General features: G+C 41.8%; 3 protein-coding genes across 5 annotated transcripts; 1 reads left to right on the plus strand and 2 right to left on the minus strand.

Moving 5' to 3' along the window:
* Window positions 1-16,187: 16,187 nt before the first annotated feature.
* uap1 (UDP-N-acetylglucosamine pyrophosphorylase 1) lies at window positions 16,188-27,134 on the minus strand. Of its 3 annotated transcripts, none has more exons than XM_061077872.1 (11): window positions 27,066-27,134; window positions 25,635-25,941; window positions 24,248-24,452; window positions 23,578-23,753; window positions 23,307-23,479; window positions 19,967-20,160; window positions 19,699-19,839; window positions 18,300-18,488; window positions 18,005-18,046; window positions 16,914-16,980; window positions 16,188-16,817 (listed from the first exon to the last, which is right to left on the minus strand). In XM_061077872.1, exons 2-11 carry the CDS (start codon window positions 25,915-25,917, stop codon window positions 16,725-16,727), a joined length of 1,563 nt encoding a protein of 520 aa, XP_060933855.1. In that variant the 5' UTR covers window positions 25,918-25,941; window positions 27,066-27,134; the 3' UTR covers window positions 16,188-16,724. The 3 variants fall into 3 exon arrangements, with proteins under 3 accessions (XP_060933855.1, XP_060933856.1, XP_060933857.1); XM_061077873.1 differs by lacking the exon at window positions 27,066-27,134 and adding an exon at window positions 26,847-27,037; XM_061077874.1 differs by lacking the exon at window positions 18,005-18,046.
* A 7,056-nt stretch (window positions 27,135-34,190) lies between these two features.
* On the plus strand, window positions 34,191-41,105 carry ubxn6 (UBX domain protein 6). The gene is made up of 11 exons (XM_061077885.1): window positions 34,191-34,365; window positions 34,820-34,971; window positions 35,884-35,942; window positions 36,048-36,176; window positions 36,297-36,394; window positions 36,549-36,624; window positions 36,714-36,798; window positions 36,936-37,155; window positions 37,765-37,895; window positions 38,047-38,195; window positions 38,826-41,105. Exons 1-11 carry the CDS (start codon window positions 34,280-34,282, stop codon window positions 38,949-38,951), a joined length of 1,311 nt encoding a protein of 436 aa, XP_060933868.1. The 5' UTR covers window positions 34,191-34,279; the 3' UTR covers window positions 38,952-41,105.
* Window positions 41,106-43,343: 2,238 nt separating this feature from the next.
* On the minus strand, window positions 43,344-55,387 carry chaf1a (chromatin assembly factor 1, subunit A (p150)). The gene is made up of 16 exons (XM_061078432.1): window positions 55,300-55,387; window positions 53,780-53,827; window positions 52,710-53,335; window positions 52,430-52,492; window positions 52,075-52,319; window positions 51,867-51,948; window positions 51,721-51,789; window positions 50,799-51,016; window positions 47,624-47,792; window positions 47,264-47,344; window positions 46,765-46,863; window positions 46,391-46,637; window positions 45,625-45,787; window positions 45,098-45,413; window positions 44,906-44,981; window positions 43,344-43,619 (listed from the first exon to the last, which is right to left on the minus strand). The coding sequence occupies exons 1-16, from the start codon at window positions 55,361-55,363 to the stop codon at window positions 43,507-43,509; spliced, it is 2,679 nt and encodes an 892-aa protein (XP_060934415.1). The 5' UTR covers window positions 55,364-55,387; the 3' UTR covers window positions 43,344-43,506.
* Between the last annotated feature and the right edge of the window lie 202 nt (window positions 55,388-55,589).

The raw sequence follows: 55,589 nt of genomic DNA on the forward strand, positions 1-55,589 counted from the left end.
TTCCTTCTTGACTCTGCCGTCCAAATGTTGCTACTCTATTTCCTTGAAGAAGAAAAAATAAGTATTGGCATCACCAATAAACCACCCGTATGGTGAAGGGAGAGCTGGAGAAAAACGTGCATGCTGGGATCAAAGAAGCCAGACCAGAGAGAGGGGAACACATGGCTCCCACAAAGCAGCACTTATCCAGAATCTGAATCAGTTGCAGTCTGGATTGACGGACTGCAGCAGCAAACCCCAAAAAACACAACCCAGAAAAGTCACTTTGTAGTGTTCACAGAGTGTTGAATACGATCTCATTCCAACTGAATGTATCGTGTGAATACAGCCGGTGAAATCCAAAGAACTGGAGGATAAAACGTGCTATCTTTTGTAAGCACATACCTGGGTTGACCTGTGATGTGACAGCTCCTAACAGGCAGAGGAGGACGAGCAGGAGGAAGTGAACATCCCACAGGTGCTTCATCCCAAACACATGCACAGACACTGGCTTCCGATCTAAAAGAGAAGATGGAAAGAGCAGGACGCATGATGTCAGTTTGACCACAAGGCTAAAAGAAAAAAAATAGCACACACTTTAATTTTGTATTTACGTCTCTGTATTCATGGGAACCAAACATTTGCTTAGATATATAAGGGGAAAACGGGAGTTTTAATTGGAAGCATGTTTTTTATTTCACTCAATAAAAGACATAATAACTGCCACAAAACAATGGAATTTCCATTTATTTTGTGCTTTATAACTGTATGAAAGAAGGCCCATTAAATCGTAACTGTGGTGAGATTACGGTAGCAGCAGACGTACAACATAGTAGAGCCTCAGTTCTTACGAAATTAATATGGAGTTTTTATTTCGTTATTATTATGAGTTAAGGAATGAATGCATAAATGAATGAGCGATTGAAAGAATATATGAAAGGACAAATTGTGGAGGAAGAGGGGAAAGAGACCCTGAGTCCCAGATATGACTTCAACTGGACCGATGCAGCGCCGACAAGCCACCTCGAATTATTTCGCCATTAGTCAAACAGACGAGAAAAAAAATTTGATTCTTTCCAAATTTCGTTTACGATTTCAAGGCCCAAATCACGCAACAACAAAAAAAGGACAAAGATTAGCAAAGTATGCACTGCCACACTGTCAAATATGAAAAAGGTTCTCCTTTTTGCTAATAACGTAGTTATAAGTTATTTTTTGGTCTAGCTATCGCTGTTATTACTTAATTATTCATTAATGCTTCATTCCTTAAGTCTGCAGTTGTCCCTTTTAATATGTTGTTTTGATCCACAAAATAAATGTTGTACAGGCAACAGGCTCTATTGTAAACCTTAAAATATATCAGCAAAGTAGGGTTATCTGCATTAAATTAGACATGACACAAGACAAAGCTACCACAGCACTGTGGGAATTTTCACTGTATGTATGTTTCCTGGTCGTCATCACAGGCCAAAAACAACATTTTCCTGACATCTCACCATTGAAATAACAGCAGGATCAGCGTCGTACCACTCAGAGCTGCAGCACTACGGTTTGGACAATAGTACGAAACTGGGTACAAGCCTCCAGCTCACGTACTGTTCACTCAGGTGTTAGAGGTCTATACTGTGCTGTATTGTAACGCCCTGACAGGGAGCAGGGGATCTCCACCAGCTTCAACATGTCTGCTAATGCTCCATATTCACTATGGGAAACAAATCTAGACCTGTTGATGTTGAACTCATGCCCAAGTTTACTCTATTTTTGAGCAGCAGGCAGAATTTGTAATGATACCTGATATTAAAGCACACTTTCCTCAGTTTTTCCTTTTGTCTGGAAACTGGGATTGTCCATGAATTAAGAACCAAATGCACAAGCAGATCTTTAAAATAAAGCTGAAGTAACTAGAATGGCACCCAGTGGAGCACATACAACTGCCAAGGCCCAACAGTCCCCTTGTGAAACCACATTTCAATTCTCGATGTTTTAAATCTCATAAATATCAGTTTTTTTCATAACCAAATATTATTCTGAAAAGCTCCAAAAACGCCCTATCTTGATACATTAAAGAAATTGAGGACAACATTTTTCCTGGATCTGCCCCCTGATCTGGATCGGTCCCAAAATGTGATGGGATCTTTCTTGGTTCATGTCCCGCCCTTACACTTGACATCCATACAGTAGTTAATCATAATCCTACAGACAAACCAACAAACCATCTACAATTGAATAAATATTAGTCCCCTCAACATGAAGATTAATGAATTATTCGCGGAATTTTTTAAATCTCCCTGCAGGTAAAAATCTGCACCCTGATCAAGATCCCCTCAAATATGTAATAGTTTCTTTGCTGATACAGCTTCCTTCCACCATGTTTCCGTCCAATAGTTTTTGCATAATCTTGCTAACAAACAAACAAACACCTGAGGTAAAAACCTCCTTGGTCTTGTGTGACCTGTGTTGATGAATTTTCTGACACTTATTTCACCCTTGATTTGCTTCTTTCATTGTGGCCTCACATATAATCTCATTGCTTTTCTTTCTTCCATTTCCTGCAGCCTCAGGTTACAGCAACTTCCCACTGAGAGCCCTTTAACCGGGTTTAACTCCTCCTGGCTTTTCATAGCTAATGAAATGCAAACACCTGATGGCTTGTGTGCATTTGGAAGTCAAAAATATGTTTACCATGTGCTGCAGAGCGTTTATGTAAAGGCTGCTTGTGTTGCATAGAGGAGGAGAATTGACCTTTGCTTCTACATATCGAGACTCTCAAAGGACCGTACTGGTGCGTTTGTGTGTTATAGCCCATTTACTGCAAATCACATACATTTTACTGCACTGCTCACTATTTAGCAAAGCATGCCATTCCTGGAGATGGAGGCCAGTCTCCCAGTTGTCAACATTTACAGACCAGAGTGAAATACATCCAAAAAGAATGGATTGATTAAACATGGTTCCCAGAAAAATGAATTCTCATGACTTCTCATACTTTTGCAAAATCTCCAGTGATCCAACACTTGTGCCTGACAGGAAATAGCTGAACATAATACCTGATTCCCGTCATCCTCAGCTGCAGCTGTGCTTTGAGATGAGCGTTAACACAGCTAAAGCTGTTGTTAGAGTATGATAATGTTAAATGTTAACATGCTAAATTTAGCGTCACCCTCCCCAAACACACTGACAGTCTGACAGCTGAAGCCGGTGGCATTTGAGTCAAGTTTAACAAAGTTAAGACGGATAAAGGTTGAACCACATCAGACGACTCATCTCCAAACGTGACCAGCACTCAAGAGGAAGCCTTTTCATTTAGATACAAAATGGCATAACCCTCACACTGAATGTATCCTCTTGCTCCACTAGCGGCAACAATTTCAGACTAACATTGTTAGTCAGAAATCGTTAGTTAGAATGATTTTGAAGGCTATGGTAAGTTTTAAAGAATGGCTGTAAAGTAATATGTATGATATGTAGTAAATGGGTTTAATTTAAAACTTTGTCTATTAAGTATAAGTCAGATTTCCGATGTATTAGTTACTACTGGTGCTTCCTCTAGGTGTGGACAGCTGTGTTCTCAATACCTGTATGAAACAAACAGCTGTTATTCCACAGCTGGATTCTGCTTAAATAACAGATCAGATCAGTCATCAGCTCTGCAGTTACAGTCCCAGGTTCACAGTCCTGGAAACTTCTCTTCATTCTCGTCTTCCAGGGATACAGCAGGAAAAACTTATTCACGTCCTATCTTGGTTTCAAAATATATCTGTTCCAGGACTTTTTTTCCCTTTTCACTTTAAAGACATATATCAAACTTTTAAGGGAAAAAACTGAAATGAAGTATGAATAATATAATAAAGCATTGTCAAATCATCTGAATGTTTAAATATCCGCTTAGCGATGTATACATTCATAAGAGTTCATAGCCTTTTAGTTTGAATGCTTTAGCTGTCATCCACACAAAGATCATAACCTAGAATCTAGTTTCATAATTATACTTTATCCCACAAAATACTTAAGAGGTTTGAACAATGGACATTTCTCTTCAAAATGTTGATTTATACATGAGCCAATTGCCTAGTGAGAGTAAAAGTGATAGGGTAATAGTCTCTCATAGCTCATGAGCGACAGAGAAGGAAAAAAAAAAGATCTGGTGTCAAATAGCCTGTGCAGACGCAATCTTCTTTGGAGCAGCAGCAGTTGCAAAACCCTGTTGATACACACGCTCGACCAATCGTGAAGCTGTCAATCATGACGTGAGTTGTTTTTATGGCTTCTAAAAGCAAAGGTTAATGGTAAAACTAATGTATCAGTGTTATAAGAACAATTGAACAAACATCAAAGTGATATGAACTAACTTAAATGACACAAACTAGCTTTGAGAAAATATATTCAACATGTATTTAATATTTTTTGGCTTCACTTTAGGAAAGCAGTCATGACATCCAACTTCATAAACAGTCTACAATTACTCTTAGCGTTACTAGTTGCTTGGTTCTAGGATGTTGTTCCATCCTGTGATGGCCACTTAGCAAATGTTGACGTGCTAACATGCTAAACTACAACAGTAAACATTGAACCTATTTAACCTCAGCATGTTAGCATTTTGTTTTTAAAAAAGCTAATCACAGCAATCATTCAGCCTGACGTGAAAGAATCCGAAGTAAAAATGATTCATATACCTCAAAGCAGTCCTAGGTCACGTCTATGAAAATAAACCAAAGTCAGGTCTAATGACACTTCCACAAGTTTTCAGAATGAGAGCAAAAAAAATAAAATTATAGCTGAACATTCATAAAGTTATCAAAACAAGGCCCTTTGAAGAAGAGAAGCATGTTTGACACTTGGACACTCCTCAAATGGCCAAAGGAGCATTTTCTCATCAAGAATCGAAATAAAAAAGTCTTACCGGCTGCAACACACAAGGTCAGAGCAAATGTGAAAAACAACGTTACTTTACCTGTTTAGAAATAAAGTAAAGGACAGAGACGTAATAGAACTTTTTCTTTCACATAAGGTCCCAGCAGCACCTCCAGACGATAGATTATAAAAATCTGGGCAACAAGTCATGAAGGAAAACTGGTCTCATATGTTCCTACTCCAGAAGACTCCTCTGTCCCTCAGAGAAATATTTTTAGACATAAAGTGTGGTGAGGATAGCCATGCATACAGTGCCTCAATCCAATTTTTATAAACATCCACACCAAATATCAATATAGTGCGAAGATTTTCACACACATAATCCATTGAGAGAGATATTATAACACATTTTTAGGACTACAAACGTTATTATGTCTAATGCAACTCGTTTCCACTGCAGGGACCAAGGAATAATTAAGACTCTGTGGTAATCTTTTATTTATTTTTGGTCAAGGCCTTTTTTTATTTCAAATATATTACAAAAATAAATACAACTTAAACATAGGACAGTTAAGTCAAGTTCCAGTTCATCTCCCAAGTGTGCCCCCATCCCCAAATACTGGACTATGATTTTATTTTTGAAAAGAAAATTAGTCCTGGTTGTAGTGTCGTACTTTTCAGAAGTTAAGAAACTTTGGGGATGGGTCTTGCATCACTGAACATTTCTGATTGGACGAAGAACTCGCTGCATTTTATCTCAGTCACTGTTTACAAAAAGCCTGAAGCGGAAAAATTACTATTAAAAGTATTGAGCTTCAGCTGATAATGGACATGTCTCAGAACATTATTATCTAACATATAGCCTCCAGATAAAAAAAGCGGAGCAAAGTAAATGGTGTTGACTTGCATTAATCTATAATGGAGACTTTCTTTATGTCAAAATATTACAACTGGTGTTTTTAAGCAGGACAGAAATTAACTGCAGTGGTACTTTCTCCCACCGCATGTAGTGTAACAGTACCTGAATGCGGTGGCAAATTACTGTCTGTACTGTACCAGAGGAAGTTATGGCCTCTCATTCCACATTAACACAATATCTAACATGTCAGTGACTCAGATATATCCAAAGATATCACAGCTTAAGTGCTCCATCACAGTACTGAACTCAGACTGGACGTCTATCAAGTATTACAAAAAGAACAAACTGTAATAACTCTGACTGGAGCTCTGTTAGAATTCAAACAGCTTATTATAAACAGGGAATGTAAAAAGGCAGCGAGCAGAGTTTATTGTATCAACGAGTTGCAGAACGTTCCGGAAAAGAACAACTATTGACTTGAATTCAGCTTCAGAGAAAAAAAAAAAATGTCTGTGCCCCATAAATATCTTCTCCCCCTCGGCTAGTTCAGGAAATGGCGGAGGACAGATACTCCACTCACAAACCCACAAGCTCACAGAGCTCAATCAAGAAAAACAGACAAGCTGTCGCTATATTTTTTAATCAGAGAGACGAGTTAAATGAATTCAAGATTCACTGCTGAGATCCCATAGATGTGCAATTCATAAAAAGAAAGGGCATAAATAAATATTCTGGTCACCTCGAAAACATATTAAAGTTGGTACATCAACATCCTTCCCTATGGTTACTCATCTTATGTCCAAAGCTCATTGTCATGCCCTCCTGCAGAACCTTTGCTCTGGTTGATTCCCAGGCTTTCCTGCTTATATAAATAATCAGATTTCCCTCGGAGGGTCGAGCCCAGCACACAGTGAAACCCTGGTGCACCACCAGCTCCTGCTCTCTGGGAACAAGCTTGTAAAGTAAACACACAGGTTTACTCGGCTTTGCTCCCCGACTCAGTCGCTCTCTCCCGCCAGGATCTCCCACACACATACACACATACACACAAACACACAAACACAACCAGCAACATCAACATTTAGGGTTCTACGCAACCCCGGCAGGAGAAAAAGCTTCTGACAGAGGTTCAGAAGGCTGAGAACAACTTCAAATTTTACCATCCAACCACTAATACCTGCCCTGGATCTGCAGCCATTGAAAGAGGAACGCACAAGGCTTAGAAGTCGGCAGAATTACATCCATGCTTTTGTAATCACACAATTTAAATACAGCTTGCAATCTCTGTTCACTTGAATGACTCCATGTCATTTTATAATCTGACAACTTAATCTGAACCTATCATGTTAAACATATTAATCAAAATGTTTGATTCTGGATTCATGCTCGTAATAAATGTATGTTAAATCAGTGCAGCATAAAAAATCGACAAAGAGTCTGTATTTCCATTGGTTCTTGCAGTGCACTGCAGTGACAAGAATGACTGTCAAGAATGTATCAGGGGGGGAATGTAACAAAGTACATTTACTTTTCATATTTATGTACATTTTTAAAGTTACTCATATACCAGCTTTAATTACTTCAGAGCCCCCTACACATTTGGTAAGATTCCAGTAATGGTATAAGGGCGAGTCACAGGGACCACAAATGAAAATGGTGCAATGGGACATCCAGTGGTCTGGTGGTAAATACCGATACCATAAAACCAATGTGGCTGGTTCAGTTTCAGCTGTGAGACTTTGTTGCATGTTATAACTCTGTATACCTCCTTGTTTGCTCTTCTATAATAAAGGAAAAAAACACCCAAAAATCACAAAAACACATGTTGTCAGTGTTGAGTAAAGCTTAAATAGTGGAGGCCATGCTGAGTATATGAGCTGCTGAAAACAAGGCAGATCACATTTTACACAGGTTTGTCTTGACTACCTCAACCCATAAATTATGTCCAGGCCTTATAGCACATACCGCATATACAGTGAGGGTGTGTGTGTGTATGTGTGTGTTTATGTGGGCTGTTTGTGCCGGGCCTGCGTGCCCCTATACTATGCACCATAACCATCCACACATGCTTTCTATTATATGCTCTCGTTTCTCCCTTTAGTCTGAAACATCTGTGTCACAGATATTTTACTTTTATGGGAATGCATGAAATCCAAATGACATTTCCCAGTCAGAGTCAGGTGGAGCCATGTAAGCATGCAGCAGTAAAATCTGAGATGTATGTGGGCAGGCACTTTTACACACATACACCTTAGTAAATTGCTCTACTGCAAGACCTAACAATCCTCTATTGTCCTGGTGAGATATGATACCTGAGGAGAAGTAAATTACAGGATATCTCGCACCACATATGCACATGTAACGAAGACTGACGCATATTTAATCGAGTGGATAAAAACAAGGCCTTGCATTGTAAGCCTTGCAATGCTACAAAACCAAAAAGCTAAGATCATGTGCTCCATATCAGGACACCTCACAGATCAATGACTTTATAATCTTAGGAATCTTGTAGCAACTGTTGTCCATGAAAACCGATAAAGAAGCTGCTAAGCAGGCTCCTTACTGTGACACATTCAAAAAAGGAGGGATGGATGGATGGATGGATGGATGGATGGATGGATGGATGGATGGATGGATGGATTGCTGGATTGCTGGACTGACAGAGAGATGGAATGGGTGGATGGGTGGCGTGCTGGCATGAGAGGTATTAATAAGAGTCCTGAAGGATAAACTCTCTGCACTGTGATGACTTCCCCTACGCATACATTTTGTAATAAAGAAAGGGGGGGGGACTTAGACACACTCCAGCAGGAGCAGACCTGCTGCAACACCTCACTGACGCTGCCATCAGGATCTTTAGTTGCCCAAGGATGTGAACCGTTCAAGCCCACATGCCGGTGCTCGTAAACACTACCAGCTGATGTTCAGGGGCCACAAGGGAGAACAGATTTAACCCTGTATTTAATCTACCTGCTAAAATCCACCAACAGCGTTCTCGACTCATAGCTGTTCATTGTGAATATCATGCAGCGACCAGGCCTGCGTTTTGTTATGTAAAGAGAGTCTCTTAAAAACCTTGAGTGGAAATCTATTCTGATTTAATATCCAGACCCTGAACTTTACAGCTACACTGTCAGATTGGAAAAACAGCAGCTGACGCCAAGAGGCTTTTTTTCCATTCCATTTCCTTCGTCAAAGCTGAGATCCATCCCCAGCACACTGCTCCTCAATTCAACTACAAGAAAGTACTTTCTTAAATTTCAACAGGAAAGTACATCTAAGTTCTTAAACAAATATGACTTAAATACCTGCACTGTATTGTATCTGTTTAGATTATACATTCACCACTATATGAACTGAGGAAGGAGTTTTACCTTGGTTGAGGACAATATCATATCCTGCTCTATTCTGAAGGAAAATAATTAATTAAATAGTATACACATATGCATTCCATGCACTCATAGTAACACAAAGTTGTGGGAGAGGCATTACATCTTTCGCTTCTGTAAGTAGATGAATAACAAAAGTGCAACTATACAAATAGCAAAGGTACTATCGGCTAAATGTACTTGTCCTGCAAGATATAGCCCCTGTAACCGATATAGTATCATACTGCATATGACATTCTTATATATTGACGCATCAAAGTGTAGTAGGCAGTTCCCTGTTGTAGCTGAAGAAGGGGGAGCTTTCACTTTATATGTTATGTATACCATATATGAGGGCCAAGCCCCCCATAAGGGTCACAAGCAGTCTATGGTCACAAGGCATATCTGAGGTGTAATGTATTAAAATTGCGATTATTTTTGGACTGTCGTCTTTTCACTCTTTTAGAATAAAGGATAATTAGACTAATAATTTGATTGTTGGATGGCAGCATAGTGATGTAGCGATTAGCACTGTCACCTCACAGCAGACCCTTGGTCGGGGTCTCTCTGAGTGAATTTTGCATTTTCTACCTGTGTCTCTGTGTTTTTCTGCAGGTAATCAGGCCTCCTTCTACAAGGAGACATGCAGATTGGGATTAAGTGAAGACTTTAAATTATCTAAAGATGTGAATGTGAATGTGATTGTAAATGTTTGTATATTACTCCATGGTTGGCCCTGTGATACACTGCCAACCTGTCCAGGATGTACCCTGTCTCTCCCCCAATGTCAGCTGGGAACAAATAAGTCACAAGAAACAAGACTGGGAACCACTGGTATCTATTACAATACATTGTATTTTATAGTGATCGTACGTGTTTCATGTAAAATCTGCACTTTGACTTGTCTGATGATGTGGAGGAGTAAAAAGTAGAATGTTTGACTCTGAAATCGAAGAAAAGAGAAGTTAGGTATAATAGAAATACTCAAGACAAGTATTAGTATTTCAAAACTGCACTAAATTGCAGTTCTTGACTAAACGTGCCTTAACTATCAAATAAAGTTAGTTGATACAACATAGCAAATAGTAATAGCTTTATAATACTTTTTTTAGAAGCCCAGTGTCGTCCATGATACATCAGCAGTATCGCAAGTCATACGGCAGTGACAACTCATTTACTGCCCATGAAGGCTGTCATATGTGCACAGTGTCAGCCTGCAGCCTGTCATGCGGTCCTTTTGATGTTGAAATATTACCTTGCATCTTCCCAGACAGCCTATGATTAGCACAGACAGGGTCCGAGAGAGGGACATCAGATAAACAGAGAGAAGCTGCCACATGTAAACGGGCGAGAACGAACGAAGACTGACTGAGGGAAAACACCAAGGCCACATGTGTAAACATAGTGGAGGATTCAGGAACTGGCTACTGTGTGTTACAGTGTGTTAAAGTGTGTTACTGTGTGTGTACATCTGTCTTTTTGCTCCTTTATAATTATTTTGTTTGGTGATCACTGATAATCATTTGCCTACTGGAGCTGCCTCTTCTGTAGTCTGGATCAAAGCAGCAACCAACCATCCATCCATCTATACCGCTTATCCTTTAGGTGTCACAGGAGCCGATCCCAGCCAACATTGTGAGAGAGGCTGGTGAAACCTGGACAGGTTGCCAGAGTATCCCAGCGACAACATGCAGACACAAACAATCTTTTACACTCACATTCACAACAAACCCAGAATCGTCTTGCTATGAGGCGACAGTGCAAACCACTGTTCCACCCAACCTATAATTACTTCTTCAATTATTCCACAATGGAAAATATCACAGAAGAAATCAAATGTAGAGTGTGTATTATTTCCTCTAACTAGAGCTGAAGCATCTCTGGTTTTGGAAGTGGCACTCAACTCAGAGACAAACGAGTCATTCAAACTCAGAAATAAAAGGGACAGATGAAGACCTCTTTAAGCTACATGTAACATAAACCCCCTCAAACAGTAGGGGATGAGGGAGGGGCTGGTTTGGGCAGGGTCGAAGTTCAAGCACGTGTGGGATGCAAAGTCAACAGCGCTCTCTTTTAAGGACAATCTTTCCCCAAAATGTCGCTATATATACCAAAATTACAGCCTGCACCTCAGCTGGAGCGAGCACAGCTGGTTTTCTCTTGCCAGAGGCATTGATTTGAAAACACTTCCAATCAAACAACGTCAGCATCGGGTTACAGCTAAGCTAAGAAAGCACCGGGCGCCTCCACTGCAGTGTTTTGAATGTGGGGCTGAAATTACAGCCTTGGCTGTGGCGTGTGATTAGGGTCTGTATGTGAGGATGTCAGTCAGCCTCCAGAGGGAGGGGCTGCTAATTGAAATGACATGTTAGAAAGACGCAGTGATAACACACTCGTCATGTGGTTGCATCTATATGCTCTCTCATTCTATCCTTTCCCTTAGTGTGTGTGTGTGTGTGTGTGTGTGTGTGTGTGTGTGTGTGTGTGTGTGTGTGTGTGTGTGTGTGTGTGTGTGTGTGTGTGTGTGTGTGTGTGTGTGTGTGATATCTCAGATATCTTTGCGCAGACCATTTTTAGCCTACAACCTACAGAGTGAGGACATTTTGGTTAGGGTAAGGGCATAGGGAAGGCCCAATGCCAATGAGTTTCATCACTTAGATAGAAGTACAAATGTGTGTGTTTGAGTGTCAGTCTATATAAAATTTCAAATACACCCAAATAATAATGAGTGATGGCTTTGGATCAAATTCACTGTGAACATTCCCTCCCTCCATTTTCCGGCTGTCTGAATAAATAAAAAATACTGAATATGAGAACATTATCCACTCCCCTCTGACATCCACCACAGGCATTTCATATATTTCCCTGAAGCGATGGCTCCTCCATACTGCTTTGACAAAGAACCTTTTTTCCCTAATATAGAGTGTTTTCTATTCAACAGCCCAGCAAGCACACAACAAAGAGAACGTAAAGCTCGAGCGACCTGATGCTCTGATAAAATATGAATCCTCATAAATCTGAGGTGATCAGGGCATTTTCTAATGTCACTTTTTGTTTATGGAAGTTGTTTTGTCTTCTTGTACGTTCAGTGCAGAATTTGGTGACACCACAGAGAAAGCGGCTGAACTTTAGTGGAGGGAGGACAATGGATCACAGGATTGGAGGAGGAAAGTGAGTTTCTCTTAGTCGGAAAGTACATGGTGAACTCTTCTCTCAGATCACAACATATCATGGACTTGTGTTGCATTCTGCAGAAATGTGTCTTACTACCTTCTTCCGCCTTGGATTTCTCTCTACATATACTGAATATTCACTCACCATTGCCAAACAAACAAATGAAATATAATGACTTTTTGAAGATAGTGGAAACAATTTACATATTGTAGATGCAGGAAAATATGTGGATATACAGAGATATACAGAGTTGTTTAAATGCAATTGTTTAATACAAACATTAATGTCTCAATTCTGCATTGCATATAAAAAAAATGGGTTTATACAGTGTTTTTGCACTCTAAGGTATAACATCCCTTTAAATGACCGTGCTAAAAGAAACTATAACATTGAAGAAAAGAATAAACTCTGCCTGTAGGCCTGCAACAAACTATTATACTCATCATCAATAAATCTGTTGAATAAATTATCAAAATCAGCAATTAAGGTACAAGTAGTGACAAAATGACACAAATTTGTAATTCATTATTTAATTATATAGCCTACTCTTACTGTATCATTTTAGTATCGTGAACTGATTTTTAACTGTGTCTGGATATTGCAAGATGATATCTTGATCATGAGATGAGCATCTGTGTTAATTTTCTGTAAGGCTATATTCTTAAAAAAAGAAAGAGCAGTCGTCTATATGGATATAAAGTTTGCCCAACTACTTTTGGGCACCAATCCTAAAAAGGACTTTGCATGGACTTCCATTCATTGTGGACAGCATACACACACACACACACACACACACACACACACACACACACACACACACACACAGTCACACTAACACACACACACTCAGCTATCTTGAGCGATCTCAGGATCACCTTGACCTCTACATAACAATTATTCCATTGATCAGTGCCTCTCCAGCTCAGTCTAATGTCGACAGTTCAGGTCAGCAAGCGCTGCCCAGATGTCTGAGCTGTGAGCTCACACTGTGCTTGTCCTTAACTCTTCTGTGTCGAGTTCACCACATAACTTCAGCGAGGGAGAACAGAGACCTCTGTGTGGGCACCTGTCACCCACATACCAAGGCAGGACACCTACATACCATCTACGTAACGCCTACATAACACCAAACTACATACACACCACCTCCATGATAAAAAAGCAGGATGTGTACTCTCGTGACGAGAATCGTTCTAAAGCCGTACCTTGAATATTCAATGTTTCGCCAGCTGACCACAGTGAACTCTGAGAAAATCTGTGCAACCATAGATGAGTCAGTTGTTTAACTTTTCCAAAACATTCTTCTAACTTCCCCGCCACAGTAAAGCAAACAAAAAATGTTTATGAGCTTGAAGTAGAAAAATAAAAGTCACATCCTTTTCATTTAGTTACTCTTCTTTTTCCATAAAAAGGACAGTTCCAAAATTCTGCAAAGTATTGTCAATTGTATAATGTAAGTAAACAGAGTACAGACAAACTAAATCACACTCAAATAATTATTTTACATATTAAACACAAATTAAAACATCTAATTTTATGCATTCTCTGAATAAAATAATTAAAAAGTTGAAGAGATCTGCTTCCGCTTTAGATTTGATGATTTTTTAAAATAGAAACGTCCATGATTTAAAATATTTTCTCTAATCATGATCATTATTTGAAGGGGAAGGTGTTTAAATAAAGGAATGAGGCTTAATCACATTTGAATGCAACAACAGCAAAGTAAAGCAACATGTATTATAGCCTCAGTTAGAAACAGCTGGATCTGCAGCAGCACAACAGAGAGGAGTTTGAATCTGGCACAGCATCACTCTGCTCTGCTGTCCACTCCTCTAGTCTGCCGTGCAAAAAAACTGCCACTTCACACAGAAGGTACAAAGAGTTCAAACGTGAAAGAAGGACCATCAGGGTAAACGTTTAAGGCACACACACACAAGGCTTCAAGGCAGTTGGTCACCGTCTGAAGTCCTAACTTTACAGTCCCAACAAAGACAAAAGAAGAAGGACCAAATATTTAAGATGAGAAGTGTAAAAGAAAAAGGTTGACTTACTTTTTAGATGTTCTTTGTTCCTTTTAGACCATTTGTTCCGAGACGGTACCAGATTATCCAAGTTACAGTCAGACGGCTGGATGTTACAACCCGAGCCCTTCTCGCTCTCTCCCCGTCAGTCGCCTTCACCAGGACTCATAGGGCTGATGTAAGACACCCCTGCACAGAGGAAAAAAAGAGAGAGAGAGGAGCGAGGGAGAGAGAGAGAGAGAGAGAGATAGAGAGAGAGAGAGAGAGAGAGAGATAGAGAGAGAGAGAGAGAGAGAGAGAGAGAGAGAGAGAGAGGTAGGGGGAAAAAAACTTCACATTCTGTGGATTCTTGGGAGCGTGCCAAAGTCCCAGAATTCCACATGCCACACATAAGGTTTCAATTAAGGCCGAATCCAACGCTCAATCAGAAAGCTTTCTTCCTCCTGAAAAGAGCCTTTCTTTTGACAGCTAGACGCTGGAGCAACAATCCGAGGTAATGTTTGTGTTGCTCCCCTCTGAAGTCATTTCAGAACACATTTGTATAGGAAATGTTTGTTGCTGCTGTCCCAGACCACTTCTCATCAAGTTTCCAGGTCACGTTTAAAATGTTGTGAATACAAATCATCATACAGTACACCCGTCAAGTTTGATCGTATAAAAAAGCTGATCTTTGATTTGTCATACATGTCTGCAACACTCCAATGTTTTTGTATCAAATATGGTGGTGTCTTTACTCACAGCCAGATCTATGAATAGAGTGTCATGGAGAGGTTGTTTTCTAATCAGGTCATAAAATGTAGATTATGCAGCTAATGTGGCCTGAAACATTTGACCAGACTGAAGAAAGTATTTTGTTTTATCCAGAGGACATTCTGAAATGAGGGTTTCCTGCTTTCTTGATGTATGGAAAGCTACCTGTAGAGTTTGGATTAGACAGCTAGAAAAATTATACTGCTGAATTTGGTGATGACCTGACTTTTTCACCGGCAGCTATGGGTGGATTTCCAATTTTATACCATAGATTACGCAAATAAAGATGGAAGACAACATCATCTCGTTTTCCCCCTGGTGGCTGGGTGAAGTATTTGTCTCAAACCCTGTCTCCTCCATGTTAGTAAAAAGGAGGGGAAACGCAATGATTGACAGCTGAGACTGACTTGTGATTGGTTAAGCAAATATATCCAGGACATTTTGGCTTCATTTTTGAACAGCCACAAAGTGAAGATGCGTCATCCATCTTTATATATAGTCAATGTCTGGCACAGAGGTCTGTTCTGCACGACCTCTAATAACCTAGTGATCGCCTGACTTTGCATCTAACAATGTTCTCTGGGCTTTAACTGATCATTAATAGGTGACAACACTCTAAAATGGTTAAAGAGATCAACAGTATACGGGCTAAACATTAGGTTGTCAGCGCTGTCATTGTGAGCAGGTAGCATTCAACTAGCATATAGCTGGATCACCTACTATAGACTGTTTATAGAATGTATTTTAAACTAAACTAAATAACTTTAAACAACTCAAATAAAAACTTGACAAAAGTGTAGCTTCACAGTTGATAGCGTTTCTTCCTACTCTTCTACTCAATTTCACAATAATCTGCACAAATATCCGTCTGCAAACTGGACACCATCAGTGTCAGTGTCATTCTGCTAAGTAACCTCACTGCGATCTGTCACATCATGATGCTTAATGTAATGTAGCTGGAGAGTGAGAAAGGAAACGATTCACAATGGAACAACAAATAATACTGACTGAATAGCTGCAATAGAGCTACATTTTCCAGTCCATCATAAACCACTTTCTGGAAAATCTTTTCCAAGATACCAAGGGCTAATAATGCAAAAAAAAAGTAACACATTCATAACACAGTCACACGTTTTTCCAAGTAGGAAACTTGTTTAATAAAGAAGATAGAAATCATAGTTACTCTTAAAGCTGAATAATATCTAATCTTTAATGATTACAATCAGAAAAGATGCAAATATTATAAATACCCCCCACAGCCCGTACCATGTACCTTAATTACATGCTGTTAAGAAATCACTCCAAGATCATTTCATGACAGTCCAATATTGTATAAAAATCATCAAGATAAATGACTAGATGGTAATTTCCACCTATAAAGCATCTATCGATACATATAAAAATAAGTCTCATAAGCAAAATAAATAGATGCACCTGAAGACTGCTTCATCCAGTCACTATGACAGGGATTTTGTCCTTCATCTCATGCTGTGTTCAAGTGTTCTTCATAACAAATATGAACTTGGAGTGATGCTGACAAATGATGCAAACAACACTAAACACTTCATCTTATTCATTCATTCATCTTTTGGGACGGGACAGTCATTTTCAGGAAAACATGCACGTGACATTTGTTATTGCACAGCGATTAAACTAAAGTTCAAGAAGTTAAGAGACAAAGGCAGGTTGGTCTTTGGGTTGTCTCTCTCTCCCGTTCATTGTTTAAACTCCGTTTTTCACCAGCTCATGGACTCCATGTTCGTCGATCATCAGCGTGGGATGAAACTCCCGTCCTTTCACCAACTCTTCAAGGCCCTTAAAGACGGACACAGACACCATCAGGTCATTGTTTGGGGGTGTACAGACAACATCTGGAGTTTCTATTTCAAACGTCAGACGTTGCCTCCTTACCTCTCCCCCGTAGGACACCAGAGGGCAGATCTCACATTTGATTGGCAGGTCTGTTCCGTCCTTCAGGCTGCGTTAGAAGAGACAAATTAGGCGAAGATCAGAAGATCATAGGAAACAGAATGAGTGATTGTCTCCTTAAATAAAGGGTAGAGGGACAGTAGCGAAGAGAAGCAGCTGTGAATCCTGGACACAGCTGTTCGTCGACTGCAGCTTGTGATTAGAGTTCAAAAGGCAAAGAATCAGAGTTTCATCATTCCCAAACACAACCAGTGATTAGTCCCTCCGTAACAGACTTCCTCTAGAAGAAAACACATGAATTACAGGTAATATGAATGCATCTCCGCCCAGTGCTTTTGGTAAACTGGAGGAACTTTGCACCAGATTACCGATAACAGATTGTTTATTTCCAGATAATCATTACAGACGACAATTACTAATCACACATCAGGTGTTTCAGGTGCTGAGCGGCCACCCACATAGCTGTATCATGAGAGTAAAGGAGAAGCTGAATGATCAGGGAAGAAGCACACCATAAACAGTCAGAGCCCGAATAACATTCATGGATTCCATGAATGTTTCTGAAGCACATGCTCATTTATTTCAGCTTTCAAAACAAGCAGGTGGACCGACACTCAAAGGAAATTTTGCAAGAAAGGTTCTGCGGCCCTTGTATTACTATTTCCCACAGAAATAAAAGCTTTATCAGCGACTGCAGAGTTGTTACAGTTTGCCATAAAGTGTGACAGGAGCCCATTAACCAGCATGCAATACATGTTGTGCATTAGTAGCAACAATCTGAGGGGAAAATGACATGTCAGCAGGTCATTATGACTGTACATCATCTAACCAGGACGCTAAGAGCGTTGCGTTTTCAGTTCTGATCCTCGCTGTCATTCATCACTTCATCACAACAGACGGTGAAGATACTGAAAAATGGAGGCTGCCTGGAATCTCTCCATGCATCTTTTTCAGTGGTTATGAAGGACATGGGACATCAAGGATCAGTAGTAGCTTTAACACGTCTAAGAGAGAGGGAAAATAAGAGCCAGAACCCCGTCACCATGCACTCAGAACTGCAGGGGGATAGTTACTTTCTGTTGCCATCATCTGTGACACTGCCTGCTGCTCCGTCTCTGGAAACATTGCATGGGACACACGGGTGCAGGACCAAGCATGAGGGAAGGGGAAGTGAGAGTGTGAGGCTAAAAGAATATGATGTCTCTAGAATAACACAATTAAAAGCCAAATGCATATAAAACAAAGTGTGGCGAGTGTCTAGAAGGTGAGGAGGACCACAAGGAACCTGGAACCCGTTTCTGTTAACACAGTGTGTGAGTGTGACATAACATTTGTGATGGTGTGTTTTAGCCGGCTGGCTTTGGTCACCTGGGTATGGCAGGCACGCGTCTGCCGTTCTCGTCGATGAAGTGGCCCCCAGCGTTGAGCACCCAGCGGTGGTGGAGGGAAATGAGGGCATGTTTGGCTGTGGAGGGTGTGTCCTTTCCATCCTGACTGTCTGCATTCTTCAGCGGGGAGAACTCGTCCTCACGCAGCACTTCATACACAGCAAACGTCCTATTGGAAAGACACAGAGGCAAGGGACATCAGACTATTAGAATGACAACTATAACTTATAAAATTATTCAAGGAAATTATTCTTCAGTAGTTCCTATGGAGCTGTTTAATGGCTAAAGGCAAGATTGTGGTTGTGCAAGAAAAATTTCAGGGGTGAACAAAACGCTCCTCAAATAAGAGCAGAGTTGTCATGATTATGAATCCGGACTTTTTATTCTCGCCTCTTTAATGAAGAATGTTTTCAGTTTTGATTATGACCTCCTTGTGTTTCGTGTCCATCACTGTGTATATGTTTGTATTCGACCCGTACCTGTGTTTCACGGTGTCCCATTCTGTTTCCTACTCTGTGTTTCCTTCTGTGTTAATGCTTTCTCCATGTGTTCTGTTTCCTGTTTTATTTTGTAGTTTCTGCTCCTTGTGTTGTCCAGCTTGACTTCCCGCCTTTGTCCCGTATCCTGCCCTTGTGATTGTCCCAGTCCTCATGTGTTCCACCTGTGGTCAATTGCCCCTGCCTTCCCAGTGTATATAAGTCTCTGTGCTTCCCTTTATCTTCGTTGGTTCGTCGTCAACCAACTCGGAACAGGGCCAGTGAGACCTGATCGGGCAGCAAAGTGATCCAGCCCGTCTGGATTCAGCTGGAGGTGCCAGTCCGAGCACAACTGTAATCCATCTCCTCTGCAACACAGAAAACTATTCCTCCTCCCCTCTGCTTTGTAATATAGGGAATAAACCTTGAAGCAAGCCCGAGATGTCTGCAGTGTTTTTCCATCAGTCAATCATTACGGGAATCCTTTCATTAGATGTAAAGTTCTATTAGTACTGGCGTGACTCAGAGCTGATGTCATGTAACAGTGGAGGAGGTGGAATGAGTGAACAGCTCATAAAACCTCCATCCTCCTGCAGAGAGCTTGGCAGGCCGGGGCTGCTGGACCCGGCCACGGAGCAATGGCATGACTGAGGCTGGTGGATACAGATCAGGACTGGAAAAAGGGGCTGGTTCATGTGTGGAGGAACAGATCAAGGACCAGTCAAACCCCCGAGCTCGGAGGATTGCCAGAAGAACATATGCAATTAAGTTGCCTCTCAAGGGGAGCATAACATATTCATTGTTTTCTTATTACTTTAAGGCTTTTAAGTCTGAGGGACGATGGCATCGGCTGACATTGTCACCCATACACTTACTCTGTGAAAAAAATGCACTGTAACTCACTTGGCCAACTGGAAGATGTCAAAGACAAACTTTTCCATTTTAATCCCATTTGGTTTGTCTGGTTTGATTAGATGACCCTGTGAATCCACAAATGGGATTTTCTTCTGGGCCACGTGGTGCTGCAGCTTTGGCTCGTACTTCCTGATCAATAGAAAGAAAAAAAACACACATTTTATTTTGCACATTTACTGTATAATCACAGTGAGCTACTCTTCATGCTAGATGCAACCAGAACTACTGAAAAATGGTGGGTAAGCATTTGACTTACTGCACTACGTCTCTGAGGAAGGGAAAGCTGAAGAAGTGATTGGCCACGTTTCCCGCATTGAACATCAGTCGACCGTCGGAACTGCGCTTCTCAGCCGTCGCCAGGGTGATCTCACTGTACTCCACCACCTGGTAATGCCCATCCACCTTGCAGACCACACCGACTGCCTCTGTCGGATTGGTTTTCTCCACCACCTGGAAAATTTGTGTCACAGGAAGAATTTTTAGGTAATTTCTGCGAGAAAAAAAACTGAACTTTATTGTACCAGTAGGAAATTTCCCCTGGTGAATTTTCTGAATAAAGTCCTATACTAAACTAAAAAAAAACACACAGATATTTTAGCCTAGGTGGTGTTAAGGGCACCCAATGGACAGGGGGACAGAGGAGTGTTTGAAACTGTGGTGCTTTCTGCCTGAGGGGAGGAGCTTGTAGTCCGAATACAGGACGTGAGTTTGGTCTGAGACAATTTACCCAACATACAAATACCGAAGTGTCTATGGGCAAGACACTGAACCCACAAACTGCCCCTGACGGCTGTTCTGCCATTGTGTGTATGATGTGTGATAGAGAAAGTGCTGTGATGAGCTCTGATTGGTGAACAAGCTCGATTAATACAGTGCAATTACCATATCATTGAACTATTCACTTAAGAAATCAAGTTATTGAAATGGGGCTTGGGACATTGCTCTTCAAAAACTTCCACTTTCTACAGCAGCACATTAAAGCCTGCACGGAAAGAAAAAATCCCTCCCCTCATCTGTTGGGTCATAATGACAGAGCGGAGGCCTGATGCGGGGTGGGGTGAGGGGGGGTAGGAGGGGGTAGGAGGGGGGGGTGGTGGTGAAGCCACATGAACTGTAGTGGGGCTTAGTAATTTATGACAGGAGGGTGGGACGCTCTCACTCTGATCCCTCCATCTCTGCTCCACCGCACAACTCATAATGTCAAACAGGAGCAGGGTCTGGATGATCTGCAGTTAAATATTTCAATATTTTCTGTATTAGCTGGAAATATGGTGAAAATACTCAGAATGAAAAACATATTTCACTGTGGTATTGCTAAGAAGTATCGTGCCTAGAAACAGCTAGACTGACTTCAGGCACACAAATCTTTAACTTTAAACTTGCAATTGCCATGAGAATGGGGAAACTTGATTTTACTATTTCGATGAAGTTGCCAGACATTTATTTCGAAACATATACAACCATCATTAGTCACAAATGTCACATCCTATTGCCCAAGCAGGGGATTATTATTATTATTATGGACAATGCAAAACTATATATTTGGACTTTTTGAGACAAAGTCTCATATATGCCATCACTCATTTGGTTATAAAGCATGTTTCCGAATGGTTGCATGTCTGTTTTTTCTGGTTGTTATTTTGGCAACTACTGGAAAAACGTTTATAACAGGAGACTCAACTATTGATCCACAAGCCAACCAATGAGCTTCACCCAGCAATTTGTTTTTTTCAACATTAGCAGAATATTTTCCTCTTTTTCCTCTAATGTCGTTGTTGCTTTTGACCAGTCATGTATCACCTACTCCTTGGTTTTTCCCATAGACTGAATATAAAGATGAACAACATGCTAGTTTTTAATCACACTGCTGTATGTTTAAGTGATCATTTTTATTTTAACTTATCATTTGTTGTTGTATAAGCTTATACATAAGAAACTTGAAAAATCAACAGCTGAGATTGACTCTGTTGAGCCATCCCCCAATCGCTACTGAACAGACTCTGGCTCCTAATGTGCAAGATGGCAGCCTTCGCATTCAGGCTATTTTGGCTTCATTTCTGGAAAGTAGGAGCAATTAGAGACTTGTCCTTTATCTTTATATACAGTCTTACCTAACAACAAAGATCTTTAAAGGAATGGAATAACACAGACTACACCACCACAAGATCGTAACTACTTTACACAGGCTTTACAAATACAGTTGAGGTCACTACTGCAATTCTGATAAAGTATGAAGATCACTAAAACCCCATGAGAAACTACCTTAAGTCAAACAGGTCTTGTAAAAAAGACATATAGTCAGATAGTTCTTCCAAACAGAACAACAGTATCACATACAGGACATGATTTTTTTTTATGTTGCCTTATACAACGTAAGACAGATGTTTACCTTTATTATTCTACTATGAAGAGAATCATGTGTTGCTTTGCATTGTCTTTCTACATCAACTAAATATATAGAAGAGGACTTATCATTGTAACTACAAATTTCAAAAGATAGTTTTGAGGATGGATCCTCCTCCTAAACTGATCTGATTTGTGAGTCGCTTACCAACTATTAATCTATTTATGTACAGTGCAAGGGCTGATACATGTTTTTAGCCAAAAATAAATGAAAATATTATGAAAAAAAATAAAAAAAGTAGTTTATTTGCTAGTGGAAAGTTATCTAGTCCAACCCCTGCACCCTGAAAAGTCCTTTTCCTTCCCTGAAATGAGACCACACTCTGTCAAAACAGTTGGTTTAGGAAAAATCTGTCAGCTTCTTAAAAACACTTGTGTTATCTGAGACCGTGATGAAAAGTGTTGATGAAGAAGATTTTGGGTTCATCCCTCAAATTTCCTAGAAAGCTTTAATGAGTTTATTGCCTATAAGACCACAGGAAGAGACAAAGAGGCCTGTTACGCCACCCAGTGGTGCAGCAATGGAAGGTGCAGCTAAGCAGAAACCTGGCAGTAAATTCATTGTGTGAGCAGACTGACCACACCTCCTAATGCATGACTGCCACACACGCACACGCACACATAACTCTACACCCATCGCCCTGCAGCAAAAATTTGCCTCACCGGAAATTATACATGACTGATTGATCAGACTGGATAACATTCAGTTAATGTTGATGTACTTTGCATACATGCATTCTTATGATGACTTCCTGGTCTGATAAAAGTTAAGTGACGTTATCAGTTTTACAGGCGCAAAAACAAGGAATCATTGTATGGAACAACTTTATGGCTGGACCATAATAAGTCTGCAATTGTGTCAAGCTTGGTTAATCTTGTTTTTCTTAAATTGGAGCCTGTTCTGTGAGAGTAAGACTTTTTATTGGCATATAAAACGCTTACTAAAGACCTGGTTGTTATCACAGAGATACATATAAAAGTTAATATGTTTTGCAGCCTCATAATTCAGATACTGTGGTCTTCAAAAGTAACACTATTAAATCATAACATTAAGATCTTTCAAATCTAAACCACCATATGATAATTGTGTTTCAGACACTTTTGAAATCCTTATTGAGACTGCAGAGTTCTCAAATCAGAAATGAAATAGGCAGCTACAGAGAGAAAAAGCAGGATATCGATGTTTGACCAACCTTAGCTCCACAGTCGGCTCCTTTCTGCACACAGAAACCAACAAAGGTGGGATCTGCCACTTTGACCAGGATGTTATCTACACAGTACACATGGATGAACTGGATCCCCCTCCGCTCCATGTCATCCATGATGCCCTGGTTCCCCAGAGCTCTGTAAAGACCCCCATTCCCATCTGAAACACAAGCAAAGACAGGCTTTAAAAAAAAAATTTAACTAAGGGACACACACTCACTTACTAAAACCAAAATCACAGATCTTGAGGGAGTTTACCGGGGGCCATGGAGAGCTTCCCTTTGCTCTCAAGGATGATCTTGCCATTGTAGTCCATGGCTGGAAGCATGCCCTGCTGAAAGAAGATGATGTTGCTCTTGTCCAAGCCAAAGTAGTTGTGTCTCGAGAAGAAGTCCTTGGTGGACTGCATTGTCCTTCCGCTGGTCATGATGTACCTGAAGGTAGAAGAGAAGGAACATGGCACTATTTGATCTCCTTTCTATTTTAAATCAAATATACAACAGTAAAACAGTACAGCTGTGGGATACCTAGTATAGTAAAGCAAAATCTTCTTCAGAGACTATTCACAAAAACAAGAAGCGGACATCCCCCGAATCCATCTATGTGACTGATAATAAACTTCTTTATAGAATCAGACTTTAACTGACATAAGCTGCAGTTACTGTTAAACCCTGAACTCTTCCTCGCTTCATAAGGAAACGTGTCTGTGTCCAGTAACACAATCCCCTCGATTGAGCTTCTTTTTACCATCACAGTGATTTGACCCAGTTTGTCAACATGTAATGTTTGGTTCTCATAATGAAGAAAGAAAGAAGAGTATTTTGGGGATTGGATGGGTTCCTTATTCTTAAATAAAGATGCATCTGAAAGGCACAGTAACTAAACTGTCTTCCTCAACAACCTCACAAACCATGACACCACGTCTTACCAGGGAATACAGCACTTGATTTTGTGCTTCTGCTCCGCCAGCTGTTGCAGCTTCAGAATGCGTTCGGCTTGGATCTGAAAGAGGGTTTTGTGTGACGGCAGCCCCACATCATACATGCCTTTGGGGTAAGAGACCCCCAGTCTGGTTCCTTGGCCCCCAGCCAGCAGCAGGGCTGCCACTTTACTCTGAGAGATGTGGTGAAGACCTGAGGGGGCCAGAGGACAACAGATTGAGCTGAAGTAAAGAGAAGAGTTATGGCAGTGAAACAGGTTAATATACTGATAGGATGGAATATGATCCCAGTTGACAATATCTAATCTGTAGTGATGGGCATAGTGCACCTTTGTGAGAACATAACTGATAAATAACAATAAACAGAACTAAAAATGTATAAACAAAGTTTACTGAGCCACCACCCAACCTTTTATGATCAGTCCTCCAGGACTTAGGTAAGATGATATTTGATTAGACATGAACTGAAATCTAATAACCCTGCCCAAGCCTGTGACTGGCTTTATTGTGGTCCATTGGTTCAATGGTTTATACTGGTTCCAGTAAATCTCTTACGTAAACTGCTGATACGAGACTTAATATCCAGCCTCTTTCTAATTGAGGGCATTAAAAGACAAGGTTTATATCTATCTTATATCTATGGCCATTAGGGCAGGTCGGCTAGACTTTGATTACCCTCCCAAATCTACACCCACATACACGCGCACACATGTTCGCACGCACCACACCCAGGTCCCAACAGAGCAGGGTGACCTCATGAATGAGGGTCAGGCAAAAACTTCTTTTTTACGTCAGGGCCCAAATCAATACCAGATGTTCCCCTCTGCTCACCACCACTGTCATCAGCCCAAGGGAAAAAAGGGAAAATCCAACAGTCTCGGTCAGACCTCCACTGCAAGGGGGGAATTGCGCAAAACATAATGAACAACACAAGCAGACCTACTCATATTTCAGATCTATGCGGGAGAGGGAGGCTGAGAATCGTTTGTGAACCACAGAGAGGACAACTATTGCTGATGTTCTGGCTGAACTAGGACTTAGCGATAAGCTCCTACATAGGTGATTAAAAAAAAAGGCTGTAATGAGAGCCTACCTCTGGAATTTCACATTGTCAGAACGCTCACTGAGCCATCTCAACATCATAGCATTTGGGTTAGCATGTGATGTTTAATCCTCTCTCCCCCTGTCTTAACTCAATGTTTGAACGTCCTGTCTGCTCTAACCAGGTAAGACCGGTTTACCAACTGGAATTGCTCATATCTCTCTCTCCTACTGAGAATGACATTGTAATAAACCCGATAAAAAATAAATACTGCCAAAATACGATATTTTGTGTCCCTATGACATATACCACTCTGGCCAAATAAATCCTCACCTGCTTGCTCCCACTCTTTGAGACTCCCCCTGTCCCTCGTCACACTCCCCAGCACCTCCCGGGGCACCGGCTCCATGCGGGCGTCCATCTTCTCGTGCTTGCTGCTGCTGGACACCTCCATGGCGTTCTTGAAGAACCCATTGATCTCTTTGAAGTCCATTCCTTGCAGGTCGAGGGTCAGTTCGGCCTGCTGCTCAGGGCTCAGCTCGCCCCAGAACTGCAGGAGATGAGACTGGTCGGCTTCGGCCAACCTCTGAGTGAGTCCGCTGACACTGGGGTCCATGATGGATGTTGGTTTGGATTAACTCTGTAACCACACGGAAACACAGAAGAGAACATGGGATGAGTGTCTGATGATTCAGACAATGATTTAACCAGTAATGATGATTTTTAGAGGGGAAACTACACAAGTTCACTCGTGATGAAAGGAAGATGGTTGGCCACGCCAACTCAACACACCAGTACTGAAGGAAGATGAAGTTTGGGCGATGGCTATTCCTATTGTTTTGGTGCGGTCGAGTTCCTCTGCTGAAACTTTGAAGCACAGCATTTCCTACTGTTCTTGCTACTAACTCAACAAACAGCACTGGTGACAACACCCAGCCGGCCATCGGCATCTTGATCTGGGAGTGTTCGTGAAAGGTTGATTACAAATTAACCTTGGCATGTTGATTTATAATCAACCGTCAAACCTGCTTTACCAGAAAACATCAAGCAACCACTGGAGGGGGAATGGGATGCTGGAGGCTGCTGCTTCTTTGAAGGGACACAATCCAGAACTGGTGTATATCCTCACATTTGTCTGAGCTTTTGATTTATTTTCTGTCTCATCTCTACAGTCTTGCTGGACAACAAGCATATTGAACTTATAGTAAAAATAAATCATAATCAGAAGTAAATACAGATATAAAAGTCATTTCAAATCCCCCGATTATGAACAGCACACAACAATAATACCCTTCAGTTCTAGAAGGTATCCCCACGTATACTCCTCACGTTACTGTATCATTTCAACACTTTACTTCTCATTTTCAATAACATCTCTTTTGCTGTTTACTTCTGAGTAGCAGTGACATGTTCCTGTTCTTGGGACGGGCGAGTGGAGAGCCGCCAGACACAATCATGATATCATGAAGGATTAATTTCTTCGATTAATAGAAACCCTTCAGACTTCACGTTCACACGAGGCCGTGTCGACTCCACCGAACAGACCTGTCAGTTAGCAGGGAGGACTCTGCTGTCAGCGCGGGGCGATGAATGAAACACAAGATGATAAAGGACGAGACGAGCTCCACGGTGCAGGAGAGCTGTCAGAGCTAAAGTCCCAGCATCAGTCAGTGGTGTCCGACGATGGATTCAGCAGGAGAGCAGCTCCGCGACTGTTAAACACTGCGTAAAAACATCCGAGATGAGATTAAACATTAAACTAACCTCGCAGACTCTCCTCCGGCGTGTAGCAGCATTAATGTGTGAGCTGAGTTTACTGTGTGCTGCTGCCGGCTCCTCCCACCCGGACTACACCTCCCGGGCTACGTCGCATCTGACGTGGCACTGGCGACGTTGCCGAGGGACGCAGGCGTGCTGCCTTCAAGTGCTCCTCGTACACTTAACGAGCCGAGTGCATTGTTAGCGATTCCTACGGTGGCCGAGAGAGGCATGCAAGGGAAAGGGCGAAGACACGTGCAAATGAAGAGAACTAGGTGTCATCAACTTGACGACACATGCGCTGCAACCCCCCCCCCCCCCCCCCCCCCCCAAAAAAAAAGTAGTGAGACTTGGTTGTAGTTCAATGCTTTTTGACTGCTATTAGTCAGTGGTGAGTGAACTTCACAAAGCGTTGACAGCCAGGTTCATCACTTTTTTTGGTTCCCCTGCACTGGCAGCTGGTGATCAAATTTATTTGGGGGGGGGGGGGACAAACAAACTGAAGCCACACTCAACAAAAACAACACACAATACACACACAATATTACAATCTTGCCGCCTTCATCAAGTTGTTGAGCAATGCTGCTCAAAAACGCCTGCTGAAAAAATGTAGCCTCATTGTGCTGTCAAAGTGACTGTGGCAACTTTCATGCGTTTGCATTTTTCATGGAGGTGTTTTAGATCTCGCACTCCTGTCGTTGTCCACAGTACCTCCATGCAGAGAGCTGCGTCCTGATCTGCAACGACCAATTAAAAAGCAGTCTCAGGACCCATGGTTGCCAAAAGTATCAGGATCTCCATTTACATCCCTTTTGGCCAACGCCCCACACCAGGAACTCAATGTATTTAGACAGAAATTAACCGAATACAATTTGTAAATTGCAACTTATATTAAACATTGTAGGAGTAAACTATTATTATATAATTAAATTATGAATGAACACTTTTAGATTTACAGTATGTCATAATACTGCAGGGTCAGCACTGGCAGAGCTTAAAGGAATAACAAGCTTAAGCAGGAACTTCAGTCAAGCCCAGAGGGTTTCAAAGGAGACCACTGTCAGCTATTGGGGCGGCTGTGGCTGAGGGGTAGAGCGGTCGCCGTCCAACCTGTAGGCCGCCGGCTTGAATCCCAGCCAATGGACTAGAAATCCCCCACATTGGCTACTAATTGCTGTCCATCACCTGCAGAAAACAGTTTCCAGCTCGTACTGGGTCAGCCCTATTTGAACCGTTGGATGCAAGTGTGCCAAATTATCTCCTTGCCTATCAAGCTCTGTTTAAAGTGGTAAATAGCACTACATTCAGCCCTGTCACAAATGTAGGGACCACAGAGCTAACTCTAGCCCCACACTCAAATTGGCCACTTCTGCCAAGCGAACATAATCGACCACCCAGAAGAGTGCGTCATTGGGACTATGGGAGAGGAGAAATCAAGAGAAACGGTAGGTAACATGGTTATTTAAAATAAATAAAGCCGTTGATCTTCCACCCTCACAGCTCAGGAACAGGAGAGGGTCAGGTCCCTCTTTCATAACTATCACTCTATATTTTCTTCCCATGACTGTGACTTGGGGTGCACAAAACCTGATTGCTCATGAAATTCCACTCTTAGATAAGACAACTGTCAGCCAGCGGCACAAGCATATCCCACCCTCTGAATGTGATGCTTTCAAGGTATATGGTCAGCAACTCCCGGAGAGCAAAGTAATTTGTGAAAGTTGTAGTCAATTTGCCTCTCCAATTGTGGTAGTGAAGAAGAAAGATTCTACCATCAGGCTTTGTACCAATACAATCTGTTAATAAGACAAACAAATGTACATTATTACATTATTTTAATTGTATTATATAACCTTTACAAAAATATTAATTGAAACAGTCAGTCTACAATCTAGGAGAAAAACTGTGGCAATGGATGTTGGCTCAGGGGTCTCCCAAAAACAGCCAGTGATGAACATTTCCCGTTTCAGCACGTTAATTGAAGAACAGCAAACATTTGTAACAATTCTACCTGTTTAGGAACACAGGAGAAAATTACTACGCTATTAGCGGTCTCACCACACATGAAAAAAAAAAATATATATAAACGAAATAAACCCAGACAGGTTGCATACAATACTCTGTATTACACATTACATTACATGTCATTTGGCTGACGCTTTTGTCCAAAGCAACTTACAATTAGTACACTCAACATTTATGATGGGCTATTTATGGGTTCAGTATCTTGCCAAGGACACTTCGGCACACAGATGGGGAAGAGTGGGGATTGAACCGTTAACCTTCTTGTTGGAGAGGGACCACTCTGCCCCCTAGGCCACACCGCCCTATACACAAAGCACCATCACCCCCACGTACCACCTGGAAGGCAGACACGTGAACATAAACACACTATTTAAACAAATCCCATACATCAATATTTCCCCACCCCAGGTTCATACAATCCCCAAGCAACGTCCCAAACAAAATGTATGCAGGTGTGGCATGGTGAGTTGTGGCACACAATACAAACAATGTCCATGCTATCCTCACCACCTTCCGAGCGCCCAGAAAAAGTTCAGTTCTTGCGGTAATCCATTCAATAATCCCGATTTGTGGAGAAAATCCCATGTAGGTCTTTAGCGAACGCAATTCCCTCGAACGTCTGGTCGCTCCGCCCAGGCCGCACAAACAAAAAACAACCAACCCCTGAGGCGTCGATTCCCCCCCATTTATCACATTTGGACGTTAAAGAAACCAATATATACATCTTAACCCATTCAATAAACAAATACATACAAAGATCCCTTCCCTCATCCTTATAATTTAAGGCGTCTGACCTATTAAATATGTACATGTTTCTGGTACATAAAGTGCACTTAGGTGACCTTTACACATTAACAGTTATCTAGCTGTTTCTGCCTGTCGTGACAGCTCAGCTCTGGCGGGTGTCTTCTCCTGCATCTCTGTGTCTCTCTACATGTGTCAAGGGAAACATAATTGGCCAACTAACCTCAACTATGCCAATCAACTCTCCCTGGTTACCCTGGAGGTGCTCTGGTGAACTACCTCCACAAATCTTTTATTGTTTTTAACCAGTCTAAAAGAGAACTTGTGTTAGGGAAGGATTAGGAGAGATGTCATACGAGTTGTCAGAGTAACGTTACCTCCTTGTAAAGACCTGGAGTAATTGTTTCAATTCCATCTTTGGATTTGTCTCAGTCTCACTGTTCTGGGACACCAATGTCCACAAACTTTCAGAGCTAGATTGTATCATCTCTCTCCCTTTCTTCTTCTCCTCAAGAGCCTGCTTGGTGTTCTTTAGAGACTCCAGGAGGTGGGACCTCTTCTCAAGCCACTGGAGTATCTCTTTGTTCTGGTCTTCCTGCACCGTCATCATCTCTACCTTGAGGCAGCAGATTGCTTGGACCTGTTCACAGAGGAGACGTGACAGTTCCTCCTCCCACTGATATTTTGATTTTTCTTGGTCATGATTAGCCTGGGTCAGTGAAATTTTGATTTTAGAAGTCTTTTCCACCTGTCTGCTGAGGCATGCCTCAGCCTTCTTTCTCCTGTCGGATTGAGCATTGAGCTCTTTCTCCATTTTTTTTATTTCTAAGGCAGTATTCCATTCCAGCTTGATATGATCGGACAGCTCACCAATACCAATGGCTCTTTCATGGTTTGCTTGGGTTACTTGACAACCCAAATGCTGTAGCTGATTCGTAAGCTCAGTCTTCCGTTTCAGCAGCACAGATAAGTTTGTATCCTTCTCACCGATCAGCTTAAGGAGTTCTGGCTTTGTGAGTTGAGGGTTTGCTGGGGTTGGCACTAATTTGGTTTTAGATCTCTTTTGAAAGTTTGCAGTCTTTTTCTTTGTTTTCGCTGGAGACAGTTTTTCCATTCTCCAAGAAGCCTGTGCTTTGTTTGTCCATGCCAACTGTCTCTGAAAAGGCAGAGATACGTTGTTGTGTGGTTTGCTTTGGTTGTAGCATTGATCCTGGTAATTATAGCCTGGTCCCAGGTTGTCGCCTTGATCCAGGTGATAGAAGTCTGGTCCCAGGTTGTCGGCTTGATCCAGGGGATAATAGACTGGTCCCTGATTGTCGTCTTGATCCCGGTGATAATAGACTGGTCCCGGGTTGTCGGCTTGATCCGGGTGATAATAGACTGGTCCCAGGTTATCGGCTTGATCCTGGTGATAATAGACTGGTCCCTGGTGACCACCGCCTTGATCCAGGTGATAATAGACTGGTCCCAGGTTGGCGGCTTGATTCTGGTGATAATAGACTGGTCCCTGGTTGTTGCCATGATCCAGATGATAATAGACTGGTCCCTGGTTGAGACATTGATCCAGGTGATAATAGACTGGTCCCTGGTTGGGGCGTTGATCCATGTTATGATGGACTGGTACCTGGTTGTCGCTTTGATCCAGGTGATAATAGACTGGTCCCTGGTTTAAGGATGTCTCTGTGCTAGGATGTATTTTTGATGGCTTGTTGTCTTCTTGTTTGCCTTTGTGTCTGTACAAAAGGTCTGTATTATATTTGTAATTCTATATGTTCAAGGGAGAAATATATGTTGAATATTCCTTTCTTCTTCTTTTTTCGGTCTATTTGAGGATAGCAACCAACATCGAAGTGCATTTGCTTCCTTTCCCAAGCCTTTACAAACTAATATTTAAAAATCACTGCAGCAACAAAGATCAAAGCATACAAAGAGGGCAAAACAGATCAAAGAGCTCTAAAGGACAGGAAATGATGTCATAATTTCCTAAACCTTGCCTGCACTTGTCTAAAAAGATTAAAGAACCTCAATGATTGATATGTAATGCCCCTTGACATTGGTTGCCACCTGCCAATAAACAAAACAAAGGAAGAAGAATTTTATAAGAATTATCAAGAAGTGCTAGCAAGTGGTTAGGAAAATAGTAAGAAAAGCAAAAAACTAAGTTGTCAATCTTTTTTGTAATAAAATATGGTGGTTAACACCTGTGGAAGATGTTTGAGCCATGAGTAGGAGCATGAGGAGAATCAGAAGGGAATGAGGGTATCCAGTACTGAAGATGGGGAGGATGCAGCAGTGTCTGATGAAGAGTAAGCAGAGATGATAGCGAAAGCACTCATTCAAATCAATAGTTCTGATAACTTCAGTGAGGATGCTAAGAGAAGAAGGGCAAGGACAAGATCAGCTCATTCTTGAATCCAAGAAGGGACATTACTAACAGTACAAATACAGTAGATGCTCCATTCACTTTGGTGGAAAGAAAAGATCTGGGCTAACATCCTCAAGGTATGATGAAATCAGTTATGCAGTGCTAAAGTAGCATCACTGAAAGATTTGGTTTGTATAGTAAGGTATGGGAAGTGGCGAAGCTATTTGGAAAGAGGCAGTGGTTGATAAGCAAGCACTCAATCATGAAGAAATCATGGAAATTTCACTTAGTAAATAAGAAGCAAAACCAATAATCATTGGAAACATTATTAAAGAATGGCAGCATAGCTGGGATACAGGTGTGCCTTGCGATTTTGGCTTGCAAGAAGAAGAAGAAAGAACACACAGTGGATGGCAGTAATGCACCTTGACCAAGGTTGCCACCAGCCAATACACCAAAGTAAGAAGAATGAGAAGAAGTAGGATCATTTGTGGTGATGCACCTTGGCATTGGTCGCCACATGCCAATAAACTGATCAAAGAGGAAGAACAATAAAGCTACGTTCCATTACTAGTTGGAGCCTGGAACACCCTCTCAAGTCAGAATTTTAACTCAGAAAGTCAGAGGAACCTCATCAACCCCAACTTCGAAATTCAAAATCCGATTATTGTATGTGGGTGTGTTACTACAGCCTTGGTATGTGTGAAGTTCCACGCAGTGCATGAACCGGTATAACTGGTACACAATCAACTGAGGTTTTTGGGGTTTGACGTCATATCAAGTGCTGAGTTCCAAGGTGTAATGGAACAAGGCATATTTTTTGTCATGGCTCACCATGATGGTTGTCTCTTGTCTTTGTCTGTCCTTTGTACCTGTCCTTTGTATTTTTCACGCTTTTTCACTGCCTCGCCAGGGAAACTTCCAGTCACCATCCAGCTAAATAGACACGCTCTTAAATTTCACAAATCAGAATTCCATCTGCATGATTTTACTTTTTTGTTGTTGTTTGTTTCTAAACAATACACACAAACAAACAGACGGATAAATACATAAAAATAGAATATGTAAGGAACTCATTTAAAATAACTAAAATAAAACAATCAAATACACAGTGTACAGACAACACATATATTAACAGTTTTGAAGGTCTTTGTTACAGGATTTAAATGGTGATCTACAAAAGAAAAAAGGGGATTTTGACTGGAAAACTTGCATTAATGTATATAGAATTTGGCAAGGATAATTAATAAAGGTATAAACAAATGTCTTCATTCACTTCTGTAAGAGTTAAAAATCCAAAGTTAACATGTTTCTATACATATAGAATATCGACAATGCCAATGAAGATGCAGTATAGTTTACAGTTGAGCTTTGCAATTAGCATGTGACAAAAAGTACAATTAATATTTATATGAGTCATACATTTGTAGAGAAAATCCTTCTGCAGTCTAAAGTGAAATAATAGCAGTTAAGTTAACGATGCAGGCTTATAAATAAACGACACACTTTAAAAGTATAAAAGCAAATTCTGTTTAATTTAATGCAAACGTTTTACTATAAAAGCTTAACTGCAGATAAACCAGGTAGGATAAACAATAGTTTTCTAACTTCACTCTTCACCACAGACTGTTTACTAAAAGCTTACAAACTACAACAAGTGACAGCATACGTGTCCGAGGAGGACTCACTAATGACAAGGTATAATTGTGAAGTAGCTCCGGAGAATCAACACAGGACCAAAGAACACGCAGGTTAAGAACAGACTCAGTTCACATTATTGCCTATAATATTTATCCAAACATGTCAGATAGGATAGAAAAACATTGTACTACACTTTAAGAACTTTTACTTTAAACATATTCTGCTGATGCTTGCAGGACTTTTATTTGTGGTGGAGCATCTGAATACTTCTTACACCAGTGTCGAACACAACCATCGGTTTCGTCAGTGTTCAGCTCCGCCACTGGGCGGCGACAACGAGCAGGTTTGTCCCTCGAGTCCAGTTTGTTTGGGTCCTCCTCCTCCGGGCTAACGTTAGCTAGCTGCTCTGCTTCTGCGGCCGCACCTTCACCAGCTGTCCGAGGAGATGAAGAAGCTATTCGATGACATCAAGAAGGACATTAAGTTTAAAACAGCGGGGCCCGGAAAGAAACTAACAGCTCCAACCACCAGGCGAGTAGCGAACTTTTCTCAGCTGCCAAAGGCGCTAACAACAGCTAGCCAACACAGCTAGCTGGATAACGTCTGCTCCAGTAGTTCAACTGGTAGTTAGCTGCTGGTTTGTAATGGTTACTGAGCTGCAGGAGAAGCTAACTAGAGCTATGCTGATCAGCCACCTGCACTTGGTAGAGGGTTAATTTTACCTTCTGCTACGCGTTAGCAGCCATATTATATAACACTCTGCATCTAGTGTCAGGGCGGCTGACAGGTAATCCCTCTACAAGCTTACTCAGTCACTAGGTGAAGTCAAGTCACATTTAGCCACAACGTTGGGTAAACAACACCTGACTGAGCTGCTCATTACGGCATCGTGACGCATCACATGCTAATGCTGTCGTTAGCATGTGAGACACCGCGGGTCAGCTGAGGTTTGACCATCCCCTCTCTCCTCTGCCCTCATCGCCAGGCCCGAGGCGGTGCAGAGCAGCTCCGGGGCCAAACACCACCGCCATGCTCCCACTGAGGGGGCCCAGCGGGCCGGGGCCGCGGCTCTGGCCCGGATCGACCAGCAGCCCCGGCCCAAGGTCCACACCTCCCAGGACCACATCAGGAACCAGGGTGAGACACGGTGTAGTCCCCTCTTTCAAAACAACCTCGTCTGTGATCGTGTTTACACACAAGTGTTACAGACAATCAGCTAAACACTACCGTTAAGTAATCAGTAGCATATATTAGTAGATACTGAGTGAGTTTTCATTTTTGGCTGAACTTTCCCTTTAACGTAAATATAGGAAGTAGAAAAGAAAGAGGGCGAAAATGGTTTCTTATTGTTGATTGAAAATGTCACTGTAAATGTCTGCAGTTATTTTACTTTTTTAGTTTCTTTAATTTCTAGAGACTTGATATATTTAAACAACAATCGTTTAATCGAGAACCTGTGAAATTGAAGGTGTTGTTTGACATTCTGCAAACTACCGGTGCAGCCCTGGCATCACAGCAATTCACACTCAGGACGGTGTCTGAAACCCATCTGAGCTGATTTTCACCTCTCTCCTAACCTCTTCATTACTGTCTTTTGTTGGCTGTTGGAATATGTTTCCTCATTGAAGTCATTTGAGCTGCTGCTAGACGTGCACTGAACTCCAGAAATCATCCGGAGGTCCTGTCTGAAAACAGCTTTAGTAATGGAAACAACATGGAAATTGGTTAAAAGGTCAAAATATGATGAAAATAACCTCAACTGTCTTGGATTCTGTCAAATTGTAATGGAGCTCCTCACATGGATCGGCTCTGAAAACTTTAGTGTGTTTTGAGTATGAAGTCTAACTCCCTGTTGGTAGAAACCTGTGCTAGTGTTAATTATTACATTACAACTTGTTAAAGTTTAAAGTTCATATGAGGGAGCTTGGACTGTGTTTGGATGACTGCCACAATTCAATGATGTGTTCAAGTAATTATTGCAACAAAAGCATATACACTGGTCTCTTGAAAAAGACGTATAACTGCATGATTTTCTGCTTTTGATCATAGTTAAAAGAGAACTAGAGGCGGTGGCACTGGCTGAGAAGGATAAAGCAGCGACAGCAGAGGTATTTGTCCGGCTAAATGAAGCTTTCTGAAGTTATACGATTGATATGATGTTTTGCTCAGCATTAAGTGTGACAACACTGTTGAAATGACTCATTTCTTTCCAGGGATCCAACGTGCCAGTGAAAGATCCCACCTGTCTCTCTGTGTCAGCTGTGTATTTCACCTGTCCACTAACTGGAGCCACTTTAACTAAGAGTGAGAGGGAGGTACACATTAAGGAGGCCATTTTTATGGTATGCTTCAATGATACACATCACTTGTTCTTTGTTATCCTCAAATAAGAAAGTGTTTGCAGTGAGATTATGTCTCAGTTAATCCTGTTAGTAAAACATGTCCTGTATGTTCACTGCCAGCGGTTTGAGGAGGATGCAGTTGAGGCGTCTGTCATGATGGTCCACACATTTAACAAAGACAGAGAGAAAGTGAAGGCTGCTGTGGACATCATAAGCAAGTAAGACACTCTGCAATGATTGATAACAATACTTATGACAGAGGAAATGTTCCTTTCAGCTTGGGCTGACTTTGACCTCAGATTTGAGCTGTTCATTTACACTTCCATCAGTCAAAGAATTCTGTTAAATGTGTCTTTGTTGCTTCCTTATCAGGTATGTGGATAATATATGCAAGTGTCCCACAGAGGAGAAATACAGGAAGATTAAACTCAGCAACAAGGTGTTCCAGGTGTGGAAAAAACTAGACGCATTGCCATTTTTCTTTGTTGGCTCAGAACTGATTTCATGAATTTCATTCTTGCTGTTGTTTTCTTTAAGGAGAAAGTGCGTTCCTTGGAGGGCACCAGAGAGTTCCTGGAGGCCCTGGGCTTCACAAGTATTATGCTCCCTATAGAGGGTCAAGGTAAATTACTCCTGAGGAATGTCTCCCGTGCACTGTCCAATGGTTTTTCACTTTCATGTAACAGTCAACATCACGACTTGATGAATATGATTAGTCATTACATCTTTTCACTTGTGCTCACGTTTGCTGGAGATCAGAGGAGGAAGAGGAGTTCCTGGTGCTACCACAAGAGAGTCCTGAGGGCCTGGAATTGATGAAGGAGAGAAGGGATCGACTCCAGAGAGGCGAGCCAGTCAGAGCTCAGCTGGACAGACAGCCCCAAGCTTTCAGACCCTCTCCCAACGCCCAACGCTTCGATCTGCCGTCAGAATTTTACAACTTGACAGCAGAGGAGCTCAAGAAAGAGCAACAGCAGAGGTACAGACCTCTCAGTAATAGAAGCTGCAATCAAAAAACAAGTTTGCACTACATGACATTCGTAGTACTCGGATCACTGTGCAGACTTACTGTCTTTTAATCGAGAGTGTTAGAGATCAAGCTGAAGGAGACGGGTAAGAAGTTCATTAGACATGACAATTGTAAAGAATTGAGATCGACTCAGGTTGCATTTTTCTGACCAAATCCGACCCAAGCCAATGAGAAAACTAACCAAGCCAGCCCATAACCCGACAGGCATTCTGTGTTTGCCCAAACCAGACTCAAGGCATATGCAGTTAAAATAAGCAGCTAAAGGAAACTATATTGTTCCTAATAGAAAGTTCAAATTAAATGGGTTGTTTAGCTAACATTAAACAGTTACACAGTAAATGGATTACAGTGGTGCAGAGCAATTCAGGTGCAAAGACTGGATTCCAACTGTTAATTTGTGGATTGGTGAAGTTATGGTTGTGATGCTCTAGCCACAGGAAATACTAACGTGCATCTCGGACCCGTCCCACGACTGGACTGTGTTTGTCGATCAGCAGTAGTTAACCTTCCAGAGAACCTGCACTCGCTGACCAGCTTGTTTTGTGTGTGTTTTGTCAGGAGTGATTTGGTGGAGAAGAACGCCATGATGCGCACAAAAGCCATGAGGGAGAGAGAGGAGCAGAGGGAGAGAAGGAAATACAACTACAGCCTTCTCAGGATCAGACTGCCTGATGGAAACCTGCTGCAGGGTAAGAACCCCCTGCCCCCCCTTATTTTAACATACAATCATTCATGAACAAAAAGTTTTTTTAAAGTGGTCATTGTAAAAAACATGCCAAATGTATTTTTGTGATGTCCCCGGTTGTAAATAATGAGTCAGTAAATGATTTGTGACCGCAGGCATATTTTATGCGTGGGACCGTGTGTCTGTGTTGTTTGGGTTTGTTCGGGAGTCCCTGGTGGACGGCTGGCAGCCCTTTGAGCTCATTGCACCCGGAGGTGTCAAACTACAAGAGGCAGAGGAAGTGGCGCTGGCAGAACATAACTTGGTGAGTTGCAACCAGCTGCATCTCATGGCACAGGCAAACTACTTTGAATCTAGATCAGATTTGTTGTTATCAACCTGATGTTCATTAATCAAGCCCTGAAAACAGTCCCCTAAAACATGCAGATTGTACCTTTTGGAGCAAAGTTTGCACAAAAAAAACTAGTCAGTAGCTGCTGCAGGAAATTGTTGAGCCTTTTTAAATGGAAGTGTATAATTTCATGCAAGATTTATGTCCTCTGTAGGAAACAATTAGGTCAACAATACATTGTTTTTGTCTTTTATCGGTGCAGTTAAATACACATTTATAAATCAATTGGACACTGGATATGTTCAATATAAATAAACTTTGAATAAACAAGCGACCAGCTCTTAAGCAGCGGCCGCTGGAACTCATCAATGTAAGTGATGTGGTTCCTGACAACAGCAACTGATTCTGCTGTTCAGGGATCTGCGTACTGAGTCAATCTTCACTGAACTTTGAATAAACATAAGCAAAAGCATACTGAAGTGCCATATTTGACACAATCCTGTATTAGCCCTTTGTTGCAGTCAGTAAGTATTCATATTTGTATGTTTTTATTTGCACTTTGCTGCAGTCAGTTAATATTCTTGTCTGTATGTTGTGTCTCAGGTCCCTGCAGCTCTGCTCACCTTCTCCTGGGATGCAGCCGTGCAGGCAGATATCGCAGCTGCAGGTGGAGAGAGCCCCTCCCTTCTCAAACCGGGGCTGCTGGAAACCATTCAGACTCTGAACTGAGCAGACGTATTCTGTCCCCAAACTCTTTCCTGCTATGACCCTCCCTGGCACTACAGGGGGTGAAGTTACTCCTTCCAAAACGACTAGTGATGAGTGTTACTAGCTTAAGTCAGTAGCAGCGATAGACAAGGGGCAACTTCGCCCCGATGCACTTGTTTTGCTGAGCGCAACCCTTCTCTCGTCACTGTGGGGTAAATGTCCCCCCTACAGTGTGTCTCAGCAACACATTCTGCTGAAGCACCATTAAGACATCTAAGAAGAAAGCAAAGGACGAGTGTGGTTAGTAATGCATCCCGATTGTACATGCTGTGTAGTGAACAGACTGTGGCAGCAGTCGTTTGTGCTCTACCCTACAGTCAACCTGTCAGGTATACTTCTCGTGGCATGTGGAGAGACCTTGTTTTAACTGTTGGCACTTCCCCCTCTGTTCCTTTTTGATGTCTTCAAAGTTTTTAGTTCATCTTGCTTCCAACTGTTGAATCAGGAAACTAGAATAGCCCAGACCCAACAGCCCCCTTAAAGCTAGGGTTGGTAATCCTGGAAAAGCTAGCAGGCACAAGCTACACTTTGGGAAAAAATGCAATCTATACATCCCACTCCCTCCCATCGGCCCTCTTGTTGAAGCTACGCCTCCAAATTACTCTTCTATTGTGCGACAGATGCAAAAAATTAAGAGATAAATAATACCTCCTGGTGAAAAAGCGGTGACACACGCGTAGAAGACCGATGTCAAGAGAGTTTGTGGTTTTAAGAGCTTTGTGTTGTAATGACAATTGTGTGATCCCAGCAACAGAATTAAAACACCATTTCCTGCCTCCGCCTGCTGCTCCACATCTGCCTGAATACTCGGAGGATTTCATGGGTTCTTCCCTGACCCATATCACATTGTTCCACCGAGTTTCATGGAAATCCGTTAAGTTATTTGTGTGTAATGTTGCTTACAAAGAAATACACCAAGACCGACAGTTGTGAAGACATAACCTCAGTGACGTAGGGCTGGTCGGATACATCTTTAGTATCTCAGCCTCTACAGCAGCTCTTGTGATTCAGCTTGTTGTCATTGCACTGGCCTCTTTCAAGACTGTGTGACGCTTTGTTTGGCAGTGGGTTCGCTCAGTGTTTAATCCGTCAGATTTGGTGAGATAACAAGTCTCTCTCTGTAAACACACACAAGCTTCTGTTGCTCTTCTTGTCCTCTGCAGCGGCGTCACACTCCTCAGTGCTGTACTAGTTTTTTGTGGTTGCTTACATATGAACATAAAAGCCCAGATCATCAAACATGTTTTCAGGATGGTTTGACTTACAACTGAGGTCCAAAGCTGGACCTCAAAAAATGTTTATTTAACCCCTCACACTAAGTTTTTAGTGTGCATTCAATTCTAATACCAAAATATTTAATCTGATCTGTTTGGAAGACTTAGTTTAAAATTCCCCTGGCGATTTAATAGTTTAACTGCAAAAGCCTCGATCTAACAATGTTCTGTCTTGAGTCATGAATTACAGTGCTGATAAAAGTGGCTTCCGGTCATCAAGGGGTGGTTTGTTTGTATTTGTTTGTATCAAACACATTTAATTCAGATTAAAAGGTTTATTCTTCAAACAGTGGTATTGGTAACATTTCACTGAATCCACATGTGGAGTAAATGCAACTAAAGTTTACCCCAAATGTTAGTTCTATCTTTTAGATCCACCTTTTTGTCAGGAGTTTTTGTTATGTTTGTTAGTTGAATATATATCTGTTAAACCTGTACAAGCCAATTAGTTTTTCCTGCTTGTGGTTGGTTAAGATGACAACTACCTACCTCTCACCACACATCTCCAGGGAGTCATAAACAAACATAGATCCTAAACAGGTTGAACTCTTGTCACCACCTTCAACCTGTACCACTGTACCAAACACACATTAACTTCTACCTGCCATGTTAATGTCAAGGATTTGTTTTTTTGTTTAGTTTGAGGGCGGGTCCGCCGTGAGCAGGAGTTCGGCACTCCACCGGTTTCAATGGAAGGGTGCAAATGTGTTCTTAGCAGTGTAACTTTATTAAAACACTTAGCGGGCAGATGTGATCTATCCAGATGTTCTGAGTTGTGTTCTGTTGCGATTCTAACCTGCCTGTATTAAAGATTGCTTGCACTGCATCTTGTTTTTCAAAACGGAACCAAGGCATGACTGTTTATTTCCATTGTGAATCTAAAGAGAAGCCTTTCTACAACTACTCCTATGACCATCGATAGAGCAACTATCACAGTTCTGAATTCCCTGAAACATTTTACTGAACATAACCCAAACATTTAAAAAAGAAAAGATTTAACAGTTTAGGGTCTGATAAGTGTTAAATGTCTGTTACTCCACCTCCGATTTTCATCCAATCGGATAACAGAACCCGGTTTAATACACAGCTTCCTGAAGGTTTTCATTCCATTTGTTTCTTTAGAATTACCCATGTAATTCAAGTTAAGAACAGATAAGTATTTAATTCAAATTCCAAAACAACTAATTGCATAACTTACCTGGCGTAAGGAAAGCCATAATATGGCCTAACCCACATTTAATGCAGATTGTTGTAACACATCAGCAAAAAATATTTTCAGCATGAAATAAGGTGGAAGCAGCTTCACTTGTAAATGCTTCTCATGTCACAGGAGGCTGGAGGACAAGCATCTAAGGTCAAACCATGAATCTCCTCGTCCAATCATATTCCAGGCATCAATTTGCCCGGAGAGGCGGTGGACTAGTGGCAGAAACTTGGACTATGGGCAGAGAAGGTCTCTGGTTCGACTCCACGGAGAAACAACAAAAAGACGAACCTGGATTGATGTGTCCAAAAATCCAAGAGTATTCTCCCTACCCTGTCTAGTGCCCCTGAGCATGGCACCCAACATCTGCTCCCCGGGCGCCGTACATGGCTGCCCACTGCTCTGTGCTCCACCAGATGGGTTAAAAGCAGAGGTTAAATTTCCCTCCTTGCATGAGTGTGCTTGTGCATGTCTGTGCATGTGTTTGGGACAAATAAATGTATCTATAATTTGTAAAAGGATGTGAAAAGTTTAAAAAGTACAAGACAATAATTGTAGCTTTTACTTCTGATTAACTCTCGTACATTTTTCCTGTAGAGACATATCAGCAGGATAAATGTTGGTTAGTAAAATGTCTACTAAATGTCAGTCAGCTGGAGTCTTGCTGCACAGAAAGTCAACTGAACATGTGGAAATGTATCCAGGAAACTCCAGAGGAAATTACCTAAACAATTTAGTGTCACCAAAACAACAGTACAGTATATAATTTATATATTCATACAGATTCAAGCTCTAACTGCTAGCGAAAGGGTTGACCACACGTTACACGTTCCATGTCAGCTGAGAGTTCATACTAAAATGAGGGTTGGCGTCAGTCTGGTGTTCCACCATGCGTACTTGATCCCACATTCCTGTGGAGCATGCACAGTCTATGTGTAGAGTTAGCGCAGTCACAAATTATGGGCTGCACGAGGATGTCAGCATAGGGGGCCGTGCTAACAGCAGCGACATGTCGAGATGAAGATATTTACGAGAACCACAGCAGACTGGTGTACGCGAAAACTGAGTTCGCCTTTAGATCCATCAACAAAATATTTTTTGAACGGTTGAACCCCCAAAAAACACATTACATCTACTGTTATTGTCTCATCACTGACGATCAGTTTCTTGCACTAAAAACTGTTTCTTATAAGAAATATTAGCGTGCTGAAAAAGTGATGGCATCAAACAAGCAAAGTTACCCAGATGAAGCTGCAAGGAATGAAGGAGATATAAAAGTGCAGTACTTTTATTCATGTTTAATGAATTTATCCTGTTCAAGTATTCTTGAAAATACAGAAAATACATATTTATAAAACACGTGACACTGGACCTAATTGTACAAGTACAGATCTAGCAACTACACCAGTGAGTTGTCAGAATCAGAAATTGCAGAATAAATGCACCCACTGAAACCAAAAGGGGAAAATTCTGATAGACTTTTAGCCTCCCATTTCCCAACTAATTTCTGGTTAACTATATACATTTAGAGCGTAAAAAATGTCATGTTTTTAATTCAACATGTCAAAAATGTAAATAATGCTTAACATCTTGGGTGCTTCTTCTCGAGAAAATAAGGCATTTCCATTCTGCTCTTCCTCCCTCTGTTCAACCCAATCTGCTGTAGCTAAAGCAGTGCCAGAAAGACGCCACCTTCCCCTTTAAAGAGGCCCACGCCAAACATGCCCAACTGAAACTTTACTGCAAAAAAAATCAGACCCATAGTTACTGGACAAACCTGCCCTCAAAAGTCAAGTCAGACACTGATTTTATGCACAATTATGTTTAAACGGCAAGATGGCTCCTGACTCTTCAAAAATAATTATTAGGTGAGAGGGAACTCACGATACTGAGCAGATGCTGCCTGTTGCGAGTTGCCTGTACCAGGGTGTGGTGATTCATGTTGCACGAAGATGAAGCACCACAGAGTTCAGAGGCGGGAAGGAGGAATTTGTGAGGAAACGGGAGTAGCTTGGTTGGGGGAGACTGCATCCGGTTCTCAGGCAGTGGCGAGTGCAGGAGCGGCGCTGGCCAGAGGGAGAGCAGCTGCGTCGGAGGGGGTGACCTCCATTAGGACGTCACCATCACTGGAGGATTTCTCTCTGTTTGGACCTGTAGAATAACATTTGCAAGGTTTTATTTACATCATGACAAAATGCAGTAAATCAATTTTGAGAAGGGCTTCTATTAAGAGTTTGCCGATGTCATTAAGTTGTGTTTTTCCATTTTTATTCAACTGTACAAATGAGATACAGCTCAAACAATGAACTTAAATTGTGCTTATAGGCTTTTTGAACTTTGGAGAGTCAGACTAACTGGATCTATATTCTCCTCCTTTAGTTTGGGTAATAAGAGGGTAACAGTGACCGCCCACTTTTAGAAGGCCTCTGGTTCAGGAAGTAGATTTCCCATTTATTTTCTCTATTGATATTCCAGAAAATCCTAAAATTAGCTTTAAGACCGAAACCAGGCCGACCAGCTATGAGATGAATTGACCATGGAACATTTTATTGCAACATAAAAAGATTGGAAAACAGAAAAGGGTATAAGACTATGTATATAATTATTTTAAGAATGAAGGAGCTACACATCCCATATAAAGTCAAAGACCTGAATGTAACAGTGTATTAAATATATGTTCGAAATAAATTGTAATTTGTGTCTTGTATAGATGTATTAAGGTTTCATATAGTGTAGCATGTGTAACGTTAGTGTTGTCAGCAACATGGTAGAGTGCTTTGTTCCAAGACTGTCATGATAGGTAATCGGGGTTGCTCTGTGGTAAACAACGCTGCAAAGCTGAACCATCTGATTGTAGCCAATGTGACTCACAGCTGTTGTTAACCTTTCCATGGTAACCTCGAGCTCCACCAATCACAGCAGTCTCTATTACACCTGAGGATTGTGGGTAGTGTAGCACTTTTCCTTGTATTGCAAATCAAATGTGCTTTTCATAAGGATGTGTGGCTCCTGTAACTTGTGGTTAATCTAACTTAGATTTTGACAATGTTATGGCTGATAATCAAAATCTCTTCCTTAAATGCAGAGATGAAGCTGATGAGCTCGTGGGCCTCATATTTCCTTTTCTCCCGTTTAGTAAACACGTCCCAACTGGAGTTGGATCAACTCTGCCTTGGTTCTTCAGAGACGATTACCCATTGAATGGTCAGAAACAACAAACTGTCAAAAAATGTTTTTTTTAAATTCCCCAATCTGCTCATTAATCGTGCCTCACCCCTACACAAAATGTCATGAAAATCGGTTCAGTAGTTTTTGCGTAATCTTGCTAACAAACAAATAAACACTGAGTAAACATAACCTCCTTGGCAGTAGCAAAAAGAACAATTGTGTAAAGGCAATTGTAAAAGCTGATGGTTTATTCTTCTCGTGTAACTCACCAGTCTGTGTGCTGATAATGACACAGTCTTCCTCATCATCCTCCTCAGTGTCAGCCTGAAAACCGTCTGCTTCCGTCTGGACAGAGAAGAGAGACCACAAGATGGTATTAAACTTGAGAAAAATCATATGTTCATGAGATGATAATCCGTTTTAGAAATGTATTTTAAGAGGAAACTAATAGGTTTCCCTACCTGCTCGAGATCAGTGCATCTCTTCATGAACTTGGTGATTGACATGCTCCCTGTACTCTTCCTCTTGTTGGATGAAGATGTGGTGGAGGAGGTCTGAGGTGTAGTAGGAGAGTTTCCCTGAGAGCCCGTGGCAGCCTGGGGTTCATCGCGGGACTCCTCTCGGGCTCCTGCGGTGAGGTAGGTCCACTGGCAGGGCAGTGGAAGAGCCTCCTGACCCAAACGGGACAGGACCTCTGTGTGCACGTACCAGCAGCGCCTGTGAGTTGAACGCTTCTCGTAAACAGCGTTGCTCTTGATGAGGCGCTTCACGTGTATTCTGCAGCGAGAGAAAAAAACAAATTATTAAAACTGAGTGTACTGAGTAACAACTTATTGGAACAGCAAACACATCTCCATGCTTTATAATTACACCTCTTTTGACAGTGATGTTTTAGGACATTTGTTTAAATTAGTAAAGGAGGGGTATTCATATAATATTCACATGTAGTTTAATGTATTTTATGCTACTTATTCAGTCTTAAACTCACCTGGTGGGGATGTTTTCTGTTGAGCTCTGGGGGCTGGACGGTTTAGATGGGGATGATAATGAAGAGGATGAACTCTGCTGACGACAAAACTCCTGATACTCTGTGATGATCACTTTGCTGCTGTTGACGTTGCCATGCAGCAAAGGCAACAGCTGACTGAGCCCTGTGAGAAAGAATAGAAGCCTGTTTTTAGAAAATTGCTAAATCAACTTTTAAATGAAGAATAAAAACTAAATTCAAGCAAAACTTACTTTACATTATTAGGCTTACTAGATTGACTAATTATTGAATAACAAATGTTATGATAATTAAAGCAGGAAGTAGAGAAAAGTAAGTAAAACTAAGCAAGCACACACACAAGCAAGCCCCTGACAGTCTCTGATTATATTTCTAGCAGCTGATGGCACAGCAGCGCAGCTCACACACAGGCAGTGTGGCCGTGCTAACCTAATGACATGGGTGCCTAAGTGAAAAGCAAGATGTTCCGAATCACACATGCGCCGCTCACGCAGTGGCCCAGGCGTTATGTTGCACCCTTTCCAGCACGAAACTCAATCAACTTGCATTGAACCATTGAACTGGTGCATTAACAGCCACAAACAAATTCAAGATACAACTCTGGCAAGACAGCGAGGAAAGAGAGATTCAGGGTTGTTGGCAGGTTATTAAATGAAATGTTCTGCTGGCAATGGAGTCAATTTAAGAATTTGTACACTTGCTAATTTAAGCATAAAAGAGGAATCAGTAAATGCTGTGATACACTTACATTGTGCTTCTCTCTGACACTTCTGCGACAGCTCATCTGCGCTCAGGCTGGTGTCTGCTTTGGGTAAAGGCTCAACCAGACACAAAGCATAAGCCTGGAGAAGCTCCAGACCAGGTCCTTCTCCCTCCCACATGCAGCCCCTCACCACCGGCTCCAGCACCTTCATCTTCTTCTTGGTGGACATTAGCTCGTCCCACTCCCTAGCTTTCAGTTTCTGGCGCAGTTTCTGATTCTCCTGGTCGCCACTCTTCAGGGAGAATACATTCATTTGTTAGAGAAACAGGAACAATTTCATAAACACAAACATCTAAATACCTATATGTCAGATTAAGGGATGAAATATTCAAATTTATAAAACAAATGTCACGCCCTACCTCCTCTTCCAGCGCCACCTCATCATCGGAAAGGTAGCCATGAGGAACATAGAAGCCATCGTTATCATCGTCATCTTCACCTCCTTCCTCTTCATCTTCCTGAAAACGATCAAAAATTCAAAGTTGTTTATAAAGTGCACCCATCTACTTGATGTGAAAACATCAATAATAACACTTTACTTTGTTGCTTCACAGAGTAAATACATTCAGAACAATATTTAAAAATCTGATTCACGGCCCCATTTCAATCTTGAAACAGATATGAAGAAAACGATGTAAACTCAAATTTTAAAGAATTTCTTAATTTCAGCTTGAAGACACAGACGCTTAATAGGAAAATTATATCAGTGAGATTTCAATAGCAAGTATAATGCAAGTGTAAGCAGAAAGTGACTGCTCTACAAGCTGATGTAATGAAACCTGCTGCCGCGATTCCCCACTATAGAAGCAGCATTCATAGAAACATTTTCAAGATGAAGAAATGACCAATGAAACTTACCCCTTCACTATGTGACAAAGACTCTCCTGGCTCCTCTTCCTCCCACTCTTCATCACTGTCCACCTCATAGTCCAACAAATCCTGTGGTGTCAGAACACAGCTGTTAGCATCAAAGCTAGATAAATATAATTTCTAATATCAAATCAGAGATTAATTCTTATAAGTGATCAAAAAGCATGCAAATGTAATCTGGGTTCTCAGTTGATTGAGACCTCTGTGTTACATTTAAACATCTGCAAGTGTAATCAAATCAATCTGCAATTTAACAAGACGTAAATGCTTTGAACCACCGTGAACTTTACTTATGAGGTGTTGACTACACTAAATAAAAAGACACAGACCTTTTAAAAATAGTTTTACCTTGTCCTGTGTGAGGGGGCAACGAGGTGAGATTTGTGTACTCTTTTTACTCCAGGTTCCCCAGTACGCTGGACGATAATTCTCGTGAAACCGCAAAAGCTTCATGGGTCCGTAACGTTTGCGGTCCGGAACTCCTTCTGGTTTAGGGCCATCCAATATTATAGACTCACTGAGGAAATAATACACATGGGGTGAGACAATGTCTACCAGTTATCAAACAGTTAAAATTCCTCAAGTTTTTTTCTCCTCACAGTTGAGTCAAGCCTGGTGCATCTTTATCAAGAATACAAATTAAATCAGTAACAATCACAGCATATCCTCATGGCTGTGGTTACTGTGCCAATTTGGGAATCATCATGCACACCGCTGGTAAGAGCTTCTCGGCTTTGAGAATTTGAAACTACTCTGTCATAACAGTAAACTGAATGGTTGTTAAGTAGGGGTGCAACGATTAGTCGACGTCGTCGACAAAAATCGATGACAGGAATTAGGGATGCACCGATCCGATATTTGTATCGGTACCGATATTGAAGACATTTCTAGATCGGGTATCGGTGACAATGGGCCAATCCATATCGGCTGATCTATTCCGTGTAATTCTATGCTGTGCGCTGTGAGTGACGTCATACGCAAGCAACACGCCGTGCGGAGCCGACAGTGCCCTGCGCCTCTCCCCCGGGGCCGCGGTGCTCCCCGGAGCCGGGCTGCCGGCTGCTGGTGCTGCTGCCCCGGTACCGGGACCTGGAACTTTGCCCACTCCGCACGCCGCCGCCGCTAGCTTCCCCCGGGCGGCTGTGAACCCCGGTCCGGGTCCGGCTCCCGGTCCCTCCGCCGGCGCGGTGTCGGACGGGTCCCGGTCCGGATCTCCCGCCCTGCTCAGTTTGAACGGAACCGGCGGAGCTGCAAAGTTGGTGAACTCGCCCGAGGGGTGACTTAGAACTGGTGCGGACCAGGGGAATCCGACTGTTTAATTAGTATCGGATCGGTATCGGCCAATACTAAACCTCAGGTATCGGTATTGGAGGTGAAAAAAGCGGATCGGTGCATCCCTGACAGGAATAGTCGCCGACGAATTTACTCGTCGATGATTCGTTGGTTACGTCATAACACGTGTTTTTCGTGCCGTGCAGTTGAACTAAACGTTGTTTTACCGGAGGTGCTGATGAAAGCAGCTGAGGAGTGAGCCATCTCGCTTCCTTCGTATCTCTGAAAGTCGCGCATGTGCAATAGCGACAAAACACGGTCCATTGGCGTCCTCCGCTGCAGCAGCATCGCGCACCAGAAAGTAAAAAGTTTGGGAGAACTTCACCCTTAACAGCCCAAATGGAAGCAGGACACGTGCAGTTGAGGAGGAGGCACGTGTGACTTCGTAACGGAGACAATGCGGACTCGCCTCTGTCAGATGTTATATATACACGTATATACCTGCGCGCAGGATTCTAGCATCCATTACAAATATATGGTTTAAACTTTTTATTAACGAGTTTAAAAGCGTTATGTTATCATATTGCCTGACAAACGTCTTTTTTTAATCACAATTATTTAGTAAGAAGAAGACTGTAGTTTTGTTTGTTGATGTTTTTATTGCTGTTACTTTCCCTGTCATTTTTGTTAACAGGAAAAATGAATACTTGATTTTTAATTTATTTGTTTTATTAGCACTTTGCCTGTCCTTGCTTTTAAATGGACAAAAACTTGATTTGTCTTTGCTTTTGTGTCAACAGTACCCTTATATGAAACAAAGTTTATTAAAAGACATTTTTTTTAATGAAGTATCAATATTTATTGCCTTTATTTTCAGTCATCACATGCCTCGAACAACCTCAAGCTAAGTTGAACTAAACATCGTTTTACCAGAGGTGCTGATGGAAGTAGCTGAGGAGTGAGCCATCTCCCTCCCTTCCTATCTCTGAAAGTCGCGCATGTACAATAGCGACAAAACATGGACCAATGGCGGTTTGCGGTTAGTGTTGTCTGTCAAAACATGGACAGGATGAGCTCTATGGACTAGGGATGGGCATAATTAATCGACGATCGATTAATTGATCATAAAGAATTTCGTCGATGACATTATTTTGTCATCGTCGAAATTCTGTTGCGTTCACTGCCAACACTGCGAAGCTATACGTCTCCATGAGCGCATGAGGAGTCCACTGCTCTTCTTCAAGTAGGAGGTCGGAATATCCGAGTTGCCTGAACGCAGCACAGTGAGGATTTTAGCAGCTGTAGGAAGCAGCCAGGAGTTGTGCTCTACTAGCCCCGCTGAAAGACCAGCTGCTAGCCGCTGAGAGCTAGATGGATTTGACGGTTTTCAAACTCTCAGTCCGTTTGTTGTCACGTCATCAATCCCGGAACCCCTCACCCAGACCCGGGTCTGTACGGGTTCCCTTCCCCGTAGACTGAGGGTCCGTGTGCGGACATGAAGCCGAGCTCCGCAGCTAGCCTGCAGAGCTAGCGGAGGCTAGCTCCAAAGCTAGCCCCTCCGGACCCGGACAAAGCCGGGTCTGGTGGAGGGGTTCCGGGAGTGAGGACGTGACAACTAACGGAGTAAGAGGTTGAGAACCACGAAATCCAGCTAGCTCTCAGCGGCTAGCTGCTCTCTCAGCGGTGCTGAAGAGTACAGCAGCGCATATTTTCAAGTGTAACCATTGAACGGATCCCGTTTAACTGCCACAAGAGTTGTTCATCTTGTAATACAGATCTCAATGAGGAAACACGGTGTGTTTTTTCTATTTTAACTGCATTTAAACAGCCTTTAAATAGTGAATTTTAATATAAAAATATTAACGATTAATCGAAAATTCGTCATTAACTCTCCCGACAACCGATTAAGACAATTCAATCGAATGCCCATCCCTACTATGGACCATGTCTTATATTTCTATCGAGGAAAGGTTATATGGTGATAATTATTGCCATCCTTTTATCGACCAGCCTTAAGTTCAGCACACAAGTCTAAACTGATTTCATATGACAGATTGTATTAATTGATAAAAAAGAAGCCATGCGCAGTAATATAGCAATTTGAGGATATGCCACATTGAAAAGGTATCGAGATGCATTGATGCATCGTTGTGCATTTGACTCATTGACTGCTGAATCCTAATCGAATCAAGGTGCGAGTCTAGTGAAGCTGCACAGCTCTGATGAAGATAATCATAATTTCCAGTCTCACCCGAGTGCGTCTGTCCGCCTGCGTTTGGTGGGTCCTGACTGACGGGGCTTTTTTCCAATCCAGTCTTTCAGTCCATTTAGGTTATTACTGGGATTCAACAAACACCGGTCAAGATCCTCCAAAACAGAGTCCGCACACTGAACACGACACAGCGGTGCCAGAGACATGTGTCCTTTTATCTCAAAAGGAGCAAACTTTCCACATGCGGGTGCAAGCGTCTGAAACAACATAGGGACAAAACAAGTTGTAGTTGAAATATTTGAAGTTATAAATGCAATTTGACTTATTGATACATTCGATCAGAGCGGTTTCCCATAATTAGATTATATGACCTGTCAAAGTCAGATTTGTGTCACTAGTTTCATAATGAACATGCAAAGACACTTCTTTATGTTTCCCATACATTGATATATTTGTGGCAGCCTACTAAAATATCAACACAGCCATATATTGATTTTATATTTCTTGTTTTACCTTTAACAATAAGAGTAAATTATTATTTCACTGAAGCTGTGGGCAGTCACATTTATTTGCTTCTCGGCTTTGAGAATTTGAAACTACTCTTTGTCATGACAGTAAACTGAATGGTTGGTAAGATGAAACCACCAATCTGACAATGTTATGTTTTATTAAGCTCTAAATGTATTAAATGCCAATATCACACTGATGTATTAACAAGATGCAGAAAAGTGCTAACTTTGGCTGTACAGATAAGTTTATTCGCCCAGCCCTTCTTATCCCTGCTTTCTCTCCCTCATTAACACCTTTAAAATGAACCAGTCTGTTATGGTCGGACTGGCCATCAGTAAGACTGGGAGACAACCTATCACAGCAGGGGCAACAACATGAACGATGTTGACCTAATCCAAGAAAAGTTCAAGTGAAACCAATCTCACACCTTGTGGTTATGAGATCTACTGACCTTTGGAGCTTGTTGGATCTTGGCTATCTGCAGAAAACGTGTAATTTCTGCTTTCCCAGCTTTCAGGCGCTGTGAACAGAAACATGTATATATAAAAGAGTAGGTAAAATCCACCAGGCTCATGCAACATTTCTGTTTAAACTTACATCTTTCTCTTCCTTCAACCGTTTCTCTTCTTCCTTCACTCGCTTATCCTCTTCTCTCTTCCGTTTTTCTTCGAACTTGGCTCTAGGGAAAATATAAGCACATTTAGCACTTCAAAACTTTTATCCTGCAGACTTTTGGAGCTGAAAATTATCTGATGGCTAAAAAAACCTCTGGACTTTAGAGTAACAGGAACTTTGCATTACTCACTCTAGCTTGGATTTCCGTAGCTCCTCTTTTGCTTTTAACTTGTCTGCTTTTTCCTTTTCTTCCTTCTCTTTTTTCTCTCGCTTCTCACGCTCATCTTTCTCCCTTTTCTCGCGTTTTTTTCTTTCTCGTTCCTCCTTCAGTTTGCGAGCCTCTTCTTTCTTTTTCTCTTTTGCAGCTTTAGCCTCTTCCTTTTGGCATTCCTTCTCCTGACGCAAACGAAGCCTCTCCTCTTGTTCTTGTAAACTCTGCAACGCAAAATTCAGAAAATGTTTCACACTAAATAAATATTGGAGAAAGGCAAATAAAAAGCTCACTTTTAATCAATGTTTTAAAAAAAGACACTTAGAACTCTAACCTTTAATGAGATTCTTCTGTTCTTTTTCTGATCGTCTGGTATCTTGGGGGTGGTCTTTGGCTCCTATGAGAAGAGGGAGGGGGACAAATCTGATAACCAGTCTGACAATTTTTTTGTATGTATAAATCTAAAATAAATCTGACTGTGCTTGAAACATCTTAAAAAATGCTATTATTAGCAGATATATTTGTCCAAATAAACAGTAGTTAACCCTATTTATTACGGCTAATCTTACACAACCCTCAGTGGGGTTACACAGAAAGCAGAGAGATGTGCATACTGTAGGTGTTGTAGTGGGTGTAGGGTCTTCACTCTTGGACTTCTCTGGAGAACTTTCAGACATGGAGCTCACTGATGAGGCTGACTGTACGGACTTATTTCCCAAACTGGAAACATTTTCTGACTCATTCTGCTCCTCTGGTTCACTGTCAGAATCCTGTGTTATGTCAAGCTGAGAAATAGATGTTTGATTCCCATCTTCATCATCCGCCTCTTCTTCTTCATCATCATCATCACTATTGACAACTGCAGAGTCTACAGTGGGTGTCTGAGTTTGATCGAGGTTGCTGGATTTCTCCGAAGAGGCAGTTTTGTCTTTGCTGTGTTGCTTGTCTTTTGTCAGGAGGGAGGGAGAAGGAGGGGCAGGTGAAATAAGATGTTTTACAGGAGACAAGCTGTTGTCCTCAGTCAGATCTATAACCGTGTTCTTCTTAGAGGCCGTGGGGCACCTTTGGCTCAAGAAGCCATCGAGGGGCCCGCGACCATTAACCAAGGGTTGTCTGGGGAGAGGGGAGGACTCATTCTCATTTTCTCTGTCTGAAGGCTCGGGGTAGGCATGTGCACAGGGGCGTTTATGTGGGTGGTTTTCTTTGGGTTCAGAGTTCAGGCGCTTGAATGGGAGACGAGCTGCAGGCAGAAGAAAAATAGTCACCTCCACACTTGTGTTGTATATAATGTAAAACAGATGATGAGGTCAATTCAAAGTTGTTAATTAAAATGCAGTGAGGGAGGTTTCAAACTGTTATATTTAAACATTACACAATATTACAGACATAACTAAAATCATGAGCGAACTACACCTTGTGAAGATCTTTTGTGTAGTAGCAGGGCTAATAGTTCCACTTTTATGAGCTTGTGCTATAAGGTAATATAAAATCAACCAGTATAGGACAAATATACCAAGCTGCAACAATCAAGAGGTCACTTTAAATGTAAGGTATAATTAGATTTGATAGTGTTAAAGTTATGAACCCTCTATGGTAGATCAACTATATCTGAGGTCTAACTCTGACTTATCTTTCAAATGACTCTAAACTCCTGAAAATTGAAAAATCGAACATTGATTTTTACCTTGTATAAATTTCTTGTTGGCATTTTTACTTGGCTTGCGATCCATGCCTGAGAAGAACAAAAACAGTGGCATGTCAGAAAAGCATATATCATGTCAAAACTTCACTTCACAATGCTTAGAGACATAACAGAAATAACGAAGTTGCGTGGATACTGGTCCAAGAAAATCATTTAATGAGAGTTTGGACAAATAATGACACGAGAACTTCTTGAAGACATATCTGTTAAAGAAAACAACCACCACCACTCCAAACAAAGCTTTCAAAGTTATAACTCATAAGCATACATATATTTAAAATAACAGTAACCTTGATGTAGGACGCCCATTACACACATTTCCCTTTTGTTGACTGTACTGCTGCAGTGCGTCTTAAAGTCCTCATCACGTTTATTTAATGTGCAACCACATCACAGCAGCGCTCAGACTTATGTTATTTATGGTGTTTTAATAAATCCCAGAACAGTATCCATCGTCGACGTGTTACGGTTACATTGTGACAATGAATGTACTGGTTGTGTTTAGTTTGCTCTCCCGCCAACCGGGGCAGTCGTCGGTGCAGCAGGCCCGGTCTGGTCCGCAGGGCACGCACCTCAGTGCTGCCGGGGGAGAGGAGATCCGCCCGGCTGCAATCAGAACCTTCCAGAAAGCCTCTTATAACTACAATGAAGGGTTCTAACGAAGTGTGCCACGACCACTGAGAATGTGTGAACGAGTTACGACAATGTCTGAGCTGTGGAGGGGCTCACCTATGAGACTTTCCTGTTTGGTGCTAATGTTAACCACCTCACAGGGCGCTAGCATTGGTAGCCTGTGTGCTAACCTTACAAAACTAGCATCTGTGCCAAGCACTCTTGGCCGGAGCTACGAGCTAGTTGCAGGGCACACCGGCTAACAAAGTTTACCACCGGGCTACACACTTAAACTACGATACAACAGCGGCATGCCTAGAACGATGTGTGTGTGAATGTGTGTGTGTTTTTGTTTTTGTAATCACAAGTGTCTGAATCATAACCGTTATTTTTAACTGACGTTTAATCGTCGAGTAGCAATTAGCAATACCGGTGTTGTAGCGAAGTCTGTTTTCCAATCGATGTGATTTCCCCCTCACCTTTCTCTGAATCGAGACTGTCACTCTAAATACTTCAAGTCTTACCTGTGATGTTCATTCGGAGGTTTATATCACAAACTAGCCCCTGGCCGGTGGCATGCTAGCTGTGCAAGGCTAGTTTTAATGGTTGGAGGCTTAGCGGCAGAGTTACACATTAAATCAGTAACCACTTGTCTCGTAGCAGTGACAACAGCAGACGCTGACTGGTGTCGTCGGGGGAAACGAGGTTTTAGGCCTTACTTCACAAAGCCTTTAATGGCGGAGTGTTTTATATTAATAGGAGCTTTGTCATCATTCTGTGATGGACTACTAGAAAAAACACGGAACTGCAGCCCCGTGCATTGCACTAGTTATCATTTTGGGAACGTTGAAGAGCATGTGCATGCCTGCTGGACGTGGCATTAGCGTTACCTCTTCTGCGGGGTGTCGATGCTGCCAAGTGTCCGTCCACTGATGGGTTTTCCGCCGCCAACATCCCAAACACTGACCGGGGGCTCGAGTCGGCTGCGGTTCCTCCGGCGAAAGCAGGTTCAGAACCACAGAGCAGTTCGTGTAGACGCTCGAGGACAGCCCCGGTGCTAAATACAACGCTACGCGGGTTCTTCAACGACGTGTATTTCTAATCTATTTCACACAAAAACATGACGCAGGCGCCGTCCTCCTCTCCCTCTCTCTCCTTCGGTTTACCCCGGTGCCTGCCT

Source organism: Limanda limanda, chromosome 9 (genome assembly GCF_963576545.1).
Source record: "Limanda limanda chromosome 9, fLimLim1.1, whole genome shotgun sequence".
In the NCBI taxonomy this organism is placed as follows: domain Eukaryota; kingdom Metazoa; phylum Chordata; class Actinopteri; order Pleuronectiformes; family Pleuronectidae; genus Limanda; species Limanda limanda.

What these genes read in the sequence shown, in the direction of transcription:
- uap1 (XM_061077872.1), bottom strand. Translation starts at nt 25,917, where the DNA reads ATGGACCCCAGTGTCAGCGGACTCACTCAGAGGTTGGCCGAAGCCGAC. An exon ending in GAAGCTCTCCATGGCCCCCG is followed by an intron (nt 23,480 to 23,577) that starts GTAAACTCCCTC and finishes CTTGTGTTTCAG; the next exon opens with ATGGGAATGGGGGTCTTTAC. An exon ending in GAGCCGACTGTGGAGCTAAG is followed by an intron (nt 20,161 to 23,306) that starts GTTGGTCAAACA and finishes CAAATTTTCCAG; the next exon opens with GTGGTGGAGAAAACCAATCC.
- ubxn6 (XM_061077885.1), top strand. Translation starts at nt 34,280, where the DNA reads ATGAAGAAGCTATTCGATGACATCAAGAAGGACATTAAGTTTAAAACA. An exon ending in TTAAGGAGGCCATTTTTATG is followed by an intron (nt 36,177 to 36,296) that starts GTATGCTTCAAT and finishes GTTCACTGCCAG; the next exon opens with CGGTTTGAGGAGGATGCAGT. An exon ending in TGATGGAAACCTGCTGCAGG is followed by an intron (nt 37,896 to 38,046) that starts GTAAGAACCCCC and finishes TTGTGACCGCAG; the next exon opens with GCATATTTTATGCGTGGGAC.
- chaf1a (XM_061078432.1), bottom strand. Translation starts at nt 55,363, where the DNA reads ATGTTGGCGGCGGAAAACCCATCAGTGGACGGACACTTGGCAGCATCG. An exon ending in GCCCCCTCACACAGGACAAG is followed by an intron (nt 47,345 to 47,623) that starts GTAAAACTATTT and finishes CTGACACCACAG; the next exon opens with GATTTGTTGGACTATGAGGT. An exon ending in AGGTGGCGCTGGAAGAGGAG is followed by an intron (nt 46,638 to 46,764) that starts GTAGGGCGTGAC and finishes TTCTCCCTGAAG; the next exon opens with AGTGGCGACCAGGAGAATCA.